We start from the raw sequence: 72,089 nt of genomic DNA, 5'->3' as shown, positions 1-72,089 counted from the left end.
ATTCCACTGTAGGCATGTTGAATGCAAACCCATATGCAGTATTTTTTTTATTATTATTATTATATACGTAATACAAAACAAAACCAAATCCGGAGACTTAAACTTGACATGGACATAAACATGAACTCACCAACAGAGGTTACAGGGAACAAAGCTAGACAAGATACAATGGAAACATGAGGGCTATTTATACACCAAGACTAATGACTAAGCATCTAAACATGATCAAGACAATCAACCAATCAGAACATGACACATAAGACTAGGGAAGCACAAGATATGATCACATGATTGCAAGGGAAACGCATAACAAACAGGAAACATGACTGAGAATTTCAAAATAAAAGACATGAACACAAACAAAACCCAAACCAACTTGACGGTACCTAACAGTTATTTTTTTTGAGGCACATAGTAGTTAAAGACACCTAATATAAAGTGTGACGAATGATTTTATATACAATTTAATAATATCAATATAATAGATTTAATGCACAGAGAAACGTTGCTTTAGCGAGAACAACACAAACAAGGATACTGCATATAGGCTAATTCTGTGACACATTTATTTGCGTTAAAACCCTTTTTCTTGACACAGTGTTTCCAAACTAGTTTTTGTGATGTTTGAAGTCAAATTTATGCACTAAAGTTAAATGAAAAAATTATTGGTAAAAATTCTCAACATCAATTTACATAATTGTTATTATCTTTTCAGCATGCAGAATGTTCCCCACAAAACAGAACCTCAGAAACATGGAAAAAGCTGAATAAAATGGATGACTGGACGAAAGAGGATGTCCGTCAATGGCTCATGAAGTTGAAAGACCTTCAGAAGTATGCTGATATGCTTTACGATGAAGATGTTTCAGGAGCCGCTCTCATTTTATTTGATAAACAAGACTTTCTAGATCTTGGTTTAAAGCATGGACCTGCAGTTCAACTGGTTAAAACCGTGGCCCTGTTCAAAACATCCTCAGAAAATGTTGAGCACAGTGCCATACCCAAGGTCACAGATGGATCAGTAAGGACATCTGCAACACAGCATTTTCAGCAAGAAAAAGCACCAGCTGAAAGTCCTACCATTGGATCTGCTGAATTGGAGACATCAGCACACTTCAGCATTGAAGAAAATATGGTTGGTAAATCAAGTGTACGGAGATGGTCAGAAGACATACCCAAATATACAAGCAATGGAAGGGAGTCCTTCTATGATGCATCACCTTTTCAAGAAAAGAAGGATCTACTATTGGAGGAACGGGATGATGGCATGTACACAAAAGTAGATGGGGCAAATGGTGCACAATCCCTGGCTTTACCTTTGACACATTGCACAAAACAAACAAATAATGAGGGGAATGAGACCAAAGAAGACCTGAGTAACTCTGCATTTTGTTGGTGTACGCCTCGGCCCTTTGATGAAAGCAGCACAACATTTGAATACGTCCAAAATCATATACTTCCACCTGAGACTGGTCCAAGCAATCTTATTGACCCTCTGCATGAGTACAAGCTCATGGTAAACACAGAGAATGCTTTAGAAAAGGATGTATTCAAAAAATTCAGAGATGATACATGTTGGTTTTCTGCAGGATGTATGAATTCTCGAACAAATGGAACTATCCATTTTGGTGTTGGAGATGAGCCTCTGTACAAACATGGACAAATTATTGGACTAGAAGTGCCATATCAGAACAAATATATCAATGAATTTTATAAGGGTCTGAAGGAGCACTTCAAAGAAAATCTGAATATTGCAATGGCATGCATTAGGCCCCCCAAGTTCGTTAAGGTAAAATGTCCAGATAACAAGGACAAGTGGGTTATTGAGATTGATGTTGTCCCAAAGTGTAAATTAACTGAGAATAAACTTTTTTACACTACATTAGACAAGAAGAAAAGGAAATCAAAATGCCTTTTTATTCGTTCTGGTGCAAACACCATTAATTACTTACCAGAAAATAATCCTAAAATTTTTAAGCAAAACAATAAGACATTAATGCGTGATTTGGGATTATGGGTTTTATTTAGACAGTTAGCTGAATTCCATGGCCCTGTCTGAAAATGGCACACTTCATTTGCACTTACAGTGATTGTGCACGAGTCCACGAGACTGTAGGGGATCCTATTTGTCATTTTAGGTTTCAAAAGGGTGCTATGCACCCTCGATGGACACTATTGCCAAGCCCGCACTGAAGCGACCTCTGCAGCAGACTTCTAACCCGACAGTCAAAGCGACATTACGTCAGAGAGTATAGAAGAACAAAAGGGGAAACTCTGAGGCTTTTTTGGGAACAGCCACTAGGTGGCGCTTCGGTTGCGCGGCCGCCATTTTGGGGTGAAAACTCCAACTGGAGTTACTGGACAACAGCACAGATAACAGTTTTTTGAGGTAGTTTTTTCTTGCATTATAGTGAGTATTTCCATTTTATGCAACTTTACACATTTACTACTATTATTAGTTACCAACTCCACTAGGCCTGAAATATATTTTGTACGTTTTAACCCTGGATCATGCTACAAACATCATGATCTTATAGAACATGATGCATTGCTGTGTGTCCGTTATCATATAACTTTAATTGCCACTTTGGACAGTGGCTGTGTTTTTTTGTTTACATAGTCTATACAGTTTACTATAAAGCTATTCTATTGCTGTTATATATTTATTGTCCAACATTTACATTTTAGTACAATGGGCTCTATGCACGGGAGTATTTCTGGTGAAGGTCTAAGGATGCTGGATTATTTCCGCCGATCGTAGAGTCCAATGCTATACCGAGAATTTATATTGGTTTTTATACTCTATTGCTATACTAAAGAAACGTTAGTCACAAAAACAGACAAAACAAACACCCCTCATTTTGTTTATGCTTATTTGTTTATTATATTAAATAAACATAACTATATATAAAATTACATCTAAACGTATTAAAGTTTCGTTTCAAAGACGAGAGGACAGTAAATTTTGAAGACTCTGCCATAATCCCGTTTTCCTCGGGTTTCCTCCGCTTTAAATCTCCCCAACCGGAAACTGAAGAGCAGCCTTGCGTCAAATGCGGAACTTATGCGTGCATATAGCCTATTACATTTATTTGCTGAATTCATTTATTTTATTGATAACTTATTTTTGTATGTAACGTTATGTGTACCTCCTGGGAAACGGTCTAACGTTATTATAACTTTATGAACTGATATCACTTTATTCTTACCTGTCACACTTAATGTAGAGAGTAATATAATTAAATCCTTGAACTTCCCTGTCTCAAGTTATGTGGGGGAAAAAGCCTGGTTAAGTAGCAACTTCTTTTTAACTGCTATAACGTTAACTGTTGTGAGTTATAATAATCACCTAATTATTTCAACCTAAAAATGACCTCTGCACTGGCCTAATATATATATAATATATGACTGCCGAGTCGCTTTCACCCCAAAATGGTGGAAGCGTAGGGCTGCTGCTGGGCGCTGGTGTTGCAATGGAGCGTTCTATTGGCTTTCACTTCTTGTCAATATACGTTCTTTGATTATGTCACGAAAGTGCGGATTTGTAGGAAGACCGCAAATATTCAGGGTGCCATTGGGGACAGGGCCTTATAGCTTAAGGCCATGTGTCCACCAAAGTGTTTGTGCTTGGCTTCTTTTTCTGGTCAGCAAGAGTTGAAAAGATACTGGACAAAGAGTGTTTTGACACCATGCAAGTACAGTTTTGCATCGGTTTCTGAGTTGGGTGTGTACGTTTCCAAATCTAACTTTATATTGCCTTAATCACTGTCTTGTTTGCTAAAACATAGCACCATGTCAGAAACTCCTAGCAACTGTTAGCTAGGCTTAAAATATGTTTTACACAGCGGGGTTAGTTGTGGCACAGTGTTACAAACAAGCCACCAAGTGTACAATGATAATCAAATGAAAACAGAGCCACACAACTTTTCAGTTTTGAGTATTTATTTATATATTTAACTTTGTTGGACTTTCACAAACAATGTTGGAATTTAAAATGTTTAAAATTTAGTTTACTATGCATTGATCACTTGTTTATTTATAAAAAATATGGCCTGTTTTTAATGCAATAAACCCTTTAAATTTTGATTTTAAGCTCATTTGTATTATTACTGTTGTTATTATTAATAATAATTTTACATGCAGCTGCTGCACACACATTTAATTCAATTGCAATTACAATATTTGATTATTTTATTTACTTATTTATTTATTTATTTATTGCAAAACTGTGCAGCCCTTTTCTATGTCTCTATCCATGATATTGATCCATAATAGAAGGATGTATGGATATCTATCTATACAGATGCACAAACAATATTAAACTATACAAATAAAATAGTACTGAATTATGTGTTTCACACAAGTGTTACAACTAAAGCCCCGTTCACCCTACAAGCGACTTTGTCGCTGCATGTCGCCAGTGGCTGGCGATGAGGTCGCTAGTGGGAGTTCCCACTACTGGTTGCCTTTATGAATGACATCCAATGATGTGGAGAAGGATCATACGCGCTCCGCTCCTATTGGTTGTCACTCCCGAAAGTCGCTCCTCATTTGCATAAAGTTAAACAGATCTCAACTTTGTCGCGTCGCCAGACACGCCCCATCCGGTCGCCAACGGTCGCTGTCGCGCGTGTCGCCGGAAATCGCCAGCTCCCCATTGAAATGAATGGTATCGCGTCGCTTGGTCGCGTGTAGTGGGAACGGGGCTTAACCCCTCTGTCTGTTACAATTAAGCGCCGGAAAGCTCCGGAAGTGATCTCTCGCGCGTGTACGTCACTCATACAATTGTTTTTTTTGTTTTTTTTTTTAAATTGTTTTCTTTTACGACGGTTTAAACATCCCGGATAAGCGCAAATTAGTACCATTTTAGTACCATTTAGCCGTCTTACCTACAATCTCTGTTCTGTGTAAACAATGAGTGACGTACACGCGCGAGAGATCACTTGGACGTGGCTGTGTTTACAAGAGGTAAAAACGATATAAATACTGTTCGTTTTCTCACACAAACCGCTCGTTTCGTGTCTGTCATCTCCACAGAGGCTTTGCGTTTCATTGCTTTCTCATTCAAAACAGGGTGATTAAAACTGTTTGTCACGTGACGTTAAAGGCCTAGAACTTTAATCAGGTAATCATATTCATATCAGGTTTAAAGTAGTACAATTAGTTCCAAAGTTGTATTTGTAGAAGCTTACCATAACATTTACCATGCTTTTACCACAGTACATTAGTTTTACTGTGATAAGTCTATGAAAAAGACTGTAATCACAAAACTTAGCATTCTTTTACCTCACTATTGGTAGTTTTAATGTGATATAAATGTTGATTAAACAGACAGGAAACAAAGGGCTGGCTGAAGTTCAGGAAGTAGTGAAGCTGTGGCATAAAGCCAATTGCCGTGAGACCAGGGCTGCGTTCCAGTCCACTTTTAGACACGCACTTGCGAACTTCCCTAAGCACTTCCCCTCGGGGGGAATCCCTAACGCCATTTTGAAGTGTGTTCCACTTCGCAAAGTGGACAAGGGAAGTTTATATGGACAGACACTTGTTCCCTCGATTTTGTCCGAGGGAGCGAGTCTACTTCATATGTACACTTCAGGCAGCTCCATATACCACAATGCAACACGATTGTGACGTCACCGCAGGTCTCGTCTAATCACCACCATCACAAACAACTCTGATATATTAATTATATATATTTTGAATTTAAAACAACCCAAACACATCTATATACATGTGGATGCTGCATTAAACAAATTCTTAAAGGGAAAAAAAGTAAATAATAAAGCAACTCATAGCTGATTCAAAGTGATCAAGGGCTTAGGACGTTCCAGTTCAGCTCATTGCGGTTTCCGCCAGTAGTGGGCACTCGTTCAACGTAAGCAATGACGTATATCCGAGTGAACGAGACGAAGGGAAGTTAGCGAGTGAAGGGCATGACAATTTTGGACTGGAACGCAGCCTGGGTTGCAATAGTCGCATAAAGTGACGGCATCAGCGTCGGCATCACCGTTGATGGACAGTTGATTTCCTTTCGTCTATATTCGACGATGAGGGATTAAAGGCACACTATGCAAGAATTGTACCTTAATATAACAGCTTCAAAGTCATTTCGGTGGTAAACAAACTCACAGTAGGGCGAATCATCCTGGTAGTAAAGCTTGGGGGGGACGCCGCTGTAAAAACCAGCAATGCAAGTTTGAGAGGAGCGCCCCCGACAAATCTCGCGAGAATAACGACATGCTATACGGCAACGACGTCACACACATCAACAACAATATATGAAGCACGAAGACACTTGCGTGCATTTCAGACGTGATACTCGACGATGGAAAAAGCACAGAAAACACGGTCGGAAGAGACTAGGAAAAGGAAAAGAGAATCTGACCGCGTGAGGAACTGGAAAAGAGTCCCTGATTCGCCCTCGCTATGTGTGTGCGTGTTGTGTGAGTGAGCGCGGCTGATCAGCGCCAGCTGTTTTGAATGAGGATGTCCTATATATTGTTTTTTTTACCTCGTCCTGTCTATGTCAGATGGTATTTGAGGCTACCAGGGTTCTACTCACCGTGTTCTCCTGCATTCTACCTGTTCCTGCAAATGTGTCTGCCCACTGCGTCCCTGTTTTTCCGAGCCTGAGTCTTCTTCTGCCTGCTTCCATTTTGACCCACACGGCTATCTACTATTGTGCTCAATAAATTACTGTTTACTCGCAACTGAATCCTCTGACTATTTCCTTCAGAGTTGTGACAGTCCCACTCGGTCGGGCTTTCACTAGTTGGCGCGAGCTAAAAAGCAGCACTGGATGCAACAGCGATGCTGACCTGGCTATCTTGTTGATAGACTAGTAAATAAATCTCTTATTTCTAGAACTTGTTTGCGTTCTATGTTGTTGCGCTTGCTTGTAGTATGTCATTTTTTTACGATGCTGTTCATTCATCCATTGTTGATAATTAGACCTGTCCAGTAATTTCCACATATGTCTAGCTAGCTATTTACGACAGTGCAGGTATTCCACAGCGACTATAGGGTTCGCTGTTTGACAAAAACACAATTTCTGCATGGTGTGGCTTTAACATGAATGTCTATCTGACGGACCCCCGCGTCGAAAAACAACGTCAAGGGTAAACCTTTTTCGTTGAAACTTGACGCCAGGGGTCCTTGACCATGCGTCAGACATTTGACGAGTAGGGAGTGAGACTGTGTTGGAAATCTGGGTGTGGAAATCGACAACGGCTTGAAATTTGACAGGCAAATTGCCTCTGTAGTGGGCTTTAGTTTTTTTAATCTTTGCTCTCTCTCTCTAAAATTAAAACCTTTCTTTCTAACGTCTCTTTAGAGGTTGCTATCCATGCCTTTATTACATCTCGGCTGGATTACTGCAACTCTCTATATTATGGTGCTTCAAAGACTCAAATTTACCGTCTACAAGTTGTTCAAAATGCAGCAGCTAGATTCCTGAAGGGATGTAAAAAATTTGATCATGTTACACCCCTTCTGAGATCTCTACATTGGTTAACTGTTCAGTATAGAATTGAATATAAAATTCTATTACTGGTCTACAAATCTTTAAATAATCTTGCACCATCTTATCTGATGGACTTACTTCACCCGTACACTCCTAAGCGAGGATTTAGATCGGGAAACAAAACTCCTCCTTCACATTCCCAGAACCCGCTTGAAAAAAAGGGGAAATAGAGCCTTTGAAGTGGCTGGCCCCACTTTGTGGAATAATCTCTATATTGTAATTGATGTACAGCACTTTGGTCGGCCGGCGGCCGGTAGTAAATGTGCTTTAGAAAAAAACGGAACTTGAACTTGACCTTCAGGAATTCAACAAAGTGTTCTTCCTTCATCCATCCTGACGGGTTTTCACCTCCTTTGCAACCTGTAGGTCCATTCAGAATGAAGTGGTCCCTGAAATGTACCCTGGGGAAGACAAAATATGGAGGAAGGCTATTCCCTGTGGCTGAAACTGCGCAGGCAAGGGTAATAATCTGGGGGACATATTGTGTTCCTGATGTAACCAACAGCTACACCTAGCTCTTTCTTGCCTTTAATCTCATCCTGCTGATCTTGTGGCAGTATCTGCTTAGTGTGCTGAATGGTATTTTGAAGTCCTTTGCTGTGCTTCTAATACTTCTGTTTTGAGTCTTCACCTGTCTGGCTGCCTCTAGCATAATCGGTCCCAGTGTCTTTCCCCTGTCTGTAGTTCTTAAATATTTTCTGACCATTTTGACTTCTAAAAGAAAATTATTTCATACATAATAAGTTTATGTTCATGAGAATTTAACATACAAACCCGATAAAAATGTAAAGCATAATTATATTTACAAACATACAACATATAATATGTATATTATATTGTGTATGTATATATATTATATTATATTCATTATGTTTTAACATACGTAAAATGCATAAATTAATACATTTATAACCAACAGGCTATAGGCCTACTGCCGCTTTATTAAGGCACTAACTGCTATTCACGCACCTGAACGCCGGTGCAACGCAGTATTCTTGCCCAACCCCCCCTAACCCCCCCAACACACACACACACACATACTTTGAGAACCACTATACATAGTTATGTTAAGTATTTTTATTAGGGCTGTCAAATGATTAATCGTGATTAATCACATCCAAAATAAAAGTTTTTTTTACATAATATATGTGGGTGCACTGTGTATAATTATTTTATATATATAAATACACACACATGCTTGTATATATTTAAGAAATATTTTCATGTATATACTGTATATAGATTTATATATAATTTATATTATATATAAATATAAATATTTTATGTATAAATAATATTTTTTTCTTAAATATACATGCATGTGTGTGTATTTATATATATACAAAATAATTATACACAGTGCACCCACATATATTATGTAAAAAAAACTTTTATTTTGGATGTGATTAATCGTGATTAATCATTTGACAGCCCTAATTTTTATAATTGAACATAAAGAACTTTGGATGAATCAAAGCTATCACAAATTCTGCTATTTCACAATAATGCACCAACCTGATGCACCAATGACTGAAAGTTTGAGGCATCAGGTGACAGAAAAACAAGACTGTGCAGGTGTGTATTGAGGCTCCTCCCCTTCACATATACTATAAAGAACAGTTCAGCAAAAAGGAAAGTTGAAACTTAAACAAAGCTATACAGAGAAATGCAGACCATCAGCAAATCTGCAATGAAAGGTAGGATTCAACTTACAGAATTTCGTATTTAATACAACATTTTAGCATTGCATGTTAATTAAATTATACACTTCTAGAAATAAACTAAATAGGCCTAATGCTTAAAATTGCTTGTTATAATATCTTAAACCACAGCAAAACACAGCCAGCCTAAAGAACAACTTAATGCATCCAAGACCTGGTTTTTCTATCTCTGTGATGTGGTTGCACGTGGTTTACGGGTAATTATCAATATCACTATGAAAATATCATTGCTTGTTGTTTTGACTCTTGCTCTGTAGCTTCAGAATAGCTTGAAATAGTAAAACAAAAGTAGCATTGTCGTTACATGCCTCTTACAAAAAATGATTTCCGCCAGCATGGCAGTATGAAAATCTCTTAGGCACTGATGGAATATTCAAAATATGGACACCTGGTTCTTATGCAGTACTTTCCTAACTGTATACAATGAAAATGCCTGTTGTCATTTAAGAATTTCTATGAAACAAAGCCGTAACTATGTCTTGAACATTGGGATGGTTTTGTTTACTTTTGGTGGTGGTGGTGGTGGGGTATTTAAATATTTAAATATTGGTATTTGCAGCTGAGGACATCCGAGACCAACACATTCAATGGTGATCTGGACGAAACAGAGACTGGTAAAATTGTCAATATCTTAGATTGGTGGTCCTTTTACAACTGTAGATGTGTTTATGATTTGTAATATGATTTGTTAACTGAAATTGTTTTGAAAATTATTATCATATAATTTATTGCCTAATTATTATTATTATTATTATTATTTATTATTTGTTTTATCGATTATGACATGATAGATAATAATATAAAACAGAAACAGTAAAATAAGTTTTGGATGGGATAATTCATGTTCTCTAACAGAACAAAAAGGTGAGCTCCGGATTGTCCTGCTTGGAAAGACAGGGGTTGGGAAAAGTGCAACAGGAAACACCATCCTTGGAGAAAAAGTCTTTGAATCAAGTGCTTCATCTTCATCTGTTACTAAAAGATGTAAAAAGGAAACTAGGATTATTAATGGAAGAGAAGTTTCAATTATTGACACACCTAGGGCCCTATCTTGCACTCGGCGCAAATGACTTGGTACACTGACGCATGTATCATTCCTATTTTGCACCCGCGCAAAGCGGGCTTTTTCCTCCACAGACACACGTCGGTTAACTAAGAAATACACTTGCGCTCCCCGGGGCGGTTCAGCGCAAAGAGGAGGCGTGTTCCGGCGCAAACTTTCCCTCATGCTATTTTGCTGTTCTATAAGACAATTGCGCCACTGACCAGAAAAAACCTAGTCTAAAGTCAGTGGCGCGTTGCGCGTTGTTCATAATGCTATTTTAAGCGCGCATGCTTGGCCATAATCAATGTAGCGTGTGCACAACGCGCATACACTTTGATTCTCTCATCTAAGCAGCAGTTTTCATTTTTGCAAATCATACATTATTACGATAGATAGATAGATAGATAGATAGATAGATAGATAGATAGATAGATAGATAGATAGATAGATAGATAGATAGATAGATAGATAGATAGATAGATAGATAGATAGATAGATAGACAATTTATTATAAAAGCATACATGTAGCTTACACATTTACCCAAATTATCATACGCCTGTTTAACAGAAGTTAATTTGGGTGGGTTTCTCCATCCCCAATGTCCCTTCTCTGTCTTTCACTGCCCTGACAAGAACTCGGTCTCCTCGGCTGTGAACTGCTCCTGGCGCGCGCCTGGCAAATCCGCCGTTATAATAGGAATCCGCTTTAGAACAAGCGCGCCTGCTCTTAAAGGGAATGTGAGATGACGCTCTGATTGGTTTATTTCACGTTACGCCCAAACCACACCTATGAATAATGAAGCTACTTCAGACAACCCCTTTTAGATTTGCGCCAGGCGCAAGAGGCATTTATCCCGCCGGGAAAATAGCAACAGCGCCGGGATCCGCCCACAAAGTTACTTGCGCTTTGCGCTTTGACACTTGCGTTTCAGATCGTTAAAATAGGGCCCCTGGTCTTTTTGACACAAGTATGAGCGAAGAAGAGATAGAGAAAGAGATTAAGTTGTGTATATCTTATTCTGCTCCAGGTCCACATGCCTTTCTAGTTGTTGTTAAACCAGAAAGATTCACAAAAGAAAATGCAAAAACAATACAATTAATTGAGAGAATATTTAGTGAAGAGGCAAGAGATTATACTATGGCACTGTTTACTCAAGGAGATCAACTAGAGCAGGACATTAAGACATTTATCTGCAGTAATTCCGCATTACGGGCATTTGTCAGGAACTGTATGGGACGTTATTTCGTGATTGATAATAGGAAGCAGGATTCACCACAGGTTATGCAGCTGGTGGACAATATTGATAAAATGGTTAGTGATAACTGCGGTGAATACTACACTAATGACATGCTTCAAGAGGCAGAGAAAGCAATTGAGAAGGAGAAACAACGAATCCTGAAAGAAAATCAAGAACAACGAAAGAGAGACATTGATGCTCTAGTGAAGAACATGTGTCTAAACATTAAAAACATAGAACAAGAAAAGCAAATAGAGAAAATGAAAAAGCAGCTTGCAGAGAAGGAGGAGAAAAAGGCAAGGATTCAAGCTGAGAACAACAATTATTTCATCCTTTGGCATCCATTTAAATTGCTTCAGGACATCATTACATTTTGGTTTTCAAAATAAACATTTAGTTTTGTTTCATTATCCCTCACTAACATATACTGTATCTCAGAACTTCAGAAGAACCGATGTTTAGAAGCAATTTTGTTTAGCTGTCAGCTCTGTGGTAGCGATTCACTTCCACTGACATTTCAAATCAGTTTCAAAGTAAAAATGACAAAGTTTTTACATTCAGTCTTTTTTAATTTATGACATTTTCATACTCACTGTCAATTATTAATGCTGTTGTTCACCAGAACTAAGGCTAATCATAGTGGTAACCCTAGTGAATAAAACCTATACCAAAATGCATTTAAAATAAATGTATTTCATATTAAAATATACACACATATTTACTGACAAATCGCTTGAGACTTACTGATATGAATATTATAATTAAACTTTATTGCACAATGCACAATTTATTGCACAATGCACAATTTAATATGCACAATGCATATTTCTTAACATTAAGCCTTAAAATGTGTTTAATATCACTATTAGTATTATTTCTGTATAGTATCTTTAGTTTATTTAAATGCTAGATATTTTAAGTATACTTGCAATAGTTCCACTTTAGCACAATCAATATAGTTACGTATATCTTTAGTTAGACCTCAGCACTATTTCCGGATAACTAAAGTGCATGAAGTACAAAATCAGTTGTTCCAATTTAGCAGATTTTACCAATTTAGTACCAACAGTACAATTGCAGGATATTTATATTAAGTACATGAATATGTAAATGTATTTGTAGTATACATAAAATAAAATAAATGTATTTCAAATACATTTTAGTATATTTATTTTTCACTAGGGAAGTGTTTTACTTTTAGAGAGACTTTTAGAAAGAAACAAATCTACACAGTAACTTGACAAATGGACCTTATAAACTTTAAGACTGGACAGTCTGGATTGAATAAAACTCACTAATCTGGATAGAAGATATGCAAGAAAGAGTATGAACACAAAACTTATCTTCCCACCCATCTACGATCCACCCTATCCTTACTCCCCTCATTCCACACTGACTAAAATCACTGAAAGTTCACCAAACAATGTAATAAATTATAAGTGTGTGTGAGAGAGAGAGAGAGACTCATTTAAATCGTAAATCTTTACATGTAATCTTAACAGTTTGAACAACAGTTCACCTGAATGAATTAAACTTTCTAAAACTATGAGAGAGGTGTCTGCTAAGGACCAACCGATTCACAAAATGAATCAGACTTTCAAAAGCTATGAGAGAGAGCCATTTCGGGACCAACAATTTGTTGCAATGAATAACATTTTTCTAATACAACATGAGAGTAGATCGATCGTTTATGTGACAAATAATATGAATCTATAGCTTTTTTCCTTTCATGTTTGGTATAATTTTAAATGTCAATTGATAAAATGGTCTTAATTCCACATGCAGCGGTCACTTGTATTATGAAAAAGTTGAAAAATTGAAAACTTATGAGAATTCTGTTCTCCTGTTGTGGGTGGTGTCTCTTCAAGATATCTGATGACCATTGCTTCTCTCCCACAGAACAGCTGTGACCCTTTGGGGCATTTACATGTATTTGTTAAGAAAATGCTTTATTCAAAACATCTTAATACAACATAAGACATTCAACAAGAAAATAATTCTTTAAGGATTCATTCCAGCATTGTGGCTGGAATCTTTTAACTGAATCAAGAACTATTACTTTTGGTTTTGTAAATTCATGTTTTATTGCCTTTTATATTATTTAAAAATTCACATGTATTTTTCATATCCTTGGTTTGAAATTACATTCTTTTCATATACATTTTTAACCATAACCTATGTAAAGACAGTATGAAATATCAATAGCCAGAACAGTCACATGGACTGTATGAAGATGAATTCACCAAGCTTTTTACATAAGCATCTTAAAGTAAATATAGGCTACACCTTTAAAAAACAACCTTTGTAAATTTACCAGTGACCTTCACAAAGGGTTAAATTATGACAATAAAGTCACATAAATCCCTGGACAAAATTGAAAATATAAATAATTTTTTTTTTTTTTTCTATATTCAGCTAATACACACAGCACTCCCATTTTAACCCATTGAAATTCCCTAGCAATTCAATTGAACAATGTAGTTTAATATTTTGTTGATGGTGCTTTGAGATTTTTGAGGTTTGAGGGCTGTTCAACAAACAAAAGGGCTGTTCTGAACAAAATGTTCTTAAAATAATGTTTATGGAACATTCTTATAATGTTATCAATAGTTATGGTCATGTAATGTTGAGAGAAAACGTTCTTAAAATAAAGTTGGAATGTCCTTTTGACGTTATTTGTACTTGAGGAATGTTCTCAATGTTGAGAGAACACGAATAACATTCCCGGAACATCCTTATAATGTTATTATTATTTGCTGAATGTTTTCATAATCATAAAACGTTCTGAGTACAACGGTCATGAAGTGTCCTTATGATGTAATTTGTACTGTTCTTGGAATGTTAACTTTGCATAAAACGTTGTGAGAACAATTTTAATGAAACGTCCTGTAAGCCCGCGCTCAATCGGCCCAATCGCGGCATTCGATCAGCGGGTGAAGGTCTCTGCTTGTTACTGTCTTTCCGCGTGGCAAAGTAATTTGATTAAATGGAATACATTTTCTCATGTATTATCTCGTTATTTCATCTGACTCCATAAATGAAAATGTTTTAATGATATCTGGGCATCATTAAATGTGAGCGAATGTCTGACTATTCTTTTAACTCTCATTATTAATTGAAAATAATGTCAAAGCCAGTTAGAATAAAATCAAATGTTTACAATTTATTATGTCAGGTAAATGCATCATGTCAATTTCATAATCAATTCAAAGATAATCAATACAATAACATCAAATGAGTAAAAGATGTAAACCCGACATTTAGAAAAACATGATGTAGAGTGCCGGTGATGCAGTCGATTCTGTTCCCCACCGGAATTCCTGTTCCCCTCAACGAGGCGTGTCCATAGCATAGGTCCATAGACAGTAAAAGGGCGTGTCAAAGCCATAGATATCCATAATAAAGGCTAGATGTCTTGGCGGAGTCTCTATCGTCATCACCGGCGGCCACCTTGTCACCTTGCTTTCTGGCGGGCTCTGTGGTACCTGATGTAAGATGAGTGATCAGCACGAACACAAATACTCGTATCTCGTTGAAATCTTGACTGATTTACAAACGGTTTGGTTTCTTACAAATGTTATTAATGTGGCTATAATATATTTTTTGATACACTTATTATTCATAAGTGTGCAGTGTCATAACAACATCTCTGACGTTTATAACAAACCAAACCGTTTGAAAATCGGTAGAAAATTGAGCAAGTTATGGTTATTTAAAAAGTACATGCACCATTAAAAAAATGTTACGAGTGAGCGAGCTGCCTGTGACAAGATGGCCGCCAGGTGCGGACGTCGACCTCCATTGGCCAGCAGCGCGGACGAGACATCTAGCCTTTATTATGTACACTCACCTAAAGGATTATTAGGAACACCATACTAATACTGTGTTTGACCCCCTTCACCTTCAGAACTGCCTTAATTCTACGTGGCATTGATTCAACAAGGTGCTGAAAGCATTCTTTAGAAATGTTGGCCCATATTGATAGGATAGCATCTTGCAGTTGATGGAGATTTGTGGGATGCACATCCAGGGAACGAAGCTCCCGTTCCACAACATCCCAATGATGCTCTATTGGGTTGAGATCTGGTGACTGTGGGGGCCATTTTAGTACAGTGAACTCATTGTCATGTTCAAAGAAACCAATTTGAAATGATTCGAGCTTTGTGACATGGTGCATTATCCTGCTGGAAGTAGCCATCAGAGGATGGGTACATGGTGGCCATAAAGGGATGGACATGGTCAGAAACAAATCTCAGGTAAGCCGTGGCATTTAAACGATGCCCAATTGGCACTAAGGGGCCTAAAGTGTTCCAAGAAAACATCCCCCACATCATTACACAACCACCACCAGCCTGCACAGTGGTAACAAGGCATGATGGATCCATGTTCTCATTCTGTTTACGCCAAATTCTGACTCTACCATCTGAATGTCTGTTAAGGGTAGACGTGACTGAATTGTCGTGAGCAGATGAAAGCACTCAGGAGAGGTTGGATGAGTTTGTTCAGATGGGATATTTTTTTATTTTTCCCAGTTAAGGCCAATGAAAGGCAATAAAAAATTAACAAAACAAAAAAAAGAAAGAAAAAAAACACTGTTTAGTAAATAAAGTAAATTGACATGAGAGTCAAAAAAACCCAACAACAATCAAATGTTTACAGCTGTTTGAAAATTGACCTTAACACAAGTCACTATAATTAGTGCAAAGACAGACTTATGTCCTCTCACTCACACCCCTCCCCTGACAGAATGACAATACTAGCCTTTATAGTCCTGTGGTCACCCCTGGAATTGAAACATACCAACACATGATTATGGTGCAGGGGTGGCTCAGATGACAAAGACATAAATGCTTAAAAAACAGCTAAAATACTACTTCTATTAAACTAGAAAATTACAGAATATTATTTCTACATTTCCAGCTAACAATTGACAAGCAACAAGTCATATTCAACAGCTACAAATAAATTACTCAAACTCCGGGTCATTTGCTATTGACCCGGAAGTCATAGCGTCATTTAAACCCCACAATCGCGGCAAATTTTCCTTTACACAAACACAACGGAGACGCCAGTACGACAAAGATGGCATGTCAAAGCTATGTTTCTCTTAAACTAAATAAACGGATACATACTGAAAACATGTGTTGCGTGATTATTGTAACTGATTATGACTGTAACGTAAATTACATGATTTTTTTTAAAACTGCAAGATATGTATTGACAGAAGTAGCTATAGCATATAAATCACCGCAGTAGCTGTTAAAACTGTGCACACAAAAGCTACGGGATATATGAGATTTTGTAGTGAAAGGCTAGATTAACAGCAGATTTGTAACAGTATAAATATTAACAGAAGACATTAATGTGCTAGACAAACACATACAGGTCACATTTGCACTCAGTCTTTGTGTATTGGAATAGGCAGCATATCGCTGCCGTGACGATAGCTATGCGCCCCGTCACAATGTCTCAACAGAAATCGAGACTCATCAGACCAGGCAACATTTTTCCAGTCTTCAACTGTCCAATTTTGGTGAGCTCTTGCAAATTGTAGCCTCTTTTTCCTATTTGTAGTGGAGATGAGTGGTACCCGGTGGGGTCTTCTGCTGTTGTAGCCCATCCGCCTCAAGGTTGTGTGTGTTGTGGCTTCACAAATGCTTTGCTGCATACCTCGGTTGTAACGAGTGGTTATTTCAGTCAAAGTTGCTCTTCTATCGGCTTAAATCAGTCGGCCCATTCTCCTCTGACCTCTAGCATCAACAAGGCATTTTCGCCCACAGGACTGCCGCATACTGGACGTTTTTTTCCCTTTTCACACCATTCTTTGTAAACCCTAGAAATGGTTGTGCGTGAAAATCCCAGTTACTGAGCAGATTGTGAAATACTCAGACCGGCCCGTCTGGCACCAACAACCATGCCACGCTCAGAATTGCTTAAATCCCCTTTCTTTCCCATTCTGACATTCAGTTTGGAGTTCAGGAGATTGTCTTGACCAGGACCACACCCCTAAATGCATTGAAGCAACTGCCATGTGATTGGTTGATTAGATAATTGCATTAATGAGAAATTGGTGTTCCTGGTGTGAGAATTGGTGTTCCTAATAATCCTTTAGGTAAGTGTATATATATATATATATATATATATATATATATATATATATATATATATCCTTCTGTGCTTACATTATTCCTATAAAAAAAAATAATCAAGTGCATGTTTATATTATCATTTCTATATTCAATGAGTGATTCACATATATCTTTAATCATATGTTGCTTTTTTACCAGTTTCTAAGTGCAGTCTTATGTCTGTGATCTTTATTGACCGGAAAGAGGACCTTGAGAGAACAGGCTCTTTTTATTGGGAAAGCAGCTACCAGAAGAGGTAGAGGAAGATGACTATATATCTGTTTTTAGCTGACTAGTTAAGGTTACAGTGGTCAAACCCTACCCAAACCCTTTTTAGTTGTTGTTAAAGGTGCAATGTGTAATATTTCTGAGGATCTATTGACAGAAATGCAATATAAGATCCATAACTATGTGTTCAGTGGTGTATAAAGACCTTACTCAATGAACCGTTGTTTTTATTACCTTAGAACGAGACATTTATATCTGCATAACTGCGGGCACCCCCTTCTATGAAGGTCGACATATTGTGACGTCATGTTTCTACCGTAGCCGACAGCGAACAAACAGCGCTACAGAGCGCGTTTCGTTCATACCTTGAAAGAGAAGCCGCAGAAAGCTAGAAGCTAGCCATAGACACAGTGAGTAGTGACTTTTCCCTTGTCAGTGGTGTAAAATATGTAGTTGGATTGTTTCATGTAACTTAGTTCTTCTTCCTCGCTGTGTTATGGCTTTGACAATCAGCTGATTAGTACTATTGACCGTAAAACAGTAACGTTACAGGAGTCACCAACTCATCAATCGCTGTCGACAAGTCGATCTTGTAAGCATTTTAAGTCGATCGCGAAGAGTTTTCAAAACCTGAGAAAAAAAACTATATTTTTATTCATTATTGTTTATTAATTTGTGTGTATGGTGTCTAGGGGATGCGGAGGCGCGCGCTGTTACAATCACGTCATTTTTTGCCGCGCGCACCTTTGCGCTCATGCGGACGCGTCGAGTATAAGCAATGCTTTACGCTTTAACCAGCTCAGCCACAGCCCTACAGCATAACAGCTCATATTAGCCAGCTAAACTTTTACTACCCTGTTAGAAAAAAATATGTAGTTGCATAGTTTCATGTGGTTCTTCTCCCTCGCTGTATTATGGGTTTGCTATGTGGGAAGAAATGTGCTGGTTACGTTTGTGAGACAATCAGCTGATTACTATTATTATATTATATATTAAGACCCTTGATCCTCACCTGACTATGGATAATGGCTTTGTAAACTTTATCCATGATGTGGTTTATAATGGACTGTGGTACAGAAACTTGGCTTACTCTGCTATTCTCTTCTGTCTCAGACGACGATATGTTTGTCCGGTTTTAGCAACCGTAGCTTCTTCGAAAGGGAGGGGTGAGCAGTGGGCTGAGCCATTAGTGCAACTCGCAACCGAACCGCTAGATGCCTCTAAAATCTACACACTGCACCTTTAAATTTACATGATCTGATTAACAGAATTGTACTTCTTTTATGTGTATTTCTCTAATGAATAAAGTGAACATCATCTGTACTTGTTTCTGACGAGGGAATGTTTAATCAGTATGTTTTGGGTAGTCTGTCCTGATAAAGGTGAGCTCAGGCCTCTTCAACCTTTAACTGATTCTCTTGTGCTTTTGTGTGTGCGTTGAATGTTCTGTGCAGGTCTTGTGACCTCCGAGGTCATCTCCGGACTAAGTCTTGGACTCGGATGACAACTATCTTGATTAATGTCGACTTCTATATGTGTAGAATTGTTTAGGCTTTATGTTCTCTTAGCCAATCAGAAGTAGCCAACATGGATGTACTGATGTCATTATTGCCCTTGGAAATGGTATAACTGGTGTGAGATTTTGTGCAAGGTAGAGTCTCTGGCCTGTGACCTCCTCGTGAGACTTTGAAGCCTGGCTCTACCGATGAAACTGCAAAATATGATTATATTTGATTGAACCTCACGACTCCTGGTCTTCTTTCATCATATCTGGTCCTGGGTCTTTAAGCTGTAACACCCTAACAATATTAATATATAATTATATACGGTCTCTCCTGGTCTTTTCCACACAATTATGAGTGAGGAAGAGGTAGAGAAATAAATTACGCTCTACTTATCTCATTGTGCTAGTGGTCCCCTTAGTTTTATTTTTACGCAGCACGTTTGAGGTTCAGCAAGAACCAATGAGGTTCATTCTTGTGTTACGCAGCACGTTTGAGCTTCAGCAAGAACAAATTAAATCATTCTTGTGTTACGCATAACGTTTGAGCTTCAGCAAGAACCAATGAGGTTCATTCTCGTGTTATGCAGCACGTTTGAGCTTCAGCAAGAACCAGTGAGGTTCATTCTCGTGTTACGCAGCACGTTTAAGCTTCAGCAAGAACCAATGAGGTTCATTCTCGTGTTACACAGCACGTTTGAGCTTTAGCGAGAACCAATGAGGTTCATTCTCGTGTTACGCAGCACGTTTGAGCTTTAGCGAGAACCAATTAGGTTCATTCTCGTGTTACGCAGCACGTTTGAGCTTCTGCAAGAACCAGTGAGGTTCATTCTCGTGTTACGCAGCACGTTTGAGCTTTAGCGAGAACCAATGAGGTTCATTCTCGTGTTACGCAGCACGTTTGAGCTTCAGCAAGAACCAATGAGGTTCATTCTCGTGTTACGCAGCACGTTTGAGCTTTAGCGAGAACCAATTAGGTTCATTCTCGTGTTACGCAGCACGTTTGAGCTTTAGCGAGAACCAATTAGGTTCATTCTCGTGTTACGCAGTACGTTTGAGCTTTAGCGAGAACCAATTAGGTTCATTCTCGTGTTACGCAGCATGTTTGAGCTTCAGCGAGAACCAATGAGGTTCATTCTTGTGTTACGCAGCACGTTTAAGCTTCCGCAAGAACCAATGAGGTTCATTCTTGTGTTACGCAGCACGTTCAAGCTTCAGCGAGAACCAATGATGTTCATTCTTGTGTTACGCAGCACATTTGAGCTTCCGCAAGAACCAATGAGGTTCATTCTCGTGTTACGCAGCACGTTTGAGCTTCCGCAAGAAACAACAAGGTTCATTCTTGCACGTTTGAGCTTCCACAAGAACCAATGAGGTTACATTGGTTACATTGAATACTTGAAAAGAGTTCCAAATAGTAGGTTAGTTTAAAGGTGCCATGTGGAATGTCTGCCAAAAAATAAAATTCATACTCCGCATATTCCATAACAGATGGGGGCAGTATACCTCAAGAAAGTTGGCCACTCTAGTCTGTTTTTTAGTTTCGGTTTGTTAATCTTCTAAAACCGTCAAATCGTCCGCTTTGTCCCGCCAAAGCCTATTTTGATCGGTGAGTGATGTAGAATATAGCCTAATGACTGCTGCGCTTGACAGGGCTTATAACGAGCAGAGAGAGAAAGCGCCCCGGCCGCGCGCGCGCACTCTCACGTCTTCAAACAACACGAGCGCAGTCCTCCTGCTCTCTCTCTCCCTCGCGCATTAATCAAATCAATTGACACGATAGTAAGGCCGCAGTTCATTTGGAGATTTTTAGAGATTAGAGACTAAATGAACAACATCTCAACACTAAATTATAAAGGCCGGTCTCATATAAACGCGAATGACATCAGGTTCAAGTACGCCCACAAGCCGTGCGAGTTATTCGTGTACAGCAGTTTGGCTGGTGGTTATGTATGTTGCCCGTATACCGCCTACCATGGCCGAAACTGGTATTACAACACCAGTCGGGCCGGCGCTAGTAATTTAGCATGCTAATTTAGGTTTATATCTCGGCAGCACTATAACTTGTCAATTTTTTAATGACATCATTGCACTTATTTCTTCTCATTCTTTTGATGCGTGTAGCTCATTTTTTGGATAATTTTACCTCAATTTTTACATAGGGCACCTTTAAATACAAATTTTAATCAGCATCATAAACTAGTGATATTTGACTTATCCCCTAAAAGAAAGGCTTGTAATAGGAGTCAATAGGTGTCACCGGTTACACCATTTGACATTTCAGTTTAAAATTAAATTTGACAGGCATTATCACCTATGTAATCATGTGGCCTTGGTGGTAATATTCAAAATATATATTTTTAAAGTTAATAATCATTTTTACAATAATGATGAATTATCAGTGACATCCCATTTGACATACACTTAAGAATACCTGACCATACCCTAAAATTGTCAAATTATCTCACATTTTAAAATGAGTTAATAACATTTGCATGCAGCAGTTAGTTTCAGCGGGGGTCCGTCTCTGTGATATAATTTCCTGTCACATGGTCTTCTTACACAATATTAACAAAATGACTCCTTGAATGGTGGTTACACCACCTTGACACTTCAAGAATTTTACTTGACTCACATGATTCCCCAAATTAATTATAATATTCAGAACAATGGTGTTCCATTTACTTTTATTTACAGATTAATACTGATCTAATGTAAGATTATGCTAAACTAGCTGATATGGTGTTTTATTGAGAATTTCACCTTTTTTAAACAAGATAAATTATTTGGTAAAAAGTTTTGACGGTTACACCACATAGAAATTTTTTGCAATTATCCCCCAAATATTCTCTCAAAATAAATTAAAACCAGAAATTTTAGACTTGGTCCTCAAAAAAGAGCATGCAAGTAATTTGCCATTTTATTTTGAAATTTTTACCCTTTTAAATTTAATTAAACCATATGGACACAAAAAAATGAGCGTCACGTCATTGACCCTGCTACAGACAGCACATTAAATCCTTGACTAATCCACATACAAATTCAAGGGAAGGAAAACATTTGTGGTATTTTTAAATGTACAGTATGTCTTTAAACTGTTGTCTTTGTTGTTTTAGACAAATAAAGTATTAGACACATTTGCCATTATAATGTACTGTGTGTAAAGTTTGATACTGTCTTTTTTCACTCTGTATGTTTTTCTTTATTTATGTTCTTTCCTTTTTAATCAATATAAGTTAAGAGTCCTCCTGTTGGGATAATACTTTGGTTTTTCAGACTTCTGTCTTGTTACATTTGAAGAAGAATAAAATGTATCTGCCATATTAAAACCTAGTTACTGTTAAACATCTTACTGTCTGTTTTGTTCCAGTCTTATCATTTTGCTGACAGAGAGTATAGCAAGAGAGTGGGAATGGGATCATATGCAGGCCGGATTTGAACCTGCGTTCCTATAAACACAACAGCTCTTCAATGGGTTATGAGCACTGTCCACTTGGTTATGGCTCTTAACAATACATTTCCGTTTTATGATTCAGCTCTGTAGCTATAACCATTTCTGTCAACATTTCAAATCTGTTTTAATGGAAAAAAAGACAGTTTCTACATTCAATGTTTTTTTATTTCATGACATTTTCATAAATAACAACTCATTGACATTTACTAAAGCTGCGGTTCCCCAGAACTAATAACAGTAATTGTAGTGATAAGTGCTTTGTTTTCAGAGAAAGAGGTTCTCTCTTTGAAAGAAACAAATCTTTATACAGTAACATGGGCCTTACAAATCCATCCATGCCCCATCCGCTATAACATCACTTCATCACCGACACAAAGGAGGCAAGTTCTGAATGTCTGTGCTGTATATATTACACACAATCAGATCCCTTGCGTGCATGGAAAATGATAAATTAATCAGATATTTCATAATCAGCTTTCTGACTTTAACAGCCCAATACGTTACTTCACAGATTAGTACTAGAAAATGTACTTTCATTTCAACATTTCACTCGCCAAACTATAAGAAATATAACTTTCTGCTTAAAGCAAGAGCACTTATTGCATCCATATCTCATCTGAATTCAGATCCGAATAAGACAAAACGCCTTGAGACAACTTCACTTCTGATGCCAGTAGAAGGGAAGTTTCAATGCGCTAGACAGCTTTATGCCTATTGTCATGCATTAATATGTACAGATCACTGTTTTGTACAGTACTCAGCATGCAGATACTTCCTATGCTCATTTCATAACATAAACAGATGTACGTTCACAAGCATGAGGAAATTCAGTGAACGTATTTTTGAGGTTTAATCTGCACTTCAGCATTACAGACCGTCTAAGATTCGGCATAAAGTAATGCAAAAACTTTTCAGACTGAATTTGAAACAGAAAGCAGATTTGTTGATCATGTGTTGGGGTGTGTCATATAACTGTCATGAGTAAATGTCAGTGACACTTTGTGCAAGATGCTATTTTACTTTTTTGAATACAATTCCATACCTTGAACATCACAAAAAAAAACTGAACTAGATCAAACTTAAATGTCTTAAAAGGTAAATGTCCTCAAACATCACTCATGTAAGAGGAATCTGTTTTTTTTTTAAATAACAGCAGCAGTGATCTAACAAGAGTGTGTCCTCCTGACCACTAGGGGGAGATAAAAAAAAGTATCCTACTATCCTCTACAGGCACTCCTACACATCTTCATTTGTGTAAAACTCAAAACATGGAAGTTTTCATTAAAAAAAATGCCTATTAAACAGTACATTTTACAGAATTACCGATTTACTGCATACATTGCATCTAAACATACATGTGTATCACAAAATTGTATCAACAAATGTCTGACATCAGTACTCAGAGTCACACACCCTAGTCCACTCTCACAGCAAAGTGAAGAGCACTCAGTCCTTCAGAGGAATGCTTATCTAATAAATAAATACATGATATAATACACAAAATGCTTGACATGCCACTATTTTCACATAGGTCACCCTTATAACAAACACTTTTTTTTTTAACAGTGGCTTTGAGTCAATCAAACATTTATGGAGCCAAAAAGAGCACACAATAAAAAGCAGACAGTATTGTAAAGTGATGATATTACGTTATTCTGAATTACAGTACAAAAAAGAAAAAAAAAAAACATGATAAAGAACTGGCACTATGGTACCAGCATGCCTTTCATTTATCACTTTTAACTTGTGTGTATCTAATGCACACATTTGAAGGTATAGTTCACTCAAAAACGAAAATTCTAGGACTGCACAAAATATTGCAATGTGAAATTTTCTGCTGATGACTTATATAACTATATTTGAAAAAAAATGTAATTTTAGAATGAATGGGGTGATTTTGTAGGGGAGTGCACCTGCATAGAGAATAAAAAAATATATATTTAAAAAGATTAACTAGTGTGAACCATTCTTTTAAGAGCTGAACAATTTGGGAAAACTTAAAAAAATGTTTTTTTTTTTTAATAACTTACTCAAACCTATATCAGACAGTAACTATAAAGTGAACTTATCTCTTTCTACTTAAGTTTTCATAGGCCACATTCCCTCTGTTTTTGTGCTGTTTTGTTTATTGTGATTATTATTAAATAATATATGGTAATAATACTATTGTACTGTAAAATAAAAAGAGTATTTAATAAAAATAATTTTATTTTATTGTAAAACCATCAAATTATTATACTAATATTTGCATCTTAGTTACTTTATTAAGTTAAACCATCAAGCTTTTATTTTGGCAAGTTGCCAGCAAATAAATATATGCACTGCCTGTTTTCAGAGTAAAGCATGGCACTGTATTCATTTAAATGCAATCCGCTGAAACTGGTAGTGCATATAATATTTATTTAAATAAATTGCAGCCTGCACAATTTGACAATCACACTAAGCCATATCGCAAAATTAAATTTATTTCATTATACTGTGTACCCCTAGAAAATAATTTACTCACCCACATGTCAAAAGACTTTCTTTATTCTGTAAAACTATATTTTGAAGAATGTTTCAAATGTTTTGTCCAAACGATTAAATATCATTGGACCTGATTAACTTTCACTGTCTGAACATCATCTTTTGTGTTCTACAGAATACAGAAAGTCGTACAGGTAAATGATGAGTTTTCATTTTTTGGGTGAACTATACCTCTATTTCAATGGTTCATCCCACACTGCATCCAGTAAGATAACCATACTGACATCAGGGATGCGGCCCGACTGTGTTTCGTTGTAAATATTGAGTAGTTTCTGAGATGTTGCAGTGGTCCTCTTTAGGTCTGGGCCTCTGGCAGAGGTAACCCTGGCTCACAGGTTGCAGCGGATAGAGCCAGACCCGTTGCTCCCCGACAGAGCAGTCCCTTTGCTGTGGCTGCAGACGCTTCCCCTCTGTTGAAGTTCCTGTAAGGTCTTCGTGGAGGTCCACGGTGCGAGGGAGGTGGTCCACGCAGGCACAAGGAAGGGAAGCTGAACCCAGCCAGACAACAGGCCGGACATGACATGACATCGTCTTGTTCATTAGTGGGCGGTAAAGGCTCCGGGGCGGGGCCTCTGTATCCTTTGAGTCTAGCCCATGCAAACGGCCGCCCAGGCCTCAGCAGTCCATTGTTGTTGTCCAAACGGGGAAGGGGAGGTAATAACGTTGGTCCGTTTGAGATGGGCGTAGCCCAACCATTGGATTTTAAGGACGGGGAATAAGAAGAACCACTAATAAGCCGCTTTCCTGACACATTTCCTTCTGTTGTGTCAGGCGAACTACTACAGTCCATGGGCTCTGTGAGGTTCAGGCCCTCCTTCTCCAGCTCTTCCTCCTCCTCTTCTACCCGTTCTAAAGACACCATATCTAAGTCCAGAACCAGGCCTGAGTCCTCCACATCATCTTGCCGTCCTTCTGCCTCTTTCTCTTTCATTCCATCTCCCAGTTCTTCATTTCTCTCATCCTCTTCCTCTTTCCGGCCCTCTTGGTCCCGGAAGGGTAGCTGTCGACCCAGATCAGGGGTGCACGGCAGGGACCGACACCTTCGAGGGGGTCCTCGGAGCCCCGGGCTCCCGTTCAGTGGTGGGGAGGCACAAGGGTCTGGAGGTGGTGGAAGGGTAAAGGTAAGAGAGATGACAGATTTGCTAGGGGTGTCGAACAGCTTGATGCGACCACCGTTGAGGTCTTGGCGAAGAGAGAATGGGTTGACCCGAGCAGGAGTGCCTAAACATGGTGATGTGGCAGGGGGCAATACGTCTGACTGACTTCGTGACAGGCGCTGGTCACCAGGATAGCATGGTGAGCTTCTTCTCCTATACGGGCTGACGTCAATGGCAATGGGTTCTGAGGAAACCACAACAATGACATTATTTCTTTAAGAGTGGTAAAGAAAGTGTTGCAAAAAGAGTTCAAGTTTACTTTAAAAAAACAACAACAATATTTTAAATTTGCATATAATATACACAGCTATTCAAAAGTCTGGGGTTGGCAAGAGTTTTTTTTTAGAGCTTTATTTGTTCAAAAATACAGTAAACAGTAATTTTGTGAACTATTATTACAATTTAAAATAACCCGTCTTCATGGTCACATAATACTTTAGAAATCATTGTATTATTTGGGGCTTAAGAAACATTTCTTATTTTGAATGTTAAAAACAGTACAACTTAATATTTTTGATTTATATATTTTTATTTATTTGAAACAGAAATCTTTTGTAATATCATAAATGCCTTTACCATCGCAATTTAATGCATCCTTGATTAATAAAAGTATTAATTTCTTTAAACTGATCCCACACACAATATATATGCACGTGGGCTTAAAATCAATTATTTATTTATTTAAATCATGATTATAAATAATAATTCATTACACTGATTTAGCGCACTGATTTCCTGGCCATGTTGTTTGCCCATGTTATTTATAACATACTTACCTAGGATGACTGGAACTTCACTTTTCACTCTTTCTCTCTCGTTCATCTCGAGTGTTACTACTATTTCAGAAAAGGCAGGGCGACTGTCTGCACTCATCTACCATAGACATAAAATAACACATAAAAAACGATCTCAGTGAATAACATGAACAGTTTTATACAGATCTACAGTCCTATGTGTTTTTGAATTTTCAGTTTTATTTTATGTTTGGGTACGTAGCTTACATTGCAGCAATTGACAGCCAGGCGAAGGAATGGAGGCGGACAGTCTCCCACCATATGCCCAAAGGCTTCCACATCCAGTCCAAAATCCTACAGTCAAACAGAACATTTTATTTCATATGTATTACACTGATCAGGCATCTTCAGACAGAATACAAATACACACATAGACAAACTTGAGATACATATTTAACTTCAATAATGAACAACGTGTTGCTTTCTAAAATAAAATGAACTATGTAAAATCTATTTTGTAGAAATATGCAACATGCTGCTTGACCAGCAGAGGGAGGCAGTGCTCTAGTGGTCATGCTCAATTTAACGTCAGATTTAGATTAGATGTTGATTCATTATATAGTTATTCATATGCACATGCATCATGTTTATTAAAAAACATGCGAGTAAGTGACATAAGGCCAAAATAAATATAATTATTTCTGCATTAAGTTTGTTTTGTTTACAGATACAGAATACAATTTTACAATCAATACAATTCAATACAATTTTAGAATATCAATATTTCTGTTATCATTACCTAAACAATAGACTTTCTAATAAACTAGACTTTCAGACAAGATTTAAGTTTTTGTCTTTGAACAAAAATTTTCTCTTTAAACTTAAATTTAGCAAAAGTGATTAAGTGATTTTTCACACAATCTCTAGGCTTGATCTATATATGATAAACCAGCTTATGATTCTATGCTTGACTCTGTGTTTCATGTGGTGTTGTACAGCTGTATAATGTACCTCTGTCCGTGGGAGAATATCTGGGTCAGCCTCAATTCGAGCAATAATCTCACAAAGGATTATTCCATATGAAAAGACATCCGCCTATGGTATGAATATGACATAAATAAAGTTACACAAGCACATGAGCAGAGTTGGATATTGATTTGTTAGTTTTCAAAGACAGGATACCTTCTCATTGTACAGCTCTCCTCTTAACATTTCTGGAGCCATCCAGTAGGGGGAGCCCACAACTGCCAAAGGCTGCTTTTCAACACCATCACTGTAGACAAGCAAAACAAACATTTCACACGTCTTCAATCAGTATTTGAGTTATGTTTGGAATAACACTCTGAATATAGTCTTACCATATAAGTGTAATACTTTTGCTTGTATTTCTGGGTTAAATGTGTGTCATAAATCTGTATTATTTCTGTTATATGTAAGATAAGGTATGCACTGACCTATAATCAGGGATTTTCTCAGCCAGCCCAAAGTCCCCAACCACAGCTGTAAAAGCACCATTGTCACAACGCACCAGACAATTCTGTAAAAGAGTGTTGTGTCAGAGTGTATATTTTAATATTCTGTACAGTCTTAACCTTTTTTTTTGTCAAAAAACTGTAACACTTTGCAGCAAAGCACAGTGAGTAGACATAGGTGCTGGTAAGGGTTGCCAACTGTTCTGTATTAATACGGAATCGTCCCTTGTTTAAGACATCAAAGTAGCAGTAGTGTAGTCCAGGGTATACGCAGACATGCTATTTGACCACCTAGTTTTAAAGGGATTTTGCGGATAGCTGAATATGAGAGACAATACATATATCAATAGCAGTTCAAGGAAGACTTTAAAACAAAGCAAAATCCTCTGCTCCGGCTTCAAAGCGAGTGGGACTATTACTAATAATAATTCTGTTTCACCATCCGCGTTTTGATTGTAGCAAAACAGTTTGGCCGAATTCACATGGTTACAGTTAATGAGCCCCATATCCAGTCACACAACATCCAGCCATACAGTTTAATATATGTAAAGGAGTCAACATTTGAAGTGGATCAAAACATTTCATCAAAGTTATACATGAATTTTGAACAATACCCGTTCTTGTCTTAGGACAACTTTGATGAACTTTTTGATCCACTTCAAATATTGACTACTGTATATATATATATATATATATATATATATGAGTGTGTATATACTATATATACGAAAATGAGTTTTCACATGCATATGATACGCACTTTATGGCGTGTAATACGCACGTACCCCACACCACTAATCCTACCCAAGGGGTTTACAATGCGTATCATATGCACGTAAAAACGAATTTTCGCGTATGAACTGCACGATAAACAGTAGTGGCCAAAAGCGATGTTCGGCATAGAAAAATTATTCGCCCTTTATTCAAATCATTAAAAAGATTTAAAAATTAAAGATTTTGTAAGCATTTTGTGTAGTTGTGCTTGGAGTCAATTGTTTTATTTGTGATAACACAATAAAACATGCCAAACTGTGTGGACATCATTTTTGGCCAGGCTGTCATGCAAAGAAATAATGAACACAACAAAATATTAATAACTGATTATGCTGTAGTCAATATATGCTTTTTCCTATGAGCTTTTTGTTTTCCAATGCATTTTTTTTCCTATAGTAAAATAAAACATTTACCTGTAGTTTACCCCTTTTTTAATTAAATTAAATTGTACAAAAAGGTTAAGCAAAAACAAATCTGTTGCTGTCTGAGATTCATTTTAGCATTTAATTCAGGCAAAAAAATGACACATTTAACTGCAAACACTGAAATGGCATACACTATGTGGTACAGTACAAAAATGTTGAGTGTCCTTTATACTGTTCATTATTTTCCCATAAAGAACCAAGATTGTCCCTTATTTTCCTTTGCTCAAGTTGGCAACCCTAGTGTTAATAGAATAAATCAGTGCATTGTAATTGTGTCTGTACCTTAGATGTAAGATCTCGGTGGAAAATGCCCTTGCTGTGTAGATATTGCAGCCCTCTTGCAATGTCCAGAGACAGACCTATCCTCACAGTCCATGACAGATATATGTCACTGTCCAGTAGCTGCTCCAAGTTGCCCCCATTTATGTACTGTAAATGTAGTCACAATACAGTTATCATCACATCAACCAGACAGTCCATTAACTCCTGTAGTCTGGATTTCTGTGCAGTGTCTTACCTCTGTTAGAGCATGGAGCTGTCCTTCGTGAACACATACACCCAAAAACCTAAAAAAGACCTCAAGGTGAGTATTGGATTGTTTTTTTTTGTTTTTTTTTCCTTTTTGCATCCTTTTGTAAATATGCATTTTTTTAACCTCGGATAATTCCCCCCATGGGATACATAAAACAAACAAACAAACAAAAATATACCACCACAATCTCATTCTCATCACATTCAGTTCAGACTTTACAAACACACAACTCAAGTAAATATCGAAATATAAAAACTGGTGTAGTGCTGCCATTGAACAGTAGTGCAGTAAACAATTCATTGTAGTGTTGGGAAGCATTTCATGTAGGGCTGGGCGATATGAATTTTTTATTTTATCGATAATCGCCTTAAAAAATATTGCGATATCCGATTACATAGTCTACCCAAGCCTTGTCGGAGACAACACAGCTGATATACACCGTAAACACACACCATTATGAGTTTGACTGCACTAATTGATAGCCTGCGATTCAGTTAGTTTAATTTAATTATTGAAACTTTAAAGGTTTTACTTTGGTTAGTTTGAGCTTAAACTAACATTAAACATTAGCTTTGCTGTTACTGTATGTAAGTGTTGCAAATAAGTTATAATCTGTTCTTATCGAATTTGTTTGAAATTAATTTCGTTTCGTGAGAAGAACCCAATTTTAAGTTCATGGTGAAGGTGGACATTCTGGTGGTTATTGTAAGAATGATAAATGCTTGTTGATGTCACATAGCAATGTGTCTTGCCTATTGTTTTCATAAAATTCTTTGTTTCTTTCTTTTTGGCATTATCGCCACATTTTACGATCATTAGTTTAATTTTCCTTAATTGTAACTTGTATAGCGCTGTTTTTAAACTTGTATTAAAGCTATTATGTATTTGTTTTTTGTCTAAAATCAGGGATTAAAAACAAATTGGTTCGTTCTGCATGAGCAAAAACAGTACGGTTATTTTTTTCTTTAAGGTTAGAGTTCCAAAGTCTCCTTAGGTCACTTATAACGAAATAAAAATTACTGCTTTATTTATTTAGAAACAGAAGTAATTAAAAAATTATATTTATGTATTTTATTTTTCATTTTTTAATCTACAACAAAGTATAACGCTCCTAATAAGCTTTAATGGAGCTGCCAACATTGGAAACTCCAAACCTAAAGAAAGAAAGACCTCAAGATGAGTATTGGATTTAACTCCAATTTTGGATTTTACTGAATATTGGAGTATTGGCATGAGATATCCACCGCAGCAATTTCTTCATCTTTTTGCAATATAACTAAATTGTATATATAAAATAATGTTAATTACAATGGTCATGTTTGTAATTTTTTGTATTTATTATGTACACTATTTAAATTAATATTCAGAAACAGATGCCGTTACATAGGCTGCTACCATTTTTTTTTTTTTTTTCCTGTTTAACTTTTGACTGCAGACCAAAATAAAATACTTGATAATAATATGCTTTTAAAAATGGGAGATATCACTGCTATTTCGAATTTATAGGATACAGTTTATTTTTTTCGTCTGCAGAACAAAATAAATTGCATAAAAAATAATAGCAACGTTAACTTAGGAATAAAAACATCAAATTAAGATGTGTATGTCATGATTATGTTCAGTTAGTTTCACTTTCATGGACTTTTAGTTTGTTTATCGTCTGTTTCCTGTTTTCTTTGTTCTAGTTTTCCCGCCAGTCATCTGTTACCATGGATATTAATTTAATTTTCAGAGCTGATCATTATTGAGTTTGTTATCATTGAGTATTTAAGTTCCTCATTCCTTGCTGTGTTTGTCTAGAATTGTTGGTGTTTGCTATGCACTCTGTCTCAAATTGTTTGCTTCTGTAAATAAACCTTGTTACTTTCGAAACTCTTAACCTGCCCTCATCATCATTATCTTAGGAATCTAAACATGACAGAATACCAGACCAAATAGGGACATTGCAGCTGTAAACATTGCGCCTAGAGGCTTTCCAGAATTTAGAGGAGGAATTGTTTTTATTTTACAGGGTGGCAGTAGTTTGGAGGACAATGTGGAGGAGTTTATCAACACAGGGGTTAAAGTGAAAAAAAAAAAAAGTGTGTTGTTGGAGAGAAACTGCACAGACGGACTGCTCTTCAATGGCACCATTTATTTTGAAGTATTACGGCTGTATGTTACAATTGTAACTAAAATACGTAAATAATGTAAAATAATTAACAAAATCATTATAGTAACACCTGTATAAAATCTAGTGATCATGGCATGATTTACAATTACTTATAGCCATCTACGTATTGCTATCCTGTGCATTGGTTGCATTCTGATGGCATTATTAATACATTAGACATGACAAAATACCTCCATAGCGGTAAAGATATCTTCAATTGGTAGATATCTCGTAGATAATGGTAGATAATCCCGCTCGTCCCGGTACCCTAACTGCGTGAGGCCGGGCTTTAGTTCTTTGTTGTATTCACCTGCTACGGCATGTGTAACATTTTTCTGTCAACTCTGCACATATCCTTCACGATCAATATTGCACGTTTGTCGATGGAGCGGGTTCAGAGTCAGACCATACTAAATGTTCTGACCGCGTTTGTGCAGGACAAAGCTCTGTCTGGAGACATCAGAAGTTACAGGGGCTGATGGAAGCTGTACAAAGTACACAGGCTACTGTGGTGGAAATTTTAAACTATATATATTAAACTAACCAGGTTATACTAACATCTAACCTTATTTAATATCTAACATTTGAACAGAATGTACTGTACGAAGCCAATGGAAAACTTATGACTTTGAGTGTGTGTGTGTGTGTGTGTATAAATAACAAATATGGGTAATGAAACTAGACAGTCTAAGTTTGAAACCTTGTGATTATGAAGTAATGAAGAACCAATCAAATTGTAGGGAAATTATATAATGTATCATGTCATTTTGCCATACCTCCCTATACTATAAAAACGGTTGTATTTGTGTTTACTGGTGGGATTCTCAATGGGATTTATCTGAGATCCACCGGCCATGCTTATTGCTTCTTTTTGGGAGATTCTCTGAGAACTGCTCGAGAACTCCCGGCCGTATTAAAGAGCATTTAAAGGACAATTACTCAAGTCTGTCTGTCATTTAAGCTGCGCAGCAAAGAGAACAAGTAAGTAAGAATTATCGACTCAGCAGTAGTCGTCTGGAGACACGCTGGAGTATAGGATTTAGACTCGGCAGTAGTCGTCTGGAGACACGTCGGAGTATAGTTAGGGACAAAAGGCTGTAGTCGTCTGGAGACACGCTGAAGGGTTAACGTAGCTAACATCAAATATATAGATAGACGCGCTAGCGTATAAGTTATAATAGTATAGTTAGTTTTAGGGAGACAAATCTAAAATAGTTAGGTTTGCGGATAAAAAATCCATAACACTACACCGTAATTTCAATTTTAATCGACAGTAAAACAAAGGCAGAACACCGTACAATCTGATAGGTATCATTATTTGATAGAACACCGGCACAGTAGGCTTAACTTCATATTGACGCGTGGCTAAACAAAGGCAGAGTACCGTAACTCAATATGAGCGTTCCAAAACAAAGCCAAAGAGTGGTAACTGGTGTTACGTGTTCTGCCTTTGTTTCTCATGGGCTTTTGGAAGTTACTGTTAAGACAACCCATTATTTTCTCGAAAAAACAACGGAATTGACTCAAGATACTTATCCACATGATAAAGGTCTTGAATATGACAAAAATATCAATAACTCATTTTCGACCAAAAACGAAGTTAAGTTTTTTTGCCTTTGCACGGCAGTATGGATCTCAATTACAGTGTGTTGCCAGGACCCGCCCTGCTCTGCTTCTGATAGGCTTGTAACGTTAGTTAGAGCTGCGTTCCTCTCATATGATTGGCAGGTGAAATCAATTGACTCGAAAATATTAAACCGCATGCGAGTTCCCCAAAAAAAATTTCCTCACGGCCGCATGCCGGAGATCCGGCACGGTGCCGGAATACTTTAAGCCCTGTCAACATCAGCCACTGTGCGACGTGTGATGACCTCTCCTTAATGGACGGTTTCTGGTGTGGGCTGGACAATGACGTCAATTTCGCTCTATGGGTGGATGGATCCTCCTTGGTCACTGGCAAAGCAGTGGATGAGAACATTGCGATCATCCAGCCCCACCCAACATGTCGCCGAGCACAGAGCCCAGTCAGCCTTCATTCATCCTGCAAGACGAATACAACGCCAGAGCCCCCACAGTGAGTCTGACCGGGTGTGTGAGTTGGTAACATCTGTACCAGTGGGAGTATTGGTGGAGCTGGACACTGAAGCATGGCTGATCGATTGGAAAACAGAGGTAATGCTCCCAACCCAGCCCTGCCCTGTATCTACTGTGTTGACACCATCACCGCTGGTCTCTCAAGCCCTGAATCTAATTTTTCATCACCGCTAATCCCACCCAGCCTCCCTCTCTTGCCTCCTCTTCCAGATTCCCTTCCCTCCTCATCCAACCCTTCATCCCCGCCTAAACTGGTTCCATTCAGCCCCTCTTCTTTCCCTGGACGCATTGCTGTGTGGATGAGCCTCGGGTCTTAAGCCTGGAACACACCAAGCCGGCGGTCGGCCGTCGGGCAGTTTTTGTGCATCGGACGACTAAGTTTTCTCAGTGTGTTCAGCACCGTCGGCTGAAATTGGTCCTCGTCTGCTTTTTTCCGGCCGATTCAACATGTTGAATCGTAAACAGGCCGTCGGTGATAGAGGGAACTCAGATTGGCTGTTCAGCTTAGTGAAAGAGTCAGTGCACGAGAATAATAGCAAAACAGCGAGCAAAGAAGTCAAAATGATACAGATAGAAGGATGTTCTTATGTTACGTCATCTTACCTGAGTGTTCCTTGGCGAATATTTCAATATTAACATCAGCGGAGTGGAACAAAGGAAGTGTTTAGCAGGATTGATATTCAAAACGGTAAGCACGCACTGCTTTGTTTACGGTATCTGCAGCCTGCAGCGTCGGTTTCCCTGTTTGAATGACGAATATAGACGAATATATCTGCAGAAATAGACCGTTGTCTCATTTACACACAGGCGCAGAACTCGCATTCTAGCTAGCAGTCGGCAGTAGTTCTCTCGGTGTGTTCAAGTGCAGCTTTTTACCCCGACGCGAGGCGACAACACAGTCGGCTTTCATCAGCGCTAGTTCGTCGGCGTCGGCTTGGTGTGTTCCAGGCTTTACGGTTGCTAGCTTCACCTAAGTAAGTGGTTCCCCTGGCTCCGCCTCCAGCATCTGTGCCCATCACTCCACCTCAGCTCCCTCGTTCCACCGGCTCCACCTGGGTCAGACATCACCCCTTCTATGCCACGGACTTACATTTCCTGCGCGCCATCTCTCCACCCCTATGGCTCTGTCTGGCTCGGCCCTACCTTTGGGGCCACCTCGGCCCTCAGTTGCTCTGCCTCAGTCCTCTGGTATCCCGGTTCCACCTCGTTGGGTCAGTGCTGCGGCTCCGCTTTGGTCTACTGAACCATCGGTGTCACTTGGATCCATCAGCTCTCCGTCTGCGCCTAGGGCTCCACTGTCAATGGCTTCTCCGTCAGTCGTCCCCTGGATGTTGTCAGTTGAGACTCCATCATGCCTCCTCCCTCCGTCGACTCCCCCATGGGCCTTCATCCTGACTGTGCTCTGGTGTAACACCTGGCCACTCCTCCCATCCTCGCCTCCTTGGTTCCTACCACCATCATCGCCACCATGGTTCCTTCCACCGGGGCTTCCTCCTTCACCAGTCCCTCGTCCACCTCCGAAACCACCTCCTCAGCCATTTTACAGTGCGAGGCCGCGCCTTCCCGAAGGGGGCGTTCTGTCACGATTATGTTCAGTTAGTTTCACTTTCATGGACTTTTACTTTGTTTATCGTCTGTTTCCTGTTTTCTTTGTTCTAGTTTTCCCACCAATCATCTGTTACCATGGATATTCATTTAATTATCACAGCTCATCATTATTGAGTTTGTTATCATTGAGTATTTAAGTTCCTTATTTCCTTGCTGTTTGACTGGTATTGTTGTTGTTTGCTATGTACTGTCTCAAGTCGTTCGCTTCTGTAAATAAACCGTGTTACTTTTTTGAAGTAACAAAGTAAAATAAATCACTGTCAAGATCAGTGAATTATTTTCTTTTTCTCTTGTTCTTTGATTAACATTAATGACAGGTGCCAGCAGGTATATCTATTAGGCTGCTGTCAATGCACGGATCCTGTTTACGGTCACTTCAGACAAAACCGAGTTTACGGGGATATTTTGAACATATGGCTCTATGTGCGCACTTTGGTTGTGTGCACAGCACAGAAAACAGCACACAAGTACAGAAGTGTTCTCTCTGTGTGTCCTTTAAAATCACATTAAAATGCGCACACAGGAAACGATAAGCAAAATTTGTTAATTTGTTTAAAACATGTTTAAAAATTTTATAACAATTATTATCAATTTCTGACCTTAATTACATAATTGGAATCGATTTTCTATTCCTAACACTACTAACTACAAGCCTAGTCTATAGAAAATATTTAATCAATGCCACTGCATGTGAATAAATATGTGTATGGTAACTATATGGCTATGTGAAATATATTTGTCATTTTTTCCAGATATTGTCGATGATCATCTGGTAACTGACAGTTAAGGACATCATGATACTCGACATTGTCGATATACGATAATATTTTCATATCGCCCAGCCTTAATTCCATGCATACAGAAAGAAGTATTCCGTCTTTTGTATAACAAAACATTTTTTAAAAAAGGGAAAAAAAGGTGTGCCACACCTGAGGATGTTGGGGTGGCAAAGGCGGTTCATGAGTTGCACCTCTCTCAGCATGTTGGCTTTGTTACTGGCCATTGTGTTCATCTTCAGAGCCATCACCTGCCCTGTGATCCTGTGCTGCACCTGCAGAATACACACACACAGGCATAATGATTTTTATACTGAATAAATTGTTCATTCTATCCCCTCCCATCACAGAAAACTTTCTGCATTTTTTCCTTTTCAAAAAAATATAATTTTGAATGATTTGTAAGTTGTTGTTTTTCTCATGGGGGACCAAAAAATGTCTCTACAAGATAAAAACATTATGGTATTACTATCTAATGTATGGAATACCTGGTCCACTGAATCAGTGACACTACTAAAAATAAATATTTTGTATGATACACATAGTGTCACGGTGAGACATGGAGATAAACCCAAACGCAGACAGTATAAAATAAGACACGGTTTAATGACAAAAACCGGAAAACAAAACCCACGAGGGGGCAAAACACAAGGCCATGTGCTTGCACACAGAACATGGGTCTGTCATGATCCTGCCAAAATACTAGAACTCACAGACCTGATGGCAGAATCATGACACATAGTAGACCAGAAATGCCCAAACCAAGGTCCATGACCTTTGATTTGTCCCACCATGCCATATCAAAAGTGGTTGGGGGAGAAAAAAAAACATGCCACAGAAGCAAAACTTTGATTTAATTTATTTAATTTTTAAATATTTGATTTAATTTATTTAATTTAATTTATTAAAGTTTTTGTGTTAACATTTTTGTAAAAATGTCAATATTATTATAATATAGTTGAATATAATGCAGCATTTACTTTCAGGCCATGGTGCTTACACAAATTAGATTTTTGTCCCTTTGTAGTAAACGGTTTGGGCACCTCTGCAGGTGACAACATTTAGTTTTCTTTGGTCAAACTAAGGTAAGGCAGTATATATTAATAATGTATTTTTTCCACAGAAGATTTTTTTTTCTAAGATTGTATTTCTATTATTGCAATATACTGAACACAGCCTATATATAGCCTATATATACTCCAATACAGGAGTTACATTTATAAGTTGATTTCCAGTCTCAAAATTCCATACCACGTCTTTTTCAGTGAAAATCACAACTAATAATTTTGTTAATCAATATATCAACAAGCTTCTGCATCTAGAACCTGTAGAGTGCTTATTTACATCATCATGGATACATAGCAAAAATAGACAAAAAATATTATAATATAATATAATTGTAAAAACTTCCACAGCTGGTCTTCACAACAGGGTAAGTGCTTGATGGGTCATGCCATTTAGTCGTGTAGATGCTCTAATTGAGGATAAAATCTATTCACATTTGTACAAGAGTATCTAAAGCTTTTTCTGGGCCTAAAAAAAACAGATTTACTCTGAAGCATGTCAATAAAAATTAGGACAATATAGGAGTTGAGGATAGAGAATCTAGTGGTGATAGACAAGAGAAGGTGGGATTTGTATACACACTAATACAATAGTTGTCTTTAAGTTAAATTAAATATGGCTTTTTGGTTTGTATTATTGTGAGAGAGAAAGACAGAGATCCAGTGCAGTATGCTGAGTATTAATAGTCATTAGGCACTAATAGGCTTTCTGGATTTCCCGTCATCCCACCTAACCAGCTGGAATACCGGACATCATTTCAATGACGTCACATGCAAAACTTAACATGGGCTTCACCCACTCCAACACATGATCCATCGCTAAACACCACAGCATACATCATCCCACGTTTGTAAATCAGATATCGGACTGACTTTGATTTATAACTATTTGCGAACAGTATGTCAACAAACAGTACATTCATATTTCATAACAAAGTGTCATAATGTCTGTATGAAGGACAGGAAACAATCGCAAGTTAACAGATTTAATGAGTGATAAGATGAGAACAGTACAAGCAGGTGGAACACAGTGACGCAGGGACTTCGATGGCCAGGATCCGTGATGAGGTGCTGTGCAGAGGTGACGGTGAGAAGACAGGAGACCCAGATGCGAACGACGAGGAACAGGAACATGAAGCAGGAACAGAACACCAGAACACCAACACGCAGGACATCAAACAACGATCTGACAGGGATGATAGAACAGCGGTAAGTATTTAAGGAGTTGTGAGATTGATTGCAGCTGGTGATGAATGACGATCAGCTGGAGTGGATCAGGTGATGTCATACACTCACGCCCACTACACACGTGCACTCACACAACAACATAAACACAAGACTAGAAGGAACGGAGAATATGTCTACCGTGACAGTACCCCTCCTCCTAAGAACGCCTCCTGGCGTTCTCAGACTCCGTTACCTGTCGATTGTAATCATCGATAAGGGAGTGATCCAGGATGTCTCTAGCAGGCACCCAACTTCTCTCCTCCGGACCGTAACCTTCCCAGTCCACCAAGTACTGAAATCCGCGTCCTCTCCGCCTAGAGTCCAGAATACGATTAACCGAATATGTGGTCTCCCCATCTACGAGTCGCGGTGGGGGAGGAACCGGGACGGGCGGATTAATATGAGAATGAAACACGGGTTTAATCTTGGATACATGAAAGGCGGAATGAACCCTCCTGTACGCTGGAGGTAACTTGAGGCGGACTGCCACCGGACTAATGATCTTGGTGACAGGAAACGGGCCAATAAATTTGGGTGCAAGTTTATTAGAGACGGTACGCAGCGGAATGTTCTTAGTTGAAAGCCACACCTTTTGACCAACGACGTATACGGGAGGCTTTGACCTGTGGCGATCGGCCTTGGCCTTGGTGCGCGCCCCCACCTGGAGTAGAGTCTCACGGGCTCTAGTCCAGGTGCGGTGACACCTCTGAACAAAGGCGTGAGCAGAGGGGACCGCAACCTCGGATTCCAGACTGGGAAAAATTGGTGGCTGGTAACCTACGCTACACTCGAACGGAGATAGGCCCGTGGCCGACACTGGCAACGTGTTGTGGGCGTACTCCACCATAGACAACTGTTGGCTCCATGAGGAAGGATTCTTGGAGACCAAACATCGCAACACTCTCTCCAAATCCTGGTTGGCCCTCTCGGTTTGACCATTGCTCTGGGGATGAAACCCAGAGGATAGACTAACCGTCGCCCCCAGTAATCTACAAAACTCTTGCCAAAATTTGGACACGAACTGGGGTCCCCTGTCGGAAACCACGTCAATCGGGAGGCCATGTAACCGAAAGACGTGGTCAACGACCGTCACCGCTGTCTCCTTAGCTGAGGGTAATTTGGGTAAGGGAACAAAATGGGCTGCCTTCGAGAACCGGTCCACCACAGTCAAAACGACTGTGTTCCCCTGAGAAGGGGGGAGGGCGGTGATAAAATCTAGAGCGATATGGGACCAGGGTCTCGAAGGAACCGACAGCGGCTGAAGTAACCCGTCTGGAGGTCGATTGGAAGTCTTGCCAGTGGCACAAACCGAGCAGGCCAAAACAAAATCGTGAATGTCGCGAGCCATAAGTGGCCACCAGAATCGTTGCTTGACTAAAAAGCTAGTGCGATTAACTCCTGGATGGCAAGCTATATTGGAGCCATGACCCCACTGGATAACGTCTGACCGTAATCCCTCCGGCACAAACAAACGATTCGGTGGGCAACCGGGCGGAGGCGTTACCCCTTCTAAGGCCTTCACGACCCTCGATTCGACCTCCCATGTGAGTGTGGAAACAAATAGAGTTTCGGGTAAAATGCACTCGGGAGTAGACGGGCGTTCGGAAAAATCAAATATGCGAGACAAGGCGTCAGGTTTGATGTTCTTAGAACCCGGACGGTATGAAAGAGTAAAATCAAAACGACCGAAAAAAAGTGCCCACCGAGCCTGCCTGGAGTTCAATCTTTTGGCGGTTCTGATGTATTCTAGGTTCTTGTGATCAGTCCAGACGATAAAAGGTACCCCCGACCCTTCTAACCAGTGGCGCCATTCCTCCAATGCTAGCTTAACTGCCAACAGCTCTCTGTTACCAATGTCGTAGTTACGCTCGGCTGGTGACAAACGGTGGGACAAAAACGCGCAGGGATGCATCTTGTCGTCTGCCGGAGAGCGTTGGGACAACACTGCACCTACTCCCACCTCTGACGCGTCGACCTCCACCATGAACTGACGTGAGGGATCAGGGGCGACAAGGATGGGGGCTGAAACGAAGCGGCCTTTCAGTTTGGTAAACACGGCTTCCGCCGTGTCAGACCACCTGAACGTAGTTCTGGGGGAGGTCAAGGCGGTCAGAGGTGCGACTAGTTGGCTGAAATTGCGAATAAAACGCCGGTAGAAATTGGCGAACCCCAGGAACCTCTGCAGGGCCTTGCGAGAATCCGGGGTTGGCCAATCCACCACAGCCTTGATCTTCTCAGGGTCCATCCGCATACCTTCAGACGACACGATGTGCCCCAAGAACGGAACCGACTGTGCATGAAAATCGCATTTCTCCGCCTTGACAAAAAGCCCATTCTCTAGCAACCTCTGAAGCACTCGTCGGACGTGTTGCACATGTTCCTGGAGAGAAGAAGAAAAAATCAATATGTCATCCAGGTAGACATATATGAACTGATCGATCATATCTCGCAACACGTCATTGACCAGTGCCTGGAAAACTGCTGGGGAGTTGGACAACCCAAAAGGCATAACCAAATATTCAAAGTGCCCCCTGGGGGTGTTAAAAGCAGTTTTCCACTCATCCCCCTCCCTAATGCGAACCAAATGATAAGCGTTACGCAAATCCAATTTTGTGAAGATAGACGCTCCCTGCAACCTCTCGAAAGCTGAAGACATCAGCGGCAAAGGATACGTATTCTTTACCGTGATGTTATTCAACCCCCGGTAATCAATACAAGGTCGCAGAGAACCGTCCTTCTTCCCCACAAAAAAGAACCCCGCCCCCGCTGGAGAAGAGGAAGGGCGAATGAACTTGGTTGCTAGAGAATCAGAAATGTATTTCTCCATAGCCTCTCTTTCAGGAATAGAAAGTGAATATAATTTGCCTTTAGGCGGAGACTTACCTGGCAGTAAATCTATAGCACAGTCATAGGGACGATGCGGAGGAAGAGAAGCAGCACGAGACTTACTGAACACCTCCTTCAGGTCCAGATACTCTGCGGGCACGTTAGACAGATCCCCTGTTTCCTCCTGAAAAACAGAAACAGGCACAGACGAACAAGCAGACACGAGACAAGACTTATGACATTCCTTGCTCCACTCCAGCACTGATCCATGAAGCCAGTCCACCCGGGGATTGTGTTGGAGAAGCCAGGGATGTCCGAGGACGACGGGTGCAAGAGGTGAATCCATGATGTAGAATGAAACTGTCTCAGAGTGATTGCCAGAGGTGATAAGGGTAATGTCTTGAGTGGAGAGGGAAATGGTGGGGAGTTCTTGTCCATTGAGTGCGTGAACTGCGATCCTATGAGTGAGAGGTCTGAGGGGAATCTGAAATTTCTGTGCAAAATTGTGGTCCATGAAATTACCTTCAGCCCCAGAGTCCAGAAGTGCTTGGCAGTCGTGCTGGTGGACTGACCATCTTAGTCTTACCGGGAGGAGCGTGGAGGTAGATGTGATCGCTGATGAGGTCTTCCTGGCGGAGATCCCACCCGATAGTAGCCTCAAGTTTACTATCGGGCTTGGCCTTTTACCGGACAATTATACGCAAAATGTCCCGCTCCTCCACAATACAGGCAAAGGCCATGGGACCTCCGCCTCTCCCTCTCCTCCCGGGAAAGCCGAGCTCGACCCACCTGCATGGGCTCGGGATCGTAGACGGGGCTGACCACGTCCCTGCCGCTGGATCGTGTCCCGTCATTCCCTCCGAAGGTACGGGTGGACGGCACCCGACGCTCGACTCTTGACAGTCGGGCGTCCACCCGCAGAGCTAGATCAATGAGACCATTCAGTGTGGTCGGCAGATCCAGGGCGTAAATCTCCTTCTGGACGTGGTCAGCCAACCCATGCAGGAACATATCCCACTGCGCCTCCTCGTTCCAGCCGCACTCCGCCGCCAAGGTCCGAAACTCGATCGAAAAGTCGGAGACAGACTTCTCTCCCTGCCGAAGATCCGCCAATGTTCTGGCTGCCTCCCTCCCGGAGACAGCCCGATCGAAAACCTTTCTCATCTCGGCGGCGAGGGTCTGGAACGAGGCGCAGCATGGATTCTGATTCTCCCACACCGCCGTCCCCCAAAGCGCCGCCTTCCCGGTAAGCAATGTCAATACAAATGCCACTTTTGCCGGTTCCGTGTTGAAAGTGTGTGGCTGAAGAGCGAAGTGCATAGAGCAGCGTGTAAGAAACGCTCTGCAAAATGCTGGTTCTCCAGCATATGACTCCGGTACCGGTAGGCGGGGCTCGGTCTGCGATGATCTCACTGGGGGTGGTGGGGGAACGGCCGGCGTGGGCGGCGCAGCGGGATTCTGTAGGCGTTGGATCTGCTGGGTGAGCTCGGACACCTGCGTCACTAATGCTTGTACTGCCCGGCCCGTGTCGCCGATATCCCGCTGTTGAGAATCCATCCTCCGAATGCTGTGTTGGATAAACTCTTCTAAAGATCCCGAAGACGAACTTGCTGCTTCCATTTGCTGGTCAGATCGTTCTGTCATAATGTCTGTATGAAGGACAGGAAACAATCGCAAGTTAACAGATTTAATGAGTGATAAGATGAGAACAGTACAAGCAGGTGGAACACAGTGACGCAGGGACTTCGATGGCCAGGATCCGTGATGAGGTGCTGTGCAGAGGTGACGGTGAGAAGACAGGAGACCCAGATGCGAACGACGAGGAACAGGAACATGAAGCAGGAACAGAACACCAGAACACCAACACGCAGGACATCAAACAACGATCTGACAGGGATGATAGAACAGCGGTAAGTATTTAAGGAGTTGTGAGATTGATTGCAGCTGGTGATGAATGACGATCAGCTGGAGTGGATCAGGTGATGTCATACACTCACGCCCACTACACACGTGCACTCACACAACAACATAAACACAAGACTAGAAGGAACGGAGAATATGTCTACCGTGACACAAAGAGTCATTTGTCAGTCAGACATAATTCTTCTATGACACCATTTTGTTCCAAATAAATGTTAATTAATGTTGACATCGTAAAAGGAAAAAAGACACATGGCACAAACCACTTTCTGCAAAGTTTTAGTTGTCTACTGTAAGACAACATATTCAAAAATCTGTGGCAAAACAGCTGTTTTTCTTTATTTTTAGAGATAAAAAAAGTCATGTGTCACATATTTTCAGACCTCACGAGTTATTAGTTATGCTCACGTATCTGCAGTACTGCAAAAAAAATATGTAATACTGATGTAACTAACCACTAATTAAGAATAAACAACAAGTACCAAATAGCTGTAATATTATGTAATATTATGTAATAATGCATGTTATTATGTATTAATATTATTTATGTAATACTACTATTTTTGTAAATTATTAAATATGGGATGGTTTAACTATGAACTTCATGACAGTCAGTTGTGGTCAGGTTTCACTTACATCAAAATTATTTTAAACAAATAACCCAGAATATTTTCCATTATTTGCTTTCAAGAAGAAAATCAGAGCCGCCAACTGTTGATAGAAGCAAAAGACATGGGGCAATAAACACACACATACCCCTCTGTGATGAGGCAGACAGATTAGGGCAGGTTGGTAATCTGATTATGCTGTCGAGTGGAACCGTCCTGTCTTATCATTAATCACAGACACCGTTGCTCGTAACATGGACACATATGACACTGTTCTATTACAACACATGATTATTGAGAAGCAGTGATAACTGAAGCTATTGTAGTTCATGAGACTTTAGGACCTATATATTTTTTTAAACACATTTTTTGGCAAAATTATCATGATACTAAAACATAAAAACTTAATATTAATTATGAATTAATATTATAGTTGCTGTTAATAATAACAACAATAATTATTAATAATACAAATTATTAATTATTATTATTATGTCTCACAATATAATCAAACAACACATTCAATAAATATATTTTTTATTTATAAAAGTTACTTTACAGTGAATACCACTGTTGGGTGCTATTCTTAGAGACACACCAAATAGTACCATTTATTGGCAGACACTAAATAATAATAATAATAATAATAATAAACATTAAAAAGGTTAAGTTGATAAAGTGTGAATATCTGTTGAAAATGAATTTATTTCGCTAGCCTCCTGAACTTTGTTAATGATCATTTATTTATGGTATATCCATGGCCTGTTCAAATCATGCAAACTCCCCAGCTTTCTTCCCAAACTTAAAGTCATCAAAAGGTGCAACAATCATCTATCAGGCATGACCACTGCAGTATGACAGTGGATAAACGTTTGTGGATAAAAAGAGGAAAGGAGGTTACCTTAAAGACTTCTGAGAAGAACCCAGAACCGATTTTTTCACAGAAAAAATCGTCGATTCGTGCCAGGCTGGACACCGCACTTCGCAGTGCCCGGTACGATGACGGCCGCATCCGGTTGGGCCCGTAAAGGGCATGAAAAGGTTCTTGGTTTTCATCTTGATCCATTATGATGGACAGGCAGGCAGCGGGTCCCTTCAACGCAGCCAAATATCCAAAGTCCAAATATCCATATCCCGAGTGAGATGGACAACAAATAATCACTTAAAAAAGCAGCTCAATGACTAGTAAAAGGACGTGAGATACTGAGTACCACATAGAATTACTCGATTAAATATTCTCCAAAAAGGGCAAAGAAGTGCACGTGATGAAGAGTGCGCTCGGGCTGTTTCGCGATTGATGCGGTTGCCATGTTTCATATTCCTATATTCCGGTCGTCAAATCAGTATTTACTCCAAAGAGGTTGTGCGTTATCGCTCGCAGTTCCAGATATGTCCTCCCCAATATATGTAGCTTAACTCCCAACAGCTTTTACAAACAAATCCTGAAAAAAAAAGGTTTTAAAATAAGTAATTGTGTATCATTGCTCCTTAAAAAAAATAGGCATGTGCTGATCAAATGAAACCCGATAAATGGCGACAGAACGAGTAAAATTATGAAGAGAGGCAGCAGTAGGGAAAAATCTTATTGCAAGCAAAATAATACAGCAAAGCAACTCCAATGGCAGTAAGAAATGCGGTGTGTCCGCACCATCTGTCAAGCCTGGCTACAGAGAGGATCCATTGCGGATTGTTTCTGACCGCTATGTCAGGGCTTGCTCTGGATGCAATTTATGTTTCGCCTTTATCTACTTTTAAAGCGACTACCGTTTTACAGACTAAGCTGAATATTATTTTCTATAAGACATGAGAATTTATAATAAAAGCATCTTTAAGCGTGCACATGCAACCAAGGACGGCATGCACGTAGCCGGGCCCATGCGGCTGTCAAAAGAATATGGCACTGTACCTGATTTCAGTACGATCGAAGAAAAAAGACTTTCTCGTTTGGGGACCAACGTTGCATTTAGCAGATCTTCAATGTTTTGTCAACATCTCGTTCGCAAGCTGTCACTGTCCGTCTCGGCCATAGTGTAACGCTTATGCCGCTTGTAAATTTGCCCGTTCCGTTCATTGGTGAAGAATAGGGGCAGGTCTTGGCGAGGCTGGACATTGCGCGTCGAGCATGCGCACTTGCGCAGTAAATGCTACAACGTAGGCCAGTGTGATTCTGCACTATTTAGGTAGGCTACTTTCAGGAGAATGACAGTGTCCACAACACAATGGGACATCACGGGCTGCAAGTCATGGAAATCTTAGCTTAATCGAGTTCGAAAGCATTTTAAGCATTTTAGCCAAGATTTGCACAGCAAGAATAAGTTTACATTTGCCTTTATTCTTGATATGAGCTTTTGTATTTGGGCTTCTGATTGGCCGCATTATACGTCAATCAAGCATTAAAGCCAATGAGCGGCCAGTGCGCTGGCGTTGCTGAACCGTGATGTCACTTTCCCATTTCAATTCACAATGCAACGTTAATAGCATGCAGACAGTGACCGCAATGATATCAACGTCGTCGTGAGTCAGCACTGCAGTACGAAAAAAGGCCACTAACCCATTATTTGAAATGAAACTAAAGTATCATATCAATTTGGCCACTGTTGTGCAAAGCCTGTGCTTCCTCTGATATTCTGGTGAACTCATCTGACTGAAGCCACTGTCTTTTACCATCTAAATTAAATCAGACTAAATGATTGTTCCAAAATAATTGACAAATTATTGTTTTGTCTCTAGTGCCATTATTAAAATGTGCAGCCCAATGAATTTGCCCATACGTTTAAAATGAAATATTATGTAGCCTATAGAACTGTTTTATAGGCTAGCTAAAGGAGAACTTAAAATTAAGCTTCTGTAGCAACACAAGTTTTTCGTTTAAATGAACAAAATGTATTCAATAAGCGAGTATGTTAAAACAAAACAACATTATTACTCTGTCATTTCCCCCCAAATAAAATATAGGCCTATTAATTTTACTTGCATAGACTTTCACTTTCTTTTTCTTTTTTATTGGAGAATGTACATAACAAGACAGGGAACAATCAACAATGTAAGACACTTCCATTGAGACTAACACAGAGTTTGAATTTGAGAAGGAAATTAACTTTCACTTTCAGATGAAAAAGATGATCAAAAGCCTGAATCTGCCATGGTTCATCAATAGGTGGCAGCAGAGAGTAATGTGGACGTCTCTTTCTGCCCTTTAATTTTAATTTTTTAATTTTTTATTTTTTTTTACAATTTCAATTTATACTTCCAAAATGTGAAAAATGTGTGAACATTTGTCAAGAACTTGCTGTTGAATTCTGCAATTTTAAAAGTTCAATAAATATTTTTACTTGTCTTGGAGCTATTTTAACTTTTGCTCTACACTTGCATTGGGCTGTAGTTCATGATAAGTTTGTGAGAGATATGGGAAACAGTCTAAATATATTTTACAAAAGTATTTTGAGACAAAATTTTACTCAAAAATATAGTATGTGCTATAGGGCTATAACATCATGTGTAAAGCCTCAGTTGATACCCAGATGGAAAATATGTTACAATTTCGTTTAAATGGTATCTCTTAACCCCCTGGTATTATTCAGTCATTTTGGATTTAGACCAAATAATTTTGCATTTTGAATTTTTATTTTATTTTTTATTTTACTTAATTGGAATGTGGAATGGTACGAAACTTTTTTGGCACTTTCTATGTGAACACAGACACACACAGACACACACACACACACACACACACACACACACACACACACACACACACACACACACACACACAAAATATAGACATCATTCAAAAAGGTTAAATGGTTGTAAATAAAAAGTCACACTTGTATTGTTCGCAGTCAGAAATGAGGCATGCCACAATCATGAATTTTGTGCTGGTGATTAATTGTCATACAAAAAATGTATTAACTATTTATTTCTTTTAGTTTTTTCGATTTTGTTGATGCCACTTGTTCTGAAAATGTTAGCACAAAAATGATGTGGCAGTTGGGTGGTTTCAGAATGTTCTGCTTAAGAATATTTGCTTAACCAAAAAAAAAAAAAGTTAAAATGTTTAAAAAAAACTGAACGTTTTGAACGTTCCGAGAACTTTCAGAAATGTTTTCATAACCTTATGGGAACATTAGCAATCTCTTTCCTGCAGGCTACGTAGTGTACTTCCTCCCTGAGTGTGACAGTTCATCACAACATAAAGACTGTTGTAAATCTAAATCTTTTAAAACAGAACAAAGAAACAAGGCGGGAAAAATAACACTGAGCCAATCCTACTGAAAAATCCAGGATAAACCATCATGAATTCCATGTTAGTTCAAGGCTGGTTAGTGCTGATCTGGTGGACTAACATAGTCATACTGTTCTCGAGCAAGGGAAGGAAAGTGACTTCATAAAAGTTAACTGAGGATAATGCTGGAATTTCCCCGGAATATCTGACCTCGCCGTTTAGAACTGTCAAATCTTATAGCTTATTACAAAGACAGTGGGGAAAATCTAGCATTGCTGGACACCAGCACAAGGTTTTGCATGCTGGGACCAGCAGAAGAAGCAGGAGGAGGGCCGGTGGACCAGTTTTGCTTGAAAACAGAATGACTATGCTGGTCCACAGCTAGACCAGCACTATACCAGCTCTAACCAGCATAAACCAGCCTGGAGCAACATGGAATTCATGCTTGTTTATGCTGGAATTTTCAGCAGGGAGGTTCAAAGTCATAATCCGACCCTCCTTTCTACCCCTTGGTTGGTTTGGAGGAAATCTTTCCGCATTCATGGCTTAAGCCACAAAGTTTCCCTGTTCTTTCTTCAGACAGCTTAGTGTCTGGTGGTATTACTTGGACAGTCTCAAAATGGTCCTAGAAGTTGATTGCCACAGAGGTTCCTGTGAAAGCTGTTCCTGCCACAGCCAGACATTTCTGCATTGGCTGGCCAGAGGTTCCCGTCTTGACCTCTCTATCCCTCAGCTTAGTGTTTAATATTTGTGTTTGGTGGTATTACTTGCTTACTTGGTGACCACAATACAATGACAATATAAACTACATTGTCCAGTTTCACTACATATGCCTACTCTCCACAAAGAGATCATCATGCCCGTCTGTGAGAACATGAAGAAACAGAAAAAAAACCTGGTCCAGACTAAATCCAGAAGAACTTTTACACAAGTGCCTAAACTTTTCACAGGTAGTTTGCAGGTTTCTTCAAGTGTCTTGGAGACACACAGTTTTGGATTTAGCCTCTCTCAGTTTTTTCTGTTCCTTTATGTAATCCTATGGACTTGATGATGGTGAGATCAGATCTCCGTGTGGATCATATACCGGCTGTTGTCAGACTCCCTGTGCATGCAAAAATCTCACTTGATTATTACAATTAATGCAAAAGGAGTGTTTGGAAATGTAAACTGATATTTACTACTGACTACAGCTAAATATATAAATAACTGGCTTAAAACTATTTTTTTGTGGGTGAAAATACATTATTTTTTAATACTAATTTATTTTTAGTGTATCATAATTTGCGCATACAACAAAGAAAATTTGTGGATCTGGTGACACACACGTGCATTCATTAACATCTTTTCTGAGTAGATCTCATTTGATTACACAACTACCCATCTATTTGATAAAAAAAAGAAAACTTTTTTGTACTCAAAAAAAAATAATTTGTACAAATGGCTGCACATTCATTTATTTCTGAATTTTGCACACGGATGTTGAAAGGCATTTGGTTGTGGATAGTAAAACATATCTGCAACATTTATCAAGTTCATGGATATGTCCACACACAAACCATTTACTAAATTCATCCCATAATATTTTCCCATTATACATTTATTTGAATTTGAATATAATTCAAAATGTAAGCTATGATTGTGATATAGCCTACAGTATATATGTTCAACTAGAATAAACATAAGAAAATACATATAACAAATCAAAATAAAAGACATAACCATAAAATCTGTGAAGTGTGTCCAAACTTCTGACTGGTAATAACTGTATGGCCTTTATTGTGTCAAAGTGCAAGGATTCAGTAACACCACACTGCATGCAGAGGGCAGTAAAGAGTCAATTCTGTTTTCACTTTCAAACCAAGCTGCGTACTGGTGTCATCGCTGCTCATTGACGATGGCTTTAACCCGGTTCGAGCGGTTTTTAAGCCGACTGCTTCGAGCTGTGATGTGGATGTTATTCGCCGCTTTTAAGTTATTTGCACCTCAGCAACGGCATGGAGTTTCGCGACTCCCACCCATCACTAACCCACTTCTGTTGCTCTCAGCCATGCAGCTTGCCCGAAAGATTCGTCGGAAGGAAGTAAGATGTAAATAAAAACTCCATAGGCTCTATATCTTGATCATTATAATTTAAAAGCATGACCGTAATGACATGTTGATTACACGTTGAATGACGTTACGGTAAAGATCATTATTTCACAGTCACACCACCCAGGAGGAAGAGATGCGACGAGGTGAATTGCAATGAATGCTGGGAGTTGTAGTAGTTTCTTAAAAACTCACAGTTTTTATTTATAGGATTTCACGTTTTTTTTACCACACACAGTGTAGCCTAGTTTATTAACATCACAGTTTGTCTTTTTGATAATAGTTCAGCTATTAATGTGGGTAACGTTAATCAGAGTGGGAGCGTATTTACATAGGAATTCACGAGTTTTCAAGGCTGTGCAAAGGTCAGCAGCACTTGTGAAACCAAACCAATAGCTATATTGTTTAGGGCTTAACTATGCAATAAAAGTCTCCTATAGGTATGCATATCAAGCCAGTTATTTTGTCTGAAAATCACATTTATTTTCAGTTCCCCCCCTTTAAAAGAAATGCTTGTGTAAAATAATAATAATTAATATAATAATAATTCTAGCCTTAAAGGATAGATGTATAATATAGAAGTTTTAAAATATAAACATTTATATATATATATATATATATATATATATATATATATATATACATATAAACATATAGTACTTTTCAACACTTGACTAACTTTTTCTCCAAAAGTGACAAATGTTATTACCATCACACATCCTATTTGCACACAATATTAAAAAAAGCCTACCCATCATACTATCGAAGGATAGGATTTGTTTTGTTTTTTCAGGACATGCTTTGATGAAAAATATTTTGAAGTTTAATTTTTCAAGATTTTCAAGATTAAAAAAAAAAAAAAAATTACCCCAGACTGTTATATTACTCAAATGTATTATTGATATATATTTATTTATTTACAATTCTTTTTCTTTCTTGGAGAACAGACAGATATAACACAGTGTGCACATTTATCTATGCATTAGCTACATGAATTATATTCACAATAGATCTGACCTAAGTTTTGAATCAGTGTATTTCTATTGTATGTTTGTCTTTCAGTTTGGTACCACACACATTTGTGTACATTTGTGTAGTGACTTTTACTGCATTATGCATTCAAAACACTTATTGATTTCCTTCAAACATCTCTAGGTAACAAGTGTTGAAGTGGTACAGGCCTACATTGACCGCATTCAGGAAGTCAACCCACTTATCAATGCCATGGTGAAGGACAGGTGAGGGAGTTCAAGGGCAAAATCATCCTACATTTCATTCTGACTCTGAACACACATTCTCATTTGTTCAGGTTTTCTGCAGCGCTTCAGGAAGCCGCACAGGTAGACAAACTAATAGAGGAGGAGACAGGAGGAGAGGATGTGTTGGAGGACAGGCTACCTCTACTTGGAGTACCCATCACTGTTAAAGAGGCCTTTGCTCTGCAAGGTATATTATACAACTCTTCATTCCAGAATGGTATATGTCTGTAGGGTGACACTTTCTGTTTTCTTCCTAACAGGGATGCCTAACTCGACAGGACTGTTGAGCAGACGGGATCTGGTTTCAGGGGCAGATGCCCCATCTGTTGCACTGTTGAAGAGGGCGGGAGCGATTCCACTGGGTGTAACTAACTGCAGTGAACTCTGTATGTGGCTAGAGTCCCACAACCACCTCTATGGCATCACTAACAACCCCTATGACTTTGAGAGAATTGCAGGCGGCAGCTCAGGTCATTTTTATACACATCCTGACACTTTAACCATAGTAAAACTGACAGAAAAATCCAACATGCGATCGATCACTCTTAATTCATAATTAGTATACAATTGCAGACATTGTTGTTCATTTTTATGCACTTTAAGAGTTTTGCATACACTTTTTTTACTGTTAAAGATACTCCCTGCATTTTATTTTTTATTGAAATAGAGCTAAATTAAAAAAATAAACCAAAAATGAAACATTAAAATAGAATTCAAAGTTATTTGATTAAACTTTTCATCGTTAAAAACGTTTTACCCCTAAAGAAATAAATGTTTTTTAAAACAAAATATGTATATTCAATTCAAGTTTTTTTGTCTACCTCTTTTCGCTGCAATACATATTGTTTCAAAGCAGCTTTACAGAAAATTATTGTTTCAATGTATGCACAAGTCAATAAACACTCACACAAGATAAAGAATCCAGTCATATTATTATTAGCCCAATAAAACGGCTTTAAAACCAGTAAAGGGTTAGGTCACCCAAAAATGAAAATTCTTTAATTACTCACCTTAATGTCGTTCCAAACCCGTAAGACTTTCGTTCATCTTCGAAATACAAATTATCTTTTTGATAAAATCGAAGAGCTTTCTGTATTCTCCATAGACCGCTACACAACTGACACGTTGATGCTTCAAAAAGTTCATAAAGAGATTGTAAAACTAATCCATAAGAATTGAGCGGTTTAGTCAAAATTTTCTAAAGAGACACGATCACTTTACATTTACATTTAATAATTTAGCAGACGCTTTTATCCAAAGCGACTTACAAATGAGGAGAGCAAGAAGCAATTAAACTAACAATAGGATCCAAAGTGCTGGGACCCGTCCCAATTTAGTGTAATACAGTATACTTAATTATAAAACTTTTTTTTTTTTTTTATATATATATATATATATATATATGTGTGTGTGTGTGTGTGTGTGTGTGCGTGTTTCATCCTCTCCACTAGGTGTCACTATAGGTCCAATATGACTGCCAGGGCAACATTTATGAAAATTAATTGTAGTTAATTCTGTCACTTGCAGGAGGTGAGGGCAGTATATTGGGTGGTGGTGCCTCTGTGATTGGAGTTGGGTCAGATATCGGGGGTAGTATCCGTATTCCCTGCTTTTTCAATGGCATCTTCGGACACAAGCCATCATTAGGTAAGAAGAATGGGTGCAGTTGTGTGTGTGTGTTGGTTAGTAGAATAATGGTGACAATCTACAGAGGGAGTATGTGGTTTCTTCTGTATATATACTTAACGTTGTAATTGTAGTAATGTTGATTAAGGCCACAAGGACGCAAACTACATTTAGTTTTCTCTGTACATAAAGGTATCGTAAGTAATGATGGACAGTATCCTCCCACCTCGGGACTGCAGATGGGATTTCTGTGTACAGGACCTATGTGCCGTTATGCAGAAGACCTGATTCCCATGCTAAGCATCATGGGAGGACCCAATGCAAACAAGTAATATTATATGATATTTAGAAAATAATTAGATAGATATGGTCTTCACAGCAACACTGTGAGCAAATATGAACTTTTTACATAAGTGCAACATGACATAAATACTTACATAGCATCTACATTATGATTCGGAGTTTGGGGTTTGTACGATTTAAAACAATTTTTTTAAAGACGTTTCGTATGCTCACCAAGGCTGCATCTATTTGATAAAAATACAGTAATATACAATTTAAAATAACCATTTTCTGTTTAATAAATGTAATTTAAAATGTAATTTATTACTATGATGGCAAGGCAGCCATTACTCCAGTTTTAAGTGTCACATAATCCTTCAGAAATCATTCTAAATGCTTCTTATTATCAATGTTGTTTTTGCTCCTTAATATTTTTGTGGAAATCCTATTTTCCAGGATTCTTTGATAAATAGAAAGTTCAACAGAAAATCATTTATTTGAAATAGAAATCTTTTGAATGTCTTTACTGTCATTACTGATCAATTTAATTAATCCTTTCTGATTAAAATTATTGATGGTACACTATGTAACTTTTTTTTGTTCAAAATGAACAAAATTTAAAGAATGAGTCAATACATCATCAATCCTTCTTCGAAAATGTGTTTTTGTCTTCACTGATTCACTATGTGTGTTTTGTCACATATGTAAATAGAGAAAGTTGCTCCGGCTACTTTGGATGTTTCTCAATTTGATGCTTCCTCGTTTTCTTGCTCGTCCAACCTCCAGCCGGGGACCAGAAACTGATCAAAGTTAGCCATCTTGAAGGACATCTCAATTCTCTAATAGGCTCTATGCACGATCGCTTCCATGTTTTGTCTCAGCCCGCCCAGTTACATCCGGTGCTGCGTCGCAAGCCGTTTTTGCATTAGGTGGAGATAAGGGCAAATTACACTCGCTGTTTACAAGAACTTCCAGCGGTTAACGTGAATGATGTTAACAATATTGTGAGGCAGTTAGCTGTTAGCTGCGAGGAAAGGAGTTGAGGAGGGGAGAATGCACAAATTAGAAATAAGAAGCACCCTTTGACGCGTGTATGGTGAGGGAGTGGCATAGGTTAGTTGTCACAATGAGCGAGAAAGGTTAACATGGAGCAGCTAAATCTCCAACCTTCGTGGAATTACCCGTTTAAAAAAAAACGCAAACAGAAGGAGAGTCTGCTGGCAAAAGAGAAACGCGATTCAGCTCGTAATAAAACAAGAATTAACATTGGCTTGGCTTTTCGGAGATGGTGAGAACTGAGGGATTTGAAATGTTATAAAAGTAGCTACAGTCAAGTAAGGTGTTTTATTGAACAGATAAACTCCCATATGTAGCTCTCTAACAGAGTTCATTTAAAGCATTATCTATTGTGAAGGGTAATTTCATGATGGTTGTTATAGTGCTGTGCTGGAATTTATTTTCAAGGAACCATTAATATAGTCTATTAACGGTTATCTACAATAACGACTTCAGAGGGCCAAAAGTAACATTGTGTACCTTTAATTTACCCCCAAAAAAACAACTTACTGACCTCAAACTTTTGAACGGTAGTGTATTTGCATTATAGTTTCATTGTTTTTTTTCTTGAAGTTTATTCACCTTCATCTTGATTATTTTCAATGGTTTAAATCAACCCCTATTACGAATGCATCCCAAATGAAAAATCCTCTCTGTCTGTTTCACTCTCTTTAGACTGTCTCTCTCTGATGAAGTAGATTTAAAAAAGCTGAGATTCTTCTCTGTTCCCCACAATGGGGGCTCTCATTTAGTCTCTCCAGTGGACGCACAGCTGCTTCAGGCACAGAAGATGGTAAGTAAGTGTGTGTGTGTGTGTGTGTGTGTGTGTGTGTGTGTGTGGATGGGCTTCAGTCAGTTGATATTTATCTTAAAATGAGCTTTATTTTTAGGTAGTCAAACGCTTAGAGGCAGACCTTGGGGTTAAGGTTCAAGAGCTGTTCATCCCACAGCTCAAATACTCCTTTCAGATCTGGGGAACTATGATGGCTTCACCTGGCAAGGATGGAAAGGTGTGTGTTTTGGGGCATTACAATTTTTATGTACATACAATTTTCATGCCCTTATTGTACATAACATGGATTAAATGAATATATTGGATAAAAAATAAATTAAACTTTTTAAAGATGGAAGTCAATTTCAGAAGATTGTTGACTGCCATAAGATAACTTTCAATCTCTCACTGAGCAAAGGCTAACTTTTGCTCTTTATTTTCATTCAGTTAAGCATCCTCTTGATATTTTTGCTATTGTTAAGTTATATTAAGTTATAATTAAGTTTAAGTGTCAGAGCTCAATTAAAGCAGAGCCTGTTTACACTTTTTATATACATGAGTGATTCTATAATTGGAGATTCATTTTGCAATGCAAAAGGTTACGAACTGTTCACTAACAGAAATTCTTTCCAGTCTTATTGAAAACATATTCAGTTTTAATAATTCAGTGCAAGTTACTTCCTTTTTTTTTTTTTACTTCTAACGAAATTTTTTTCTTTTCTTTAGAGCATTGTTTGTCAACTCTGTTACTGTCAATTCTGTTACATACTGTTAACATTGTTACTCTACCTTGGTAACAGAGTTTGACGGTAACAGAATTGACCATTTAAAACTTTTTAGCCCAAAACTTCACTTGCTAGCATAAATTCTAAGAGCACATGAAACTAATGCAATCATGATTAACAGACTTTTAAACAACCCACTGTGTGATCAGTGATAAATTCTGGTTTAAACAATTTTCGTTTTACAAAATAACTCTTTTTAAAATAACTTTTTAGATTAAAATATTTTCTCAGAGAGAGCACACATACATTTCAGTGCTTCAGACCTTATCAGTGAGGGAAAGTGACATCATTCCTGTATCTTACAGTCGTGGGAGATAATTCCACCAATTTAAAGTCAAAAAGTATAGTACCGTAACAGAATTGATGCAAGATTTATGGACAGACATTTTTATAAGATAAAAGTTATTAAACAATTTAATGTTGTAGAATTAGGAAAGTTACTACCGGTATTTTGGGTGTTTATAAATGAAATATTACCAAAAAGAAAAGTAAAATGTTTTGATTATACAATGATACATGATGAAAATAAATACACTGACTAATTCAGACAACAAGAAATCGTGATTTTCAGCTTGTGATGTCAATGAGTAACAAATGATTAAAAAATCAAAAATATAACCATTTGAAAAAAGAAAAAAATAATGACTTTGGACACCAAATGTACCTGCAATTATAGAATCACTCGCATGCTTTCTTACAATACAAGCATATTCATTTTTATACTGTATTTGGGGTGCTGCATAACATGAATGATGTTCTAGTTGTCAACGTAGTTTTTATCAGATGGTTTTGTCATTTTTTTTCCCATCTCAGCCTCCCACCTCATTTTCGGAGCTAATGAGTAAAGGCGGGAAGAAGGTCTGGCCAGTCTGGGAGCTGTTCAAGTGGTTTCTGGGGTTTTCTTCTCACACTATAGCAGCAATAGGTGTGTGACAGCAAATAAGCTTGTGCACTTTTAACTTTGAATTCCTCTTTCGCTCCATGTCTCACAAATTCTGATGCAAATCAGTGCTAGCAAGTCTTCTTGTGATGAGTATTCCCAAAAGTATCTAAAGACGTGTGTTTTTGAGTATCTGAAGATGAATGCATATGATAATAGTGTCCCTTTCTGTCTCTCTTTCTCAGGTCTGGCTCTAGTTGAGCTATTCCAGAGTTCTCATCCATCTTCATTCATTATACAGCAGAAGGACAGTCTGCAGCAGGAGTTGGAGAAGTTACTAGGCACAGATGGAGTGCTGCTGTACCCCTCTCATCCACAGATCGCCCCAAAACACCACCACCCAGTTTTCACGCCCTTCAACTTCTCTTACACTGGTAAGTGTTGTTGGTTTTAATCTATTTATTAAGGCCGCGACACACCAAACCAACATCAAAGAACTAGCCACAACTGAAAGCTGACTGTGGTGTCACCTCGCATGCGTCTGGGTTTAAAGCTGTGCTTGGCCAACTAGTACGAACGTTCTACGCCTGCGTGAGAGGATATTACACTCTATATCAGTAGGTGACAGGTGTCTATTTTCATAATTCAAAATGAGAAACCTTAACTAGAACTGTGGATATACAAACCGTGAACAAAGCATCACTTTTTTACTATTTTGAATATGAGTAATGATAATCACTTTCTTCATTCAGACAGCCATGTCGTTATGGAAATATTTGCATATTTGAATTCTCTGGCAAGTAAGATGATGTAAAATTAGAACAGCCGAAATTGGGAGCTTTGTCCCGCATCCAGCAAGACGTAATCAGTGTCCCGCATTTCAATTATGTCTGTATTATTTTATTTCTTCCCTTAAATTACAATACCACAATTAGAAAACTGCGTTTGCAGTTTAAAAATCAATTTGCGCAGCTGCCATGTTGTAGCAAGAGCGGGAAAATAACTAGCCAACGCATTCGTAGAGAAGGATTTTTCTGCTGATGACAACTGTTGATGAAGCAAAGGAACCTCATCAAAAGTCATTAAATATAGCTACACCAGCCTGAACATCATCAAAAAAAAAAACAAGTTCAAGATCCACTGAATCTGGTAAAAACTCATTTATTGTTTGCATAGTCTAATAAAGGAAAAGAAACTAGTCGCTACTTAATTTTTTTTATTTTAGTATAAAATGTGACTTTTACCTATACTAGCCTGTTATTCAGTTCATTATATTTAGTAGACTAAAAAAGTGTTGACATACTGCAAAAACTGAGCTAAGAGATGCTCAGCCGATCGTCGGCTTGGTGTGTCATGGCATTAATGGGCCACTTTCCCGGAGGGGTCTAGGCTCTAAGCGGTTCTATTCTCTGCAGGTATCTTTAATATCCTGGGCCTGCCAGTGACCCAGTGTCCATTAGGGCTGAGTGTGGAGGGTTTGCCCCTGGGCGTACAGATTGTGACAGGTAAGTTACAGGACCGTCTCTCTTTGGCCACCGCCCTCTACCTGGAGAAAGCTTTTGGCGGCTGGAAGGAACCAGGCAAGACAACAGCCAAGCCTTAATCCATCTCATGCATCTATATCTGCAACAACTGGACCACATAACCAACCACACGTACTGTACCACATTTACAGCATGTCACTATCCAAAGCTTAGTTACGTTTGTTCTGCTTTCTAAGTGCAGAATGCATTTTACATTAACTGACATGTTTCAGAGGGCTGCATTTGTGTTTACCTTGATATATGAAAACTTGATTTTATTCATAATAAACTGGATGATTACATGAGACATTTAATAACTTTATAACTATGTGAGAAATACTGCAATTCATAACAGTACTTTTTTTTTTTACTTCCATGCACTGAAAACAATGATGTTTGAACAAGCATTTGTGCTGTTCATTGTGTCCTCTTAACAAGCTTTTCAAGAGCAGGCTCTTTCTTCTGATAAATCTGTTTTATGATTAGAATATGCCATAAGCAGGCTTTTGTGTTTTAGAAGGAAGAAGTTTTGTTGCACTCAAAGGATGTAAAGCAATCATATTTACAAGTAAACAACACACTGGAGCATTTTAAATGTTGGGCATTGGTGCACCTTTGTTTTCTTAGCCTTTATTACTCATATTTTGTTGTGGTTTCTCTGAAAGATCTGTTCAAACATTGCTGACGTATTAAATAAATTACCTAAAGCAGTAAGACTAAATGAAAATTACTCTTTTAATGTGATTTTTCCCAAATATTGGGTGTAATATCTGTCTTCTTGAATAATATATATTTTAATATGGCTTTGGGGGTATGTGAATGTTGATGATGTGTTTAACATAAATTCTCAGATATGTCAAACGTGTCATCAACATCAAACATCATTTCAAAAGAAAATATGAACAACAGACAACATGACATGCATTTATTGTTTTATTGTTGAATTCTGAAGGGGCCATGAATAAAGACAGATAAGGGTCAAAATCTGTTGGATACAATGATATTTCACATAACTGAAGACTCTAATTTTTCTTTCTCTCTCCCATTAAAAATATATCACAATATTCAAAATCACCCATTACATTGTGCCAATAAAACAAGCTTTGATTTTGTACTTGAAACCACCACAATTTCTAATCATTTCAAGAAGCTAGAAATGGCTTACTTAAGTCTACACATTAAACTGGGATTGGAGAAAGTATTTTAATGTAATATATATATATTTAAGATATTTATTCATGATATGATCCTTGGTGTAACCTATAAATATAACAAAATCATTTCATTTAAATACAAGCACATTTTAAGTTATATAACATTTTGAATTATTTGCAGAGTAGAAATGGCTTTTAAAGTAACAACAGGTAACTTTTCAACCTTCATAATATATTTCCAAGTCTCTTGTGATGGTACATCGACTTACAATAGGTTGAATGACACGTCTGCCATAGCCTGACGGGGTCTGTAGCGTTTTTAATCGTACTTTTAAACTTCGGGTTTCGGGTAGTAACCGGCGAACAAAGAGAACTACAAAATTCGACTGCTTTACGGCATATACGTCACTTCCACCACCACCCCCACTTCCTTAAAATCGGACTTGCGAGCCAAATGTTATAGTCATGGCCGAAGCAGCACAGAAAAACAAGAAAGCAAAGGTTTTATCGGAGCAAAGCAAAAAGAGAAAAAGAGAAAGTGATCGCGTTAAAGGCAGAACGAGGATCAACATTGCAGAGCTGCCAACTCTCACGCATTGGCCGTGAGACACCCGCATTTAATTGGTTTCACACGCCACACGTACGCCACACCCCCGGTTTCTCACGCTAAATTGTCAACCCGGTCGGTCAAATGCCTGAAAGATGAGTTTATCTATAGATCTCTACCTGTTGAGCCACTCGTGATCGACAAGTTATACCGCAAATTAGTTCAAATCTCCCGGAATCTAGAGCGAGCGCGCACGCGAGACAGAGACTATGCTCCAACGCGCGCGGACGGCAGAGAGAGAAAGCGAGCGAGAGACCTTGCGTGTGCAGGGAGCATCGAACCCTCCATCGAAAAAAGAATGCCTCTCTCTAACCTCTCTAATTCGCTAGAGTAGTAGCGAATTATCAATCTGGTAGCTAGTAAACGATATTCTAGTTTTTGATTGTTAGCTATCGCTAGTATTCTCGTTCTGATTTGAACTTTGCAATCGATGAAATGCAAATAGCTAATGTTTGACCTAAAAAGAAATGTACAAAGAAAGGAGGAAGATTATTAATAAAATCATATTTTAGGATACCAAACATGTCTGTGATATTTGTTTATTTGTCTTGCCTCAAGCTATAATGCAAATCGATTTGTAAAATTTGCAGATTCATTTATGGTAGCTTGATATTATAATATTGACGATATATGGTTATTATCAACCACTCAAACATTGCATTGAAGTATCATATAGATTCAGTAAAACGGTAACCAATAGACTAGGCTACTATAATGACGCTGGCTTGTAAACGCGATCATTTGTCGTTATAAAAAAAATAAAACACATGAAATTATATTCATATGACATGCTGAAATATATGCCACTGTACCTGGGATGAAGACATTTCACACACGCGGGAACACCTGCATGTGACCTCCTCCTACAGTGTTCAGGGCTATCATGGTTGTCAACAAATGCACGTGCATGTAGGATGACAGTTTACGACAGTAGTAGAGGACAATACTGTTTCCCAACTGTAGGGGGAGCCCGAGAGCAAAAAACTACCTGTTGTTACTTTAATATTAAAATTGTAAATTTTCTCTATATTTTGTGATGGTCAGTCCAAGGTCATGCATCATTTTGACCATAGCACTATGTGACCAAGATGACAGCTTTGCACATTATGGCATGTCTACTCTAGAGTACACTATTTCGGAAAATTGGAATAAAATATATATATATATATATGAAATTTGAATTCTGTTTTAAGTAACAAGTTGGTTTGGGTACATTATTAATATAATAAGGTCTATTCAGCCAGTTAAAAATGCACACGTTCCCTTTACTCTTATGTGAGTGATCAGTTGACACTCTTTTGCCTCCAGGTTAGTTTGTCTCCTATTTATATTGGGACTATTTCCATGTTTTCAATCTATTGTTTTTTCCTGTTTAACCTGTTATCTGTCTACACTCTACGGCTGAGATCAAAACACCTAGGAAATGGAATGAGCGAGACACGTCCACTTTACAATCACCGCTCTACAGCTGCAGACAGATTAGATATGAGAGCTGTCATTAACGTTAATAATTGTCTCTGTAAAACTGTTGGCTTTTAAATCGGATCTGAGATATGGACCCATGTTTTCAGCACTTGATGCTTCTGCAGTCCACAAAATGTCTTTTCTGTTCTTTTTTGTTCCTGAAGTTTTTTATGGCATTCAATAATCACAATAGATTTGTGAGGGTTTGCATTCATCCAGGTATTTGTAAAATGTGTGATAGTTCATTTGTAAGCGAATAGACTTTTATTGAGGTCATTTTTGCTGATTATCTATTTGGCTTAATCAGTTGTAATAGCATTCTAACATCTTTAGCATCATTTACCCCAATTCGCACAGGTTTAAACCAGATGTTTATAAATAAGTTCTTCCACAGTGAAAACCTTCTCAGACCGCCTAAGATCTCCTTATTAAACTATAACGTGATGTTCATGCCTCAGTCAAACGTTTAAGGCTATACAACCACACTCACATGCCCTTAAAGCGGCTGTAAGGCTTCCTTTCCAAATGATGGAGACATAGGCCAGACACCTGGAATCGGTGAATAGCTGCCAGAGGCAGTGTTTCGTATCTGTGGCAACATCGTACTCAAAGACTTCAAAGAGCAATTATTCCAGATCCTATTACAACACACTCATCACCATCATCCCATGCATTTTCATCAGTGTTCAAAGAAAATGATTAACATGTGATTGGATGGGATGGAACGAGACATCACAGAACAGGCTGAGTGAAGCTGAAGGTTGTTCTAAAGAGCAGAAAAAAGGAACCGCACATGGCACTAGACATGAGAATTACCTATGTGGGCAATTTGTGTGCAAATTAACAGTGTGACCACTGGTAACAGTTTTTCATGAAAACACATTTAAATATACATGTATTATTGTTACATTTACTTATTGCTTTACCATTAATTTTGATATTTAATGGACTGTTTTTAGCACATGTCATTCATATTTGCTGTTATCTTTCACACCTTGTTTTAACAGTGCAAAAATCCCAAAAAAGACAAGTTTATTAGATAAAATATCTGCACTGTGATCATCAGAAACCAAATAATGTGAATTCATATTAATGTGAGTTATATTGCAATGCTCAAAAAAGTGACATTTAACACTGGCTCAAAAAGTGTTTTAATATAAATGTACAATCACTGTAAAGTCAACACAAGTGAATTGTTAAAGTGTCAGTCACAGTGACGTAAAAAAAAGTTTATGCAAATTTAAAAGTGGTTCGTGTAGGCCATAGTTCTGATAACAGACGAGGAAAAAACAATGCGACATGCAAATAATGGAATGCCATCAACTATATGATCATGCAAAGCTAGAAATTATAATATCAATATAAAATCAGGTTTGTTTGACAGTTAACTGCTTGAGATGTCTGTCAAATTGAACACGACACGTGGATTTAACAACTTCTGCAAAATATCTCAAATATCTAAAACATGTTGGGTGGGCTTATTTTAGCAAGAATGTCCAGTATACTCCCACATTATAGAGTCCCAGTCATACAATGGTGCATTTCTAGCCTCTGTCCGCCAGCGAGAGCGCGTTTATGGGCAGGGCTTTTTGAATGAATCGATGCTGTAAACTACACGCTTGATTCATACAGGCAGGAACAGACGGTCCATTTGTGGGCGAGCGTGTTGAGGAAGGTTTGGTTTGTTCTCTGAGCTCGAGGCAGCAGTAAAGCGATAAAATGATCACCATCATTGAAGATCAGGTAAGAGCGATAGCTTGATTTAACAGAGCTTTATTTACAAATTAATTCGACCAAAAAATAAGCAAATTCACGCGGTATGACTAGGGAGCTAGGACACGTTTTGCTGACTAACTGCACGAGAGCCTTTAGCTGCCCATCAAACCGATTTCATTTAAGTTTGTCGAAAATGTAACAGCCCTGTGTAAGAATTCACAAAGTATTAGCAAATGATCAAATTAAATATGCTATTTCAGATTCTGAAAAAAGTATAACGTTATTTAGTTAGCCTATCAGCTAACCGGTTCTTTACACCAGCTAGTGTCACGTCACGTTACCTAACCACAACAACAGCCGAAAGCAAAAAATGATTAACCCCCCAAAATGCCATTCTCATATCACGTTATTCGCACTCCAACAGTTTTGTTGTAAAATTATGAACCAATGTACGTGAAATAATGTTACATAGTTTTGCGGCAGCTGGCAAACCTCTACATTAACGTTACACAACTTCCTGCTTATGATAACGCAATGTCGTCTCATTCTACCGTTTAAAAAAACGTGGTTTCATATAACTTACGGGTTATACTTTAATACCTAAAATATCACACTCTGACTCTTGTATCATTTTGTTTATATCTGTGATCGCGGCCTGATGAGACGAAGCGCGCCATCAAATCACGTGGGTTGGACTCTTTCGACTTTTTTTTCTTTTTTGATAATTTGCCGCAGTGAAAGAGGCAAGACGGTATACAAGGACTTCATTAACTGTCATCATGTTGACTTCCTCTTACTATTTGTTTGAGTTTATGCAAAGGCACCATGTTGTTTGATTCCGTCTGTTACTGATAAATAGCCTAATTTTAACATTACAAAAGTATTGACAGGTGGTCTACCATTGTGGTTTTTGTGTTGTAACTAGAGGGCATGTGGTCAGTATACATATAACAATTTAATTATAGCAAATGAGATGCACAAAATACGCATTTAACTAAACAATAATTTCAGTGAAGCATTATTAACTATATTCCTTTGAAATAACAGTTCTATAAACAAGCAAATAATTAATTATTGACAAAACGTAGCCATTTAGTTTATTTCTTTTCCACTAATGAAAATTGTTCTAAAAGCAGCATCAAGCTTTGTGCATCATCAAGCAATGCACACAGACTAATAAAAGCTGGTCTGGAACAGCATGTGAGTGGAGTGGCTGGTTTTACTCCACAGTCTGGAATGATGTAAAGGCAGATAAGGTCACATAATCATGTCTTTGTAATTTATTACAAACATGTTGTTGCCTGTATAAAAATAAGGGTCCACAGTGACATTGTATTGTTTAAAAAAAATATCTCTTTATGGTATTGGTGACAGAATATGAAAACCAGCATTGACTTGTTCACAGGACGGCTTTGACAAAGCTCTGGCTGAGGCAGGTGATAAGCTTATAGTGGTTGACTTTACAGCCACGTGGTGTGGGCCTTGTCAGAGCATTGCACCTTTTTTCAAAGTAAGTAACCTTTGGTTTTTCGCATCTGAATCACTATATGCATTGGGTTGTTGGAATTAACTTATCTGACTCGCTTGTAGGGTCTGTCTGAAAATCCTTCCTATGCTAATGTGGTCTTCCTCAAAGTGGACGTGGATGATGCACAGGTGAGTTTTTTTGTTAGAGCTGTAGGGTTATAAAATAATTAATGCCAACTCATGTCACATAATTTGCTGCACCAATACAAAACTGTATAATGCATCTTCAAACATGCAAACGTCTACCTAATGCACTGTAGGTGCGTTAACAGCATGTTAGATTACATGTGTAATTACAAACTCTGAACTTAAACAAAAGACATACTTTTTGGTTTAATGTAGCTAGCACAAAGCTGGATAATACACCCTTCGCAGGGAGTTTGATTGACAGGCGATCTGACCAATCATAATCCGCCATTTTGTCCGACTCAGCAGTCAGGAGAGTTAGTAGACTAACGTCGGTGGATTTGAACTTGAAAAACGGTGTATTGATGTCTTTCCATGGTTGAAACAACATTCCTTCTGATGTTCATTCATGTTTATTTGTTGCTCTAAAAATTAACTAGAAGGAAGAGATGATCGGTTCACGAGCAGCTTTAACTGAGGCTCTACAGCGACCTGTCACGACACATTAAAGAGCCACAAAACTTTATAAAATGACCAAATTTGAAAGTTGAATCTTTGTTTCTTATCAAAAGTAACCTTCTCTATCCTGTCTGTCAGCACGTTGTCAGTGTCCTTTGTTCAGCGATGTATTTTTCACTGCGTGAGAACATGGTGTGGCATGAGAGCGCCGCGGCATGGCTTGTCGGACATGGCAACAGTAACTAAAAGGGGCGAACTTTGCGAACGGTCAATTGAAGGGCTAGTTCGCCCAAAAATGAAAATTCTGTCATTTACTCTCCCTCATGTCATTCCAAACCCATAAGATTTCGTTCATCTTTGAAACTAGGGATGTACCGAAATTTCGGGTGCCGAAAATGATCGTCCGAAAATGACATTTTCGGTTTTTGGCCGAAAGAGAAAAAAGGGCGAAAATATGCTGCCCCGCCCCTCCGTGTTCAGCGGTCAGCTTTTACTCAGGCGCAGCATGTTTTGTAACTTTGCGAGCGGCTCCACTTCCGAAGATGGACAACTTCAAAGCGACTGCTCAGTGTTCTGCTCTGCTCAGTCGATCTCAGCCCAAACGCTCCACTAATGTACTGTTCACGCTCACCGGAAAAGCAACGTCTGCTCGAAAAACGTGCCGACATGAAATTTCTCTGGATGTGTTTCTTTTTGCAATAGCCCTACTGTTCTGTAATATGGTGTGTATAGCCGTGCTGGGCAACGCTGGTAAAATGACGCTACCCTCTCATTCACTGATCCACTCCCTGCTATCTGCTCACAGGCTTTGATAATATTAGCTTTGTAGGACTACTTTATTTTGATAATTGGTCAAAAAATTAATCTGTTAAATCGAATTATGTTGCATAGAACTGAATGAAGAATAATATATTGATATTAATATATTGATATTTAATATTATTTTAATACAGGCCTATTTTCTGTGAAATTTTTGTGTTACTTTAAATAAAAGTGTGGTTATTTTATTTTATTGGCATGTATTTTTTTAATTATTGTATTCAATTAAAGAGGTCTTATAATAATACAATTATACAAACAAACATTTTAAAATAAGGAAATCCATTTTCTTTCTTTTTTTCGGTTTCGGTTTTTGGCCAAGTGCTTCGAGAATTTTCGGTTTCGGCCCAGAATTTTCATTCAGGTACATCCCTATTTGAAACACAAATTAAGATATTTTTAACAAAATCTGAATTTTCTGTCCTTCTATTGAAAGTATATTCACCCAAAACTCTGATGCTTCAAAACGTTCATAAAAAAATTTGTAAAATAAATCCATATGAATCGTGCGGTTTAATCCAAGTCTTCTGTTGTCAATAATGTTTGAGCTTCCCTTGATCTTATTTGAGTTCCCTATGTATGTTTGCGGATCAATGTTTATTTGTGAATAAATGCCTAAATTAAATCTGTTCAATATATAAAGCAATCATGTCTCTTCAGAAAACTTGGATTAAAGCGCTCTATTCATGTGGATTTATTTTCAGATCTCTTTATGAACGTTTTGTGTCAGAGTTTTGAGTGAATAGTCAATAGAGAGACAGAAATCTCTCAATTTCATTAAAAATATCTTCGTTTGTGTTCCGAACGAAAGTCTTTTTGGAACTACATGAAGTAGAGTAGGCCTAAAATAGTTATGTTTCTATCAAAACTAAGTTGCAAATTTGACCAAAATTGGAATATCGCATAAAACATTTGCTAATAGAGCACCGCTTCCATCCAGCAAGGCAAAGAGGAGACAATCGTCACTTCCTGATAAATTGCCACATATCACTAAATATAAGTTGCTGCAGTAGCAGAGGTTAGTCTGGGTCTTTTTCCATATATTATAAATTACTTGCGCATCAGACTGCGAACGCAATAAACGCTGTCATGTTATCTTTTGTTCAGAGGCGGATACCTGCTGTTTGGGAACGCAGTCGTGTAACGTGTATTTGTTGGTTAAAACCAGTCGGAATTCCTTGTAAAGCTTTTTCTTTCATGAATCTTATTGTTTACTCTACTGCAACCATAGTTGCTCATAGTGTTTAGGCCCAAATCCCTTTGGATTAAAGAAATGCTCTTGTCACCTAACCTTTTTTTATTTTTAAGTTTGCTTTTGTAACATAGTTGGACAAATACTTGCTCTGTAGTCATAGGTATTGTATGTGCAATACAATGAAATGTCTGTATAGGGAAGTACCTGTAACAGTCACATCGGCAGGAAAAAAAAATGCACATCTATGTATTTTTTTTGCTGTTTTACTCATGAAATACACCACTAGAGGGTAGCAGAATTAGAATAAAGTATGAAATGGTGTGGTTACATTTCAGTCCCACTTCTATGTTTTTGCTTTCATTCCTTGCTCTGAATGTGCCCTGCAAGTCTCATTAGCTCAAAGCAGTAGAATGAGAGCAATAAAAAGTCTGAAGCAATATAAAAGTTACATTCTGTGTTTTTCAGGATGTAGCCCAGTCTTGTGAGATCAAATGTATGCCAACATTCCACTTCTACAAGAACGGGAAGAAGGTTAGTTCTGTTGTCTTTTTTAATTGAACTAATATTAGTCACATATCAACTGTACAAAGTTACAGATATGTCTCTATGAATATGCATGAGGTGTTTAATTTATTTCCAGTTATTGTTTGGATGATTTAATCACTTGTTTTCTGTTGTAGCTGGACGATTTCTCGGGGTCCAACCAGGCTAAACTGGAAGAGATGGTGAACCAATACAAAAACTAAGCCTGATTTGACATTCATAAATGTTTGCTGTGCAGCCCAAGCTCAAATTTCACTCACAATAACTGCTCACTTGTTTTGTAATTCATCAAGGGAGTTTCATTTTCTAATCGTTTTACGATTTTAGCAGAATCTGCCCTTACAAAATCGGTCAACCATTTCCATAATAAATGATTACCTCTGTATGTCTGTGTTCACACGTAACTCTTATTAAATGTCTTTTTTTTTTCAAAATCAATAAACGCAATTATTAAATAAATAAAAATCTTATGGACAATGTTGTATATGTTGTAAAGAAATTTTCAAATGAAACTTATTTCTGCACCACTAGCTAGTTTATTGTCCCAGGCCCTGATGTGATGGATGCCTGTTGTTTGCTTGTTCTATTCATGCCTTAAAGGTTTCTCAAATCTTTTTCCAAAGTAATTTTTGTAGCTGCATAAATTGCTAGTGGCCTGCTTACAACATCAGCTCTAAGTTTTGTTGTGTCTGCATGGTGATTACAATAATGCGATCCATAGCAGTTTATCTTTGTCATCGCCAAGGAGATCTTATAAGCCAAGCATAGGCAGTATAAGACCATCCTGATAAACAGATAATACAGAGAGTGGCTGTGTGCTTAACTTGAACCATTCTTGGCCATAATCTCTAACTTGCATCATACTTGACCGTAATCTAACTTGAATCAACCTTGATCTCCTCTCAAACATTGTATGAGTAGTTCGCCACATTATTTAGTTGATTTATGAGTCTGTTGCAAAATCCCATAAGAAAGTTTACCATGATAAACTATAGTACATACAATGGTATACCATAGTAGTACCATGGTACCTTCATGGTACATACCATTAGTACCTCAGATATTACCATGGTACATAGTATGGTACTGTATATGTTACTATAGTACATAGTATGGTACCTCAGATTTACCATGGTACATACCCTAGTACCTCAGATATTACCATGGTGCATTCTGCAGTACCTCAGATATTACCATGGTACATTGTATGGTACTGTAGCTGTTACTATGGTACATAGTATAGTACCTCAGATTTACCATGGTACATACCCTACCTAAATAGCGCATTTGTGTTGGCAACCTTCGCACTCGCGCTTCCTCTCTTGTTGCCTAGGATACAGACGCAGTGGGAATTGTAAACAAACAATCTTTTTGGAAATATGTACGCTCTTTATGAATTTAGTAACCGTACAGTTGAAGTTGGCCGGTTGAACCTTATTGATTATGAACCTGATGTGGACAAAGAATATGTGGTATGGTGGTCTAAAAATGGAAAAACGACTGCTTGGACTGCCAAGATATTGGCAAGTTACGTGGTCTAAATTCCTGTCTTTTTACACTATTGTAACTAGAGTTAAAAAAAAATTAACGTTAACTTACACGAGTCACGACGCATTGCATTATGCACCTGCCGGCTGATGATATTTAAAACATCGAGAAAACACGAATACAACACACTGCACTTGGATGAATAAATGTATTCGCTTTATTTAATAATATTACCAGTTCCATATTATCTTCATTAAAAAATAAGACAATGAATGGTTTATTTTTTTTAATTAGACTGCATTCTTGTCAATTTCTAAATGTTTACTTTTTGATTTATGAATTATAACAGACTGATGGGGGAAAAAATTATTACTTTTTAAAAATTGGTTTTATTATTATTTAACAATTTCTTGCTTTTTTTGTTAGTTTTTATTAGTTGTAATTTTTATATAAACATTTAACTTTTAAAATAAAGGTTTTACAACATCACCATCTTCTGTTATGTGGGCCTCCATGTTCATCTATTGTACAGTATATGATATTGGTGAAGGGTGGTGGGGGCCCACATCAATATTTTTTCAGGGGGCCCCGAATCCTCTAGCTACGGCCCTGACCCAGTTCATATCAGGGGCAGGGCATCAGTATTGTATAAGCCTCTCCTTGGCTCAGGGGCTTCACTAAACCCCTGCTACATGAATGACTATACGTTTTAGTTGGCTTTTTAGATAGTTTGGGAGGATTCAATGAATACAATTATTTGTGATATCACTTAATATATAATAAAAACAATATATTTTTTCACGTTTAGTCTTTGTGTTTCAGTCTGTTCCTTGTCTGTCGTCATCTCTATTCTAGGTTGTTCTGTTCCTGTTATTTGGTTTTGTAAAGATTTTTAGTTAGTTTGAAAATAAATACTGCTGCATTTAGATCTTGCTTCACCTCGTCTATGCTGCAACCTAATATGTGACAATATTGAAACAAGCTCTTTTACAACAGTTTAGCAGGTCAAAATCTGCCTTAGAAAATATGTCATCCTGTGTGTAATATTTGGTTTCAGGCATATGCCGTTGTGTCAAATACTGTGTAGGAATGTCAATCTTCATTCTTATTTTCTTTATCTCGTCGGGCAATAAAGCTGTTTTATTATGGTCTGTGTGATTTGTAAGTATCATGCAGAACCCTTCTAAGACCAGCAGGTTGTGCATGGGGAATGAAGTCAAACTTCTTCCCAGGCCAAGCTGCATTCTTTTATTTTATCTGACATTTAAACTGTTCGTTTGATTTGATTTCTAAGGACTGATTTTGCATGCATGGTCCTGGGTCAGCATGTTTCGTTGATCCTGGAACAACAATTATAGTTATAACCCAAACCATAATCTAATCCTTAAACTGGAGGAAATTTTTAGATCAATAACAATGATTTACAAGTCCCTAACCCAGTCTGTCCCTATTTACGATGTCTAGGGAAATAAGGGCATAACACTTTTTAAAAATTGTGTGTGTACCTCAATGTACAGAACAGAGCAAGAAAAAGAAGCCGACCTCAGAACTCAGCTCAAAATGATTTATTAATCCACAGTGCCATGAAGAAAATAATATTTACAATAGGCCTATATACAAACAATGAATACGAACAATAACAAAATAACGACTTTAAACACAAACAAAAACACAAGGTGGGAAGGTGAGCGCACGAGAGATGCCAAATCAAAGAAATCAATAAAACAAAACAAAACTAGCTAAAAGGTTAATTCAGCTAAACTAAC

General features: G+C 38.2%; 4 protein-coding genes across 5 annotated transcripts in view; 3 read left to right on the top strand and 1 right to left on the bottom strand.

Moving 5' to 3' along the window:
- si:ch211-113e8.5 (uncharacterized protein LOC100307103 homolog) overlaps positions 1-13,436 on the top strand; it is a 15,204-nt gene extending 1,768 nt beyond the window's left edge. Inside the window, exons 2-6 of the mRNA XM_056235276.1 lie at positions 716-1,516; positions 9,803-9,857; positions 10,099-10,278; positions 11,236-11,822; positions 13,395-13,436. Of these exons, the coding sequence (XP_056091251.1) occupies positions 716-1,516; positions 9,803-9,857; positions 10,099-10,278; positions 11,236-11,822; positions 13,395-13,436 (1,665 nt within the window). The remainder of the gene's footprint in view (positions 1-715; positions 1,517-9,802; positions 9,858-10,098; positions 10,279-11,235; positions 11,823-13,394) is intronic.
- An 11,979-nt stretch (positions 13,437-25,415) lies between these two features.
- Positions 25,416-46,831, bottom strand: tesk1a (testis associated actin remodelling kinase 1a). The gene is made up of 11 exons (XM_056235280.1): positions 46,639-46,831; positions 45,634-46,174; positions 37,241-37,362; positions 30,443-30,491; positions 30,208-30,354; positions 28,709-28,791; positions 28,437-28,527; positions 28,266-28,349; positions 27,522-27,608; positions 27,297-27,393; positions 25,416-26,704 (listed from the first exon to the last, which is right to left on the bottom strand). The coding sequence occupies exons 2-11, from the start codon at positions 45,796-45,798 to the stop codon at positions 25,659-25,661; spliced, it is 1,971 nt and encodes a 656-aa protein (XP_056091255.1). The 5' UTR covers positions 45,799-46,174; positions 46,639-46,831; the 3' UTR covers positions 25,416-25,658.
- A 3,949-nt stretch (positions 46,832-50,780) lies between these two features.
- On the top strand, positions 50,781-59,593 carry faah2a (fatty acid amide hydrolase 2a). Of its 2 annotated transcripts, none has more exons than XM_056235281.1 (11): positions 50,781-51,034; positions 52,198-52,280; positions 52,352-52,488; positions 52,562-52,771; positions 53,829-53,948; positions 54,120-54,255; positions 55,941-56,058; positions 56,156-56,275; positions 57,636-57,747; positions 57,948-58,136; positions 59,118-59,593. In XM_056235281.1, the coding sequence occupies exons 1-11, from the start codon at positions 50,849-50,851 to the stop codon at positions 59,303-59,305; spliced, it is 1,599 nt and encodes a 532-aa protein (XP_056091256.1). In that variant the 5' UTR covers positions 50,781-50,848; the 3' UTR covers positions 59,306-59,593. The 2 variants fall into 2 exon arrangements, with proteins under 2 accessions (XP_056091256.1, XP_056091257.1); XM_056235282.1 differs by having other exon boundaries at positions 50,908-51,041.
- A 4,478-nt stretch (positions 59,594-64,071) lies between these two features.
- On the top strand, positions 64,072-69,312 carry zgc:56493 (Thioredoxin-like). Its single transcript, XM_056235286.1, has 5 exons — positions 64,072-64,193; positions 65,572-65,676; positions 65,757-65,822; positions 68,758-68,823; positions 68,973-69,312. Exons 1-5 carry the CDS (start codon positions 64,170-64,172, stop codon positions 69,036-69,038), a joined length of 327 nt encoding a protein of 108 aa, XP_056091261.1. The 5' UTR covers positions 64,072-64,169; the 3' UTR covers positions 69,039-69,312.
- The last annotated feature ends 2,777 nt before the right edge of the window (positions 69,313-72,089 follow it).

Source organism: Rhinichthys klamathensis, unplaced genomic scaffold, assembly GCF_029890125.1.
Source record: "Rhinichthys klamathensis goyatoka isolate OS25496 unplaced genomic scaffold, OSU_Roscu_1.1 h1tg000418l_1, whole genome shotgun sequence".
NCBI lineage: Eukaryota > Metazoa > Chordata > Actinopteri > Cypriniformes > Leuciscidae > Rhinichthys > Rhinichthys klamathensis.
Note: the sequence above shows the minus strand (reverse complement) of the source record. Positions and strands in the feature narration are given on the sequence as shown.

Excerpts from the sequence above, each read along its gene's own strand:
- zgc:56493 (XM_056235286.1), top strand. The coding sequence starts at position 64,170 with ATGATCACCATCATTGAAGATCAG. Across the intron at positions 64,194-65,571 it reads TCACCATCATTGAAGATCAG|GACGGCTTTGACAAAGCTCT; the intron begins GTAAGAGCGATA and ends ACTTGTTCACAG. Across the intron at positions 65,823-68,757 it reads TGGACGTGGATGATGCACAG|GATGTAGCCCAGTCTTGTGA; the intron begins GTGAGTTTTTTT and ends TGTGTTTTTCAG.
- faah2a (XM_056235281.1), top strand. The coding sequence starts at position 50,849 with ATGGCTTTAACCCGGTTCGAGCGGTTTTTAAGCCGACTGCTTCGAGCT. Across the intron at positions 51,035-52,197 it reads GAAAGATTCGTCGGAAGGAA|GTAACAAGTGTTGAAGTGGT; the intron begins GTAAGATGTAAA and ends AAACATCTCTAG. Across the intron at positions 54,256-55,940 it reads GGAGGACCCAATGCAAACAA|ACTGTCTCTCTCTGATGAAG; the intron begins GTAATATTATAT and ends CACTCTCTTTAG.
- tesk1a (XM_056235280.1), bottom strand. The coding sequence starts at position 45,798 with ATGGATCAAGATGAAAACCAAGAACCTTTTCATGCCCTTTACGGGCCC. Across the intron at positions 37,363-45,633 it reads TCTTCTCAGAAGTCTTTAAG|GTGCAGCACAGGATCACAGG; the intron begins GTAACCTCCTTT and ends TGTATTCTGCAG. Across the intron at positions 30,355-30,442 it reads AGCTCCATGCTCTAACAGAG|TACATAAATGGGGGCAACTT; the intron begins GTAAGACACTGC and ends CTACATTTACAG.